Source organism: Cryptomeria japonica, chromosome 6, assembly GCF_030272615.1.
Source record: "Cryptomeria japonica chromosome 6, Sugi_1.0, whole genome shotgun sequence".
Classification (NCBI taxonomy): domain Eukaryota; kingdom Viridiplantae; phylum Streptophyta; class Pinopsida; order Cupressales; family Cupressaceae; genus Cryptomeria; species Cryptomeria japonica.
In genome coordinates, this window is record NC_081410.1 from 594,443,080 (window position 1) to 594,515,168 (window position 72,089).

Sequence of the window (72,089 nt, forward strand, 5' to 3'; positions counted from 1 at the left end):
GGGTTTGATACATCTGTTGAGATGCCTCATGCTCCTTTTTTCTCTCTCTAAGTATTCTTATATGTGGGTGGATAGAGCTACTATTAGTTTGTTTATGAACTCATTGGGAGAGTTTTTGGGTATAGATCAAATATTGATATTAGTCATAGTTGGGCATCTAAATGTTGGATGACTCTAGATACTTATATTACGGCCTTGATAAATGGATGCTATTCTCCTTTTATTTCATGGAGGAATACACTCATGTGTTGGTCAAGAAGTTCATTAATTTCTTGCTAAATCCTTCATTTATAAAGTTGGTCCACTAGTTTTGACACTTCAAAGATTATCATGCTTCTTATTTGAGTTTGTTTCCCAAAGCTCCCTTTTGAATTATGAGATGAAAGATTAATCATGGAGTTGATAAAGACTTTGTTTAGTATAATACCATTAACAATTGCATTAAATCTAAGTTCCCATCTTTATTTTTTCTATATTTCGTGTCATGGTTGAGTCTAGTTCATAGTTGCCTAAAAGTGTGAAAACTATGTTGCAAGCTTGGGATTTGGGAGCAATAACTTTTTTTATGAGACCTCTCATCAATACCATCTCCATAGTGTTGGGCGCTTCTTCATGATCTACCAAAATGGTCATGTTCTGGTGCACTATAATGTCACATCTGATGTAATTTGTCCTTAGCCTCATTTGAATAAGATGTTGCCAGATACTATGGTGCTTGACCACAAAGGAAAGGACCTTGATTCCTCATTTTTGGAATATTTTTTAGTGTTATTCTTTAAAGAACCATGTAGATTAAATAATTCACTACTCATGCAAGATTAAAAAGAAACTGGAAAATGTGTTTGGAAATCCTTCATCTAATTTTTATCCTACAAAGAATGAAGGGACTTTCTACTCCTATTCTAGCTCTAATTTGAGACCTCAATTGATGTTTATTTTTAAACCGCCTTGATTAATGTATCTATATTACCATTTTTGGGTTCTTTTCAAACCTATCTTCACATTTGATGCTCTAATAAAAAGGATTGGCTAGTCATTTCTTTTTTGTTGGTTTTTGTCTCTATTCCCATCTCTCTTCTTGGGATACTTATGTTTTTCAATTATTTTTCTAGTAAGATTCTTTCTCCTTCTTGCTATGGTAATTTTGTGATACGTTTATGTCTCTCTATTGAGTATACCTTAATCAAAACTACCATAGTCAAATATGAAGTACAATCATTCATAGATATGTGTATTGTTTATCAAGGTCTACGTATAACTCTAGATTGTTTTGTTGGGGACAGGTTTGGAGCTTCACACTAAAATTTGAGGGGCTGCCCCATAGGGGCTTTAGCTAGTGAACTTGGGTTATAGCACGTATGTTCATTGTAGACTAAATAATATGCAACATCTTTTTTGTAACCCCCTCCCAATACACAACCTGAATTAAAAACCCCCCTATTTTTATTAGATATTGTATTTTTTCATAGTTCGAATTAAAAACCCCCCTATTTTCATCAAATAGGAAATATATTGTTTTGGATTTTGGGGATATTAAACCACCCAATATGAATGCACGCGATATAATATTGCCTAGTTAGTGAAGCCCTTGTGGGGTGCCCCTATTAATTAGGATTCGTAGAGGCAATAAATTGATACCATTCCTAATACATAGAAAAAATATTCTTAATTCCCATATCCATTTCATGATGTTCACTCGCCATCTACAAATGATTTCAATTACTTTTATGAATTAGCATAGTCATATTTTGGTGTGACATCTAAAAATAGTTCTAGGTTGTAGATTCATGCATTAGATATCATTAAGAGATCAAACATTCTAACCCAATAGTATAGTAAAAGGAATAAAAGGTGCAAAATGTGTCCCCTACACTAATATATAGGACATATGTAAAAAAAAACTAATCACACATTTACATTAAAAATAAATATAAGAAAAAAACCTTTCAAGAGCTAAATCATATACATCAGAGCAGCTCAATTTATATTTAGTAATCAAATACTATAATAAACATTGAGAGTGTAAGTCTTTACTAAAGTATCAATAACTATATATTTGGAGAAAGTCTAGTAGCATAACAATACTTAAAAATGACACTATTAAAACCTCAATTTCAAGAACCCATTACATATCATAAAGTATACAATATACCATAATATGATAATTAGGAGATCATGAGTTAAAATGACCTCAAATGTGGCATCAAAATATTTTGCTAATAATCCAAAACTAAAATACCAAGATTATCCTATAGGTTAAAAATAAGATATTCTTTCTACCTACTGTAAGTTTATAATACCTCTCTCATCTCAAATTGTCTAGGTCTCCTCATCTCAAATTTCCTTTGCAAAAAAATAATATTGGGTTTAATACCTCTGTTGAGATGCCTCATGCTCCTTTTTCTCTCTCTCTCTATGTATTCTTATATGTGGGTGGATATAGCTACTATTAGTTTGATTATGCACTCAATGGGAGATTTTTTGGGTATAGATCAAATATTGATATTAGTTATATTTGGGCATCTAAAGCTTAGATGGCTCTAGATCTTCGTATTACAGCCTTAATAAATTGATATCTGCTATTCTCCTTTTGTTTCATGGAGGAATACACTCATGTTGGTTAAGGAGTTCATTAATTTCTTATTAAATCCTTCATTTATAAAGTTGGTCCATTAGTTTTGACACTTCAAAGATTATCATGCTTCTTATTTGATTTTGTTTCCCAAAGATCCCTTTTGAATTATGAGATGAAAGTATTATTCATGGAGTTGCTAAAGATTTTGTTTAGTATAATACCATTAAAAATGCCACTAAATATAGACCTATCTTTATTTTTGTTAGATTTTGTGTCATCGTTGAGTCTAGTTCATAGTTGCCCAAAAGTGGGAAAACTATGTTGCAAGCTTTGGATTTGGGAGCAATAACCTTTTTTATGATACCTCTCATCAATACAATCCCCATAGTGTTGGGAAATTCTTCATGATCCACCAAAATGGTCATGTTCTGGTGCGCTATAATGTCACATTTGATGCAATTTATCCTTAGCCCCATTTGAATAAGATGTTGCCAGATACTATGGTTCTAGACCACAAAGGGAAGGACCTTGATTCCTCATATTTTGAACAATTTTATTAGAGATCTTTAAAGAACCATGTAGATTAAATAATTCACTCCTCATGCAAGATTAAAAAATAAACTGAAAAATGTGTTCGAAAATCCTTCATCTGATTTCTATCCTACAAAGAATTAAGGGACTTTCCACTCCTATTCTAGCTCTAATTTGAGACCTGAATTGATGTTTAGTTTCAAACCACCTTGATTAATGTGTCTATGTTACCATTTTTGGGTTCTTTTCAAAACTATCTTCACATTTCATTCTCTAGTCAAAATAATTGGCTATTCATTTCTTTTTTGTTGGTCTTTGTTGGTTTTTGTCTCTATTCCCATCTCTCTTCTTGGGGTACTTATGTTGTTCAATTATTTTTCTAGTATTGATTCTAGTGAGATTCTTTCTCCTTCTCTCTAAGGTCATTTTGTGATATGCTTATATCATTTTATTGTGTATACCTTAATCAAAACCACCCTAGTCAAATATGAGGTACAATCATTCATAGATATGTGTATTTTTTTATCAAGGTCTACATATAATCCTAGATAGTTTTGTTGGGGACAGGTTTGGAGCTTTCACACTAACATTTGAGGGGGTGCCCCTATTAATTATGATTCCTAAAGAGAATAAATTGATACCATTCCTAATACATATAAAAAATATTTTAATGCCCATGTTCATTTCATGATGTTCACTTGCCATCTACAAATCATTTCAATTACTTTTATGGATTAGCATAGTCATATTTTACCGTGACATCTAAAAATAGTTCTAGGTTGCAGATTCATGCATTAGATATCATTAGGAGATAATACATTCTAACTCAATAGTATACTAAAAGGAATAAAAGGTGCAAAATGTGCCTCCTACACTAATATATAGGAGGACATATGTAAAAAAATAAACTTATTACACATTTGCATCAAAATAAATATAAGAGAAAATATTAAAACAAAATGAATTATCAGACCTTTCAAGAGTTAAATCATATGCATCAAAGCAACTCAATTTATATTTAGTAATCAAATACTATAATGAACATTGAGAGTGTAAGCCTTTACTAAAGTATCAATAACTAGATTTATGGAGAAAGTCTAGTAACATAACAATACTTAAAAAACACACTATTAAACCTCTATTTGAAGCACCCATTACATATGATAAAGTATACAATATACCATAATATTATAACTAGGAGATCATCAGCTAAAGACTTCAAATGTGACACCAGAATATTTTTCTAATGATCCAAAACCAAAATACCAAGATTAGCCCATAGGCTAAAAATAAGACATTCGTTCCACCCACTATAAGTTCATAATAATGCACTAACCAACTTGTGAAACTCACTTTGGCTCTATTTTCTTAATTTTAATATTATTTTAAAAAATTTATAACATTCACCATATAGTTGGTTAAAAGTGTAACTTAATCATAAAAATGTTTTATTTCTCATTCATGTTTTTACTTTTGCAATGTGAAATGTCAAACTTTTAGGAGACCCTTTTTTCACCGTGTTTAGAGAAAATAAATATTTCAAAGACATTTAGGTGTGATACATTTTAGAATTGATTTCTAATAACTGAAAAAACTAAATTGACCAAAAATTACCCCTATAGTCTAGATTTTTTTTTTTCTAATATGTTGTAGCCTAGAAGTCATATTTTGTTATAATATTATAATCAGGAAGATAATGCAGGTAAAGATTCATACCCAACTTACCAAATCCCTATGAATCTATCCCCTAAATCCATAGTGAAGGGAAGCATTGATTATATTTGTGTTGGTCATTGTGATATAATTTCAAACTTGAATTGATAAGAGTTAAATATATGAAATCGATAAATTGAGTGAAGAGTTGGATAGTGATTTTCTATTCGTTGTGTCAATCTTATAAGTTTGATTTTTTGGAAGTACTTGACTTTTCGATTTAGATGTTTGATATCAAGTTTTATATGATAATTTTACTTCTAAATTTTTTTACATGTTTCATGTTTGTGGGGATGGCTACTTATGATTTTGTCTAAAGATGACATGATCATGTGTACGTTGTAATGATAATGTCCTTGATGTTATAAAATTTCAAAACTTGTAGACTTGCAAATGATATATGTTTTGGAACCCATGATGCTAAGTAACACCTTAAGTATAAAACTTCCTTAACTTTAAGTCAAATCTTTTTATTGACTTTTATTATTTGAAAACACAAAAATACAAAACGCTCATGTATAATTTGTTAATGTTGATGAAATTCTCAAATGCTACTAACTTGAAATAATCCCTAAATTTGCATAATACTTAAAGATGTCCAAAAAAATATTTCTACATCCTATAATTTGTTCTTAGATACAATATTATAATAAATTCTAACATATTGACACATGAATAAGCTTGAAATAAATAAAAACCATAATTAAAAAAAAATGGAAAAAGATTTGCATTTTATGATCGTATGACATATTTTTTTAAATTTAACAACCTGACTTGATTAAGAATATGTGAATTGTTTAACTTGATTCAAGACACTGCAAATTCTAAATAACGGTCAATTCATAAAAAAATCCACTCAAAATAACATGTGCATTGACCGCAACACAGCCAGCTGTTTACACCCAAGAATTTTAAATATGTGATTTTTTAAAATTTAAAATATATGAAAAGCCAGATTATAAGAGCGAGATTGAATTTGTTTTTGGTCAACCATTTCAATACTGTTTGCTATTTTGACCTGGATCGAAAGCCCTTCGCCCACTTAAATATTCGTTTAATTCGAAGGATTCGATTTGCATGGATTTGCATGTTTAAAATTGGATCTAACGTTCTTGCTTAATTTTTCGGGTGAGATACTCAACAATGGACACGCAAGATCAGGTTGGTTTCTTTGGAAGGAACGTAATAACAATTTTTTTTAGGGATCAGAAGTCCCCTTGGAAGGTCCTAACTAGTGTAATCATCAATAAAGTTAAGGAAAATATGAAGGCCTTCGTTAAATTTAGACACTCACATTCCCCCTCGCATTATGACTGGTTTGTGGCTAAGAACTAGGAGTTGATGGACATATTGTCTAATATTTTTGACCCTTTGGTTGGGTTTAAGAATAGCATCAAATGGTCCCCCCACTTAAAGTTAAATTTCGATGGGGAACTCAGGTCGAGCGGGAGGTGGTGGTGTAATAAGACATTCAAATAGAAATGTGATAGTGGTCTATGTGGCAAATCTATGTACCCAAACGTTCAACATGAATGTAATGATGGTAGTCTTTATTGGCATTTCTATCATCAAGGATAAATGTAGGAGGGTAATTATTGAAGTCTGGGACTCTAAGAACATTATCATGATGTTGCAAGACGCGGCCATATCTGGGTGGCAGGAGGAGAACATCATTTCTAATTGCCTACACATCACCTCCACATTTGAACACATTTTTAGGGAAGACAATAAGGTCACCGACAGACTTGCCAACCTGGGCTCCTTCACAAAGGGCATTAAAATCTAGACGGATTTACACGATTCCCCGATGAAATACATGTCATGTTTGATGAGGAAAACTAAATCCATGGAACTAAAAGATTTGAAAATTACCTTTTAATTTGGTTTCCTCTCCATGGTGGACTTCTATCATTTTTTGAGGTGGACATATGGTATTAATGGTAAGTAGAGTAATTTTTTCTTTACTACCTCTTAAAAGGGTTGTTTCCATTCTAGTTTGTCTAAAACTACCTTGGCTCTTAGCTTTGGCTTTTTTGCGTCTAAGGTGGGGGAGCTTTAATCCAAATAGAGATGGATTCCTATGATAAGTATAAAGCTAATGCTACCCCTTGGGAGAAAGTTATTAAAGGTGATTTAGCTAATTATGTGGAGGGGTATTAAGGGCTTTGACCCTGTGATTTCTGATGAATTATCATGGAAAAATGGTGTTGTTCAAGTGGGAAAGGTGAAATTTACTATGTTAGTGGAGACTATTGTTGTGGTGACAAGGTTTCCCATAGAGGGAAACAGTTTCCAAAATAAGCCAAAAGGGAACTATAAGGAAGATTTCAAAAGGTTTCTAGGCTCAGGGGAGAAGGTGGCCCACCACAAAAGTAGTTTGAAAATGGATGACTTGCCTGGTGTTTGGAAGGGCGCAACCATGCTCTTGATGAAATTCTTCAATCTTGATGGACACTTCAAAAGCTTTCATTCTTAATTATTCATGATGCTCAATCACCTTCAGCATGGGGTAAGGATGAATTTTTAATTTTTAATTTTTACTTCTATCTCCCAATTTGTCGAGGTTGCTAAGTCTAAGGGCTCCCTTCCCCTTCATTAGGGGCTTATTTTGCATCTCTATAAGTTCCACCAGAGTTTAACCCCTTCCATTGGCCCTAATATTAACTCCCCTAAATTTGGTTTGGGTCTGGGTCTATGTGGTGTAGTCACAGTGAGGAGGGACCTCAATGGGGTCTATCTAGACCATGCAACAAGAGTAAAACACAATGAAAGAAAGAAAATATGATGGAGGCAATATAGATCCGAATAAATATATCATGAAAATAATTTACAATCTGTTGACAACATGCGGGCTACAATATTTGGCTCACTGGCCTACTACAGAGATACTCAATTACAGTCTCGGTCAACACTGTACCACTTATCCTCAAGGGAAATCTTCCCGGTTCTAAAAAATGATTACTAAAAGGTAAGTTACATTGATTTATATGCTTTAGAGGGATCTAGGTTGGCCCAAGAGAATCAAACAATGATAAACATGATGAAAATGTGTAAAACCACCAAGTCAGCCTTTGCCAATGAGAATCCTCTGGAAAATCCATAGGATGAAGTGTGGATCAAAAGGAAGGTCGATCACAGACAAATGAACATTGGAACAACATGCTAAGGCTCCACAAGCAACATAATGAATCCACAAGATTTGCCAATAGCAGGATAAGTCCAAGCAGTTTCGGGGGTTCTAAGTTAGGAAACTGTCTCAGAATCCAGAATCGTCAACTTTCTAGAAAAAGATCCAAACATTCTGTGGTTCAATAATAAGGTTGATGATTTTGTCCTTCACCAAATTCCAAATCCAAAAGATCCGGTGAGAAAATGCAAGAAAATGCAAAAAGAAATGTTGAAACTGCAAAATAGAAAACAAACTAAAAAGAAATATTTTTGGTTGATGCAAGATTGCCAAGAACCAAGGATGCTCCTGCATCTCTATGTGTGGAGCTTCCAATCAACCAACTACTATTTTTGCTTCTAATAAACCTTAAAAGGTTCCTACTAGAGTTAGTCCCTCAAGAAATGCTAAATCTAACACCCCTTTGGGCCCCCTTGTTGATGAAATCTCGACTCAAAAAATGGTCATTGTCGAAGAGGATTCTGAGGATATGACCTCCTCTTGGTCTACTGGGTCTAATTGGGCTTTGGATAATTTAAAGAGTAAAGAGGCTAATCGCTCATCCCCCCATTCCCCCTATGATTCACCTGACTTATCCCCCCGTAGTGCTTTCTATAAGGAGGAATTTCCCCTCTTTGGGAAAAGGTTAATGAGCTATGTGAGGGATTCAACAAAGGTGAACTAGTTCTCCATTGGTTGTTGATTCAGTAAACATGAACCTATCATCCATTGGTTTCTTGACAAATTTGAGGTTGCTAGGAATAAAATTAACAAACTTAAGGCCCTTATCGAAGCGAATGCAAGAGCTTTGTGTTGGGAAATGGACAACAAGGTTTGGAGATTTTGGATAGTGGTTGGTAAATTTTTAGAAGGCTTGTAGAAGGTTGTGAAGGGACTCGATAAAAAATAAACTAGAGAAATGATACTATGGATTTGGCAGATGCAGTTGAGGCTTTGCATGATAATCAGGCATCTATGAAAAGGATGACGGACGATATGTTTTCTCAAAATATGGAGATGACTAAGAAGAACTTTGATACTCTCAAAGCCATACAAGATGAAGCACCATTTTGTTGACTACGTTGAAAGGACCGAAATACTAAGAAGGGGGGGAATTGGTATTCCCACAGATATATAAAAAAAGACTTTTAACAATACTTTAATTTTCCGCAAAAATATCAAACTTCATCTATTATACTTAACATATATATAAATGCAAAAGTAGAATAATCATGAAGAATACAACCACAAGTGAAACACCTAATTTTATATATGGAAAACCCAAATGGGAAAAACCATAGAGTCTTAGCTCTTACGAGAATATAACTACTTATATGGTCTTTACAAAGGAGTGGCTCACTGTTAGATTGCTCATTGCAAAGAAACAAAAGAACAACTCACTGTCAGAATACTCACTGCAACAAAAAAGGTTGAACTGAAAAGGATTGCATCTCCAAATGCATGAGATCAGTTCTAAGATTAAGCTCAAATCACAATTCACAAACCCTACAGTAGATCTAGTTAAATATCTTTGTACAATTGTTCTGCAGTAGGTCTAGTGAAGAACTATTTCACCACTACAACATTATCTGCCTTTGTTGTTCGCAACTCACACTACACACTCTGCTTCTCTGCTATCTTCCACATACACACCTCATATACTTCTCAATATATTTTTCACACATACTCTCTCTACCACACACACACTACTACTACACACACACATATCATGAAATAGTATGTCAGCCAAGCCCAACACATTATCCAACATAAACCAGATACTCCAGTTGGCCTCCACAAGATCTCTACATGCTTCCTTTTTCATACTTCATTTTCCAATGCATATACCAATATTACCAGAATGAGGCAGGGTCATCCAGACCCAAAGGTATTGACCCATTATTATAAAATTAAGCATAACATCTACAATATTCCAAAGATATAGACTTTACACATACTAAGAATACTACAACATGAAACTCGAAGAGATACAACTATCATGACCAAAATAGCTAATACTAGAACTCATAACTTATACCAAGACTAATGAGAACTCGAAATTATAGAATGAAGATCTTCCAAAGATTACCTCATCATATCACCTCCATCTAACTACATCATAACAAAGAATTGCACATACCAACTACATATAGTATCCAGACCAATCTGGATAACACATAACTGCATATATTGTTTAGTCCAAACCAAATAGCTAGTTTGACATCAATGACAACAATATTCACACAAGTCTAACACATTTGGATTCCTCCACTACCATAGGGCTAGAGATGTTTATGTTAAAGGTGAAGGTGACCTTGGATTATCTGACTATCTCTTTTGGGAAATAATCTAACAAGAGGCTCTCCTTTTCAAACAAAGTTAAAGCTATGAGTTGAGATTGGAAGTTGGAGATGTCCCCCACCAGGTAGGCCATCAGTTCATGTCTTCAATGGGGGCTTGTTTTATTCTACTTTTTGGTTTGAAGATTCTACTTGTTTGATGCCTAGGTTTATATTGTAGGTTTATATGCCTGTTGGGTTTTGTTCCTTTTTGGTAATAGGCATCTTGGTCTTGTGCCCTCACTCCTCGTGAGCCCTTGGTTTTTTTTCTTGTTGTTTTTTTGCAGTTATGTAATGGTTCGGGTCTCTCCTAGTTTAATCTATTCAAAACTAATTTATTTTTATGTTCACTAGCTTCACCAATATATCTGTCACATTCTAAAGCATGCCAATTTTTTTACCATCACTTTAGAATCCTATGACATTTATTGAAAAATTATGTTGTAAATAAATATTATTTACTTATTAGACATCAATATGTTTCAGTCTTGTATGGAAATTTATATTCCTTTCTATGCATTGACACTATGACTATCATAGAGAGCTCTAACACTCCTAGAGACAAGTCCACATCTAAACACAAAAAATAAAGATAGACACTTCCTTATAAGAGTGAGTAGCTAACATATTTTCTATTTTTATAGTGGACAAGTAAAATTAATCATTTTTCTTACTAACATAGCTAATTACACCACCAAACATAGTGAAAACATATCCATTGATATATCTTTTGCTATCAAAATACCTAACCTAATTTGAACCCATAAATACACAAGTAGTCATTGAATAGTCTATTGTAGAATTATCGTTGTAACAAATCAAGTACTAAGACATACCCAAGAAGTATCTAAAGGCCCTTTTCCCTACATCTAAGCTTACTCATCCAAGATTATCCATCAATCAATGCAAGATTTTTATTGTTATGTTAATTCCTAGTCTTGTAATGACCATAACACAAGACTAGGAATTACAAAAGACACATTTTCATCTCACCAATATGATTCCAACATTTTTTTGTTGATAAATTCATTCCCATTGAATAGGAACACAAAATGATCTATGACCTATCATGTTTAATCTCTTCAATACCAAATTCACATATTTTTCTTCCAATCTTCTTTTTTCCAATTTAATTCATCTTTTCTAATTTATATATCTAAAATGACCATAGTGACCCCTAACTCTTTCATCTAAATATTTTAAATTCCAATGCTTTAGTTCAAAAAATCATTCTCTTATTGCAACCAAAATGTAACATATTATAAACATATAATGAGATAATCAACAAAATGCACTATTCATCTTATAAGAGATCCAGTTATTCTATTGGATCTCACAAATGTGAATCTCAATACAAAGGAATCATAATATACTTTTTATTTACCTCTTTCAATGTATTTCTTTTTCTATGCCAAGTAAGTTTATTCCTCCAAATTATAATGAAAGAAATTTGTCCTCAAATCATTTGTAACATGTTCTCTTAACATGGGAATATTCTTTAACAATAATTTTTTCCTTATATTTATCATCATTATCATCTTAAGAAATCCTTATTTTACAAACTATTTTGTTTTTTATTATTATGAAGAATTATTGAGCCTTGATTTCTATTTAATTTAACCATCTCATCACAAATAGTTAGTCTTCAAAACATAGAATCATCCACAATTATTCCTCCTCCATAATTTTAGGTTGGTCTATGTTCTAGCAATCAAATAAATAATATACCTTCAATTAGAAATATTATGAATCTCTAATTGTCCAACCATCCTAATCATTGATGATCTATTTAAACTGCATTTTTATGTTCTCTTTCTCTGTGCACAATGTTCTAGAAAGATTAACTTCTACACTCCTTAATATTAAAAACCATTTAAACTATACAATCCTAAATTTTGTAACCTCCACACTCAATTCACAACTAATGAAGAAATATTTTATAACATTATTTTTCATTTACACCAATCGAAATTATATATATAATAGTTTTCTTTTAAAAATGTTAAATTTCATTAGATAATCATTCTTTTAATATCATGATAAATTGGTAGAAAATATTATGAATTTTTTTTTTACAAAAAAATATAAATTATCATGGTAAATCTTTTAATAAATATGGACTCTTATAAAAACTTAGTGACCTAGGGAGTGGCAATGATGTACGCATGTAAGGGGAAATTCTTTTTATTTGGGTTAAAAAACTAGTTCTCCCATGTGGGGTTAAGGGGAAATTGCCATTGAATTACTTAAGCTCTTCTTGACTATGCACTCTCTTTGGGTGTAGTAGCAACAATCGTGGGTTATTTGTTTGCATGACTTTCTTTGAAGAAGGTGACCTAGTCTTTAGGATTTAAAATGTCATGAAAAAATCATAAAGGACTACCATTTTCTTAGAGTTGACCCAATATTTCTCTTGGATTCTTTGTCAAGTCTCTTGCATAAGAATAGGTCCTATTTGTAAGGAGAATCTTGAGTACACCTCTGAATAGTTACAACTACCATCAAACATTTTCAAGATGATAGAAACCTATTGATTACTAAAATTTAACTAAAAAATTATAAGATCCTCCAAAACCTTGAATATGCTTTATAACTCCCATATATCCAAAACAAATATCCTAAATTATATACATGAAATATAACTTAAATATAAGGAAGTAAATTTTCATATGTATATATCACTTATACTTAAATATTTATTTCATTTGTATAAGCCTAATCTACACTAAAATTATGTATTATTAATGTCAAATTATTTTTTATTTCTACTATAACTTTACAATTTTAGGTGAATCAGGTCTAATATTTTATCAAAATTATTCAAATATTCTTGCAAAATAGTCAATCTTAAAATCATAAGTGGGATGCATGAACATACCACCATCCATATTTAATGAAAACCTTTAGGTGGCTAGCTTTATAAAAATAAAATATAAAAAACCTTTGTAATGATTTGGACTATAACAAGCTAGGTCCTATGTAGGGTCTAATACACATTCTGATTAATAAAAAGCAGGTTAGGCCCATACCATTACATATCCCTAGGAAAGTGCCACCGAGAGCGCATGAAAAGTAAACACCTAGCTAAAGAAAAAACACCAAAAATAGTAAGGAACAACCAAGCACTAGACCAAGACTAGGGACAAAACCAAGAAACAAAAAATCACAATAAAACCAACCAATTTCCAAAGACACAAAGAGATGGTCTACTGGGCGAAGCGTCTAATACATGTTGATCCACTCCCTAAGCATATTTTTTGGGAGATTCATCCCAAAAAATAGCCTATTATTTGGTAAAATGTTATAGCCATTTATAATAATTATCAAAAGCCGTGATGGATATAACATGTGTATGAGGATCAAGAAATTTACCATATAAAAAACCTTGGGTTAAAACTTCTAGGGTCATTTGTTTGATGGTCCCATTACATAGAGTCATGAAACCATCAACATCAACAAAAACTATTATATTTTATTTGGTAAATTTTTTTAGCCATTTAGAAGAATTATCAAAAAAATTGATGGATAAGACATTTGAATGATCAAGGAAAAGAAACATTGATCTTATAATAGATCTAGTAATTCTACTAGATCTTACAAATGTGAATCTCAACAAAAATAAAGGTAAATTTGATTTTTTTATGACCAATGGAATAAGAGGGAGAATGTTGGTGTAACTAATAATATTACATTGGCATAAATATTCCATTGGTAGTTATTATTGTTATTATTGGTGTTTAGTAAATTGTTATTCATTGGTTGTAGAAACTGCAACAATACCTCTTCGTATATATGCTTTCACATGCTTAATAATACTATCAAATCATTTTGCTTTTCTCTCCTTCAGAATATAAGATATGATCTAAAATCCTCCTATTCTTAGTTATGTGGGTATGCCCTTCTTAATGTTCACTAGATTGAGGGCTATAGTTTCATTTTACCATCAACTTGTCATCAATTGTTGAACACCCAATAGACTAAGATAGGGGGAGGGGGTGAATAAGTTTGAAACTTAAAAATTAATTGTTGATAAGCAACATTAACTTACTTAGCATTAAAAAATTAATCATCAACACATGAGCATCAACCATCAACACATAACAAGCCAAATTAATGTGGAAAACCCAAATAGGGTAAACCCACATTGAGAATCTAACTCACAATATAAATAACAATGTTTACAACATTTTAGGCTTACTACCAGGGAGCACCAAAACCTAAAGGACTTGAAAAGATAAGGCACACAACCTTAAGAAAGATACAAAGAGGACTTGTACAATTGAAGAAAACTTCTTCAACTCAAGATACAAACTATTGTTGAAGGACTCACTATTAATCAACAATGAATGAAATAGTTGAATTGAAATTGATAAGGATTCTCCCGAACAAGAAATTATCCTTGAACAACTAGATCAAGGGACCAACATCATAGAAAGAATATTTGATAATCTTCACTATCCCAACACATTGTCTTGTAGAATATATCATCTTCAAAGCTTTTCTGAATTTGTCTTTTGCATCACCACAAATTCAAATCTTCCTACAAATAATTCGCATACACTTATCAAGCGATTCACATCTCATCCAAGAATAAATCAACATAGAATAAGTAATATCACACAAAATAAACTACCTAGACCTAAAATAATTAAATTGGTCCAGTCTAGGAGAAAGAGGAAACAAAAATATAGCATAATACATCCTTTCATGATTGATCCAACAATCCACACATGCTAATACATACTCCAAAGGTGTTAGAAAATTTAATGTGTAGACATAATCAACCAGTTGACCACATAGCCACTTTTGATGCAAAATGTTCCATGTGGATCTCATGTGCCATGGTGAGACCGAGATTAACATATCAAAACATCTTCCAATACATATTCAGACCAAAATAATATGATCCACTAAACCTCAATACAATCAACAACATATTCAGGGGGCACCAAAAGTTTTTGGATGACCTTAAATACATGATGACACAACCAACACCAAAAACATTAACTACAACACAAAGTATAATTCCACAATAACCAAAAGAATATCCAAAACAATATTCATCTGGATAAATAGGTTTGACATCAATGACAATCATAAAAACTCATGCTATCAACAAAATCCAACAATCTCCAACAATGTCCCCTTTGTCATTGATGGAAACACCAATATAATCTTAATAATCTCACAACAACTCTCCCCCCACAATAATCTCACAACAAATCTCTCCCCATAATAATCTCACAATAAATCTCTCTTCAATCTCATTAAAAATCTCTCCCCATTTGACAATAATGACAAAGGGAATTACAAACCATATTGACCAACATACACCACTGCTCCCTTTGAGAGAAACAACAACATTAATCCATAAGATTGTTGGCAATTGACACTCAATTGGTTGGTTTCACTATGTTTTCATTGATGGAAATATGGTATTGTATTTCGGCTTCATGTTTTGGTTTAGTTGTGTACCGACAAGCACTTCACATATACTACGCCGGCAATGACAGGTTAGAAGGATTTCTTCGTTATCGGTATTAGAAGCTGACATCTCTTGGGTCTAGCATGGGTAATTGATTTTGATATTCATGTATTTATGTTATCTAGCCAACATGAAATTTGATATTGTAATTATCTTTGTAAGTCGACATAAGGCATGAAAATTGTATAGGGTATATAGGTTAGTTTGATAGATCATTTTGTAGAGATTTAAGAATCATCATGCGAATATGTAATTGATAGGAGATTATGGATATGTGAATGTAATATGATGAAAAATATATCAGAGAGATCATGTATGTGAGGATATTTATGTAAGGGTTATTTTGATAAAGGGTTTAGGGTTTCAGATCAAAACATATAGAGCTTTAACCGGAACTGTATCCTAGCATAGAAGATGTTATCTTTGCAGTTCAACGCTTCTTTGGATTGTACTCTGAATTTATTGTAGTCAGTATGACTCCATTTTGTGATTGAGTAGTGTGCTCTAGGTTGTATGCCTTCCTGCAAGTGCTGGCCCAGGTTATATTTTGTAATATCTCTTCATATGGCCAGTGAATTGATATTGTGGGTCACAAATCCCACCATGGTGTTTCCTCTTTGAGGTTTTCCATGTATAATTTGGTGTGATATGTTTGTCATTTATGTGATTGACTTATTGGTTGTTTTACTTCTTTCAATTCTGCATGTACCAGTATACCGGTTGGTGTATGCATATTTTAATAAGGCTAAAATTTATCATTCTGGTATAACATTGATTCACCCCCCCCCCCCCCCCCCCTTCTTAGTGTTATAATATTCCAACAAAGACAAGGATAAGAGTTAAGTCTCCCCATAGAAAGGTGCACCACTATAAATGCATCTGGTTAGAAAAATGAGGGGCAATAACCCCTAACTTCTTCCTTAGATACTCAAAAGTATCCTTCACCAAATCCTTAGTAAAAATGTCTACGACCTGCTCCATTGTAGAAATGTATTTTGATATGACTTCTTTCTTTGTAAACTTCTCCCTTAAGAAATGATAACAGATTGAAATATGTTTAGTTCTTGAATGCATAACCTGCTTCTTCAAAATATTTATATCACTGGTATTATCACACATAATACTTGAATAGTTTCATCATACACTACTCTGATATCCTCAATAGTTTGTTTCATCCATAAAACTTGAGTACAACAAGATGTTACGAAAATATATTCAGCTTCTGCAATAGATAATGACATTGATTCTTGTTGTAGATTACTCATCCATGAAACCAATCCATTTCCCAAAAATAATGCACAACCACTAGTAATTTTCCTATCATCAATATTTCTGGACCAATCAAAATTTATATATGCTTTCAACATGAAATCTCCATCCTTCTTGTACCATAGGCCAAAATCCTAAGTTCCCTTTAGATATCTAAAAACCCTCTTCACTGCTTGATCATGAATTTTCTTCAGACGAGCTTGAAATCTTGCAACCAAAAAACACAACTTGCATAATATCACTTGGTCTAGAAGTGGTAAGATATAAAATTCCTCCAACCATAGATCTATACTTGTTCTAATCTACATCTAAAGATGTATCATCTTTTCCTACTTTGCATCCAACAACTAAAGGTGTAGTAACAGGTTTAAAATTATCCATTTAAAACTTCTTTAACATCTCTTTAACATACTTAGATTGAGAAATAAAAATTCCATCATTCAACTAAGTAACTTGAAGTCCAAGAAAGATTGACATCTCACCAAATATGGACACCTCAAATTCTTTCTACACCTCTTCTGCAAATTCTTTACACAATCCATCACTTCCTCCAAATATAATATCATCAGCATAAGCAACAACAATCAACAACTTAATGCCTTCAACCATGAAATAAAGATTGTTGTATGTAGTACCTTAGTTGAAGTTTTGTTGTACCAAATATTTGTCCATTCTTGCATACCATGCTCTAGGTTCTTATTTGAGTCCATACAATGCCTTTTTCAATCTACAAACCATGTATGAATATTTTGACAATCTAAATCCATCCAGTTGTTAAATGTATACTTCTTCTTCTAGTTCTCCACTCAGAAATGTTGACTTAACATCCATTTGATATACTCTAAATAAATTGAAAATTTTCTTTGTCTACTTCCTAACTGACATTCCCTGCACACAGTGTCAATAGGTTTGATAATCTTTCATAAATCTCTCACTGCCTTAAATTTACTAATTGTTGTCATGTTATAAAAGTTAACATGTCTCATCCTCTTATGCCATAACCAACATTCATTTTTTTGAACCAAATAATATGTGTGGACAGTTTTATCCTTTATATAATACATACATCCAAATACTTCCTATCAGTTTTATGCTTACTATCAATCGAGATACTTCATAAATATAGTATTGATGAATAAAACTTCATAACCTCTATTGCACATTTTACTAACACTCAAAAACTATGTCTCAAACCTTCTACATAATAAAAACCATCAATTTTATGCTTACTACCAATCAAGATACTTCCTATTCCACAAACCAATGCATCTTCCTCTCCTACAAATTTTACTGATCCACCTGTTGGCAACAATGTAGAAAATTAAGAGGGGGTGGGGGTGAATCAATTTTCTCCTAAACCTAAAACTAATCAAACTTAAATTCAGAATTGATAATTGGCAATGAAAGAAGAAATCAATACCACACACATAACACCAAGATTTTTGATGTGGAAAACTTGGTTATGGGAAAAACCATGGCAGAAATCTACTCGCAATGAGATAATACCCTATTAAGAGTATATGAAATATTACAATGAGGAATACACATACATTCAGGAACACTGCCTAGAGCTCACTGCTCAAATCACAAAACAAGAAGACCCACAACCCTAAGAAAGAATCATTATCTTACAAAACATTCGAATTACATCTAGAGGATCATGAACTAATGAAATAGCATCTTCTCATACCTGGTTATAGTTCCAGTTAAGCACATAACATACAATCTTCTCTTTTGCACTTCTTTGCACCACTTCGATGCTTTCGAAAGATCAAAGCATTATTCGCATAGGTAGATACATCTCTCACATGATTATTACATATATTTATACAAATCGTCAACCTATATTTCAAGGTCGGCTCAACCCTCAACACAAATTACAAAATAATATCCATACATGCTACAACGATACATGTGGACAAAAACAATGTTAGCTAAGACATAGTCTGGACCTAAATAAACATAGCAAGTAAGAAACACCTCCAAGAATTATGCTTTGAACATTCACAACACACTACCATCATCATGAATGACGCATAACACGAAGAACACCACCAGATCATGAAAATGATGAATAATGCATACAACAATCAATGAATACCATCAACATAGATAGAACATGATCTAAAAACATCCACAAGCGTCATGAATTACCTCAACAACAATCACAACATCACTACTTACTAGAATCTTCATCATCAATATACCAAACCTCAAGAACACATACAAAACTGACTCCCAAACTGAAAGATTCACTTCTGGACCTCCAAATCATGAATCATCTGAATTGAGGACACATATGAACGTCTCAAACACTCTGTAGATACTTAAAAATAATTATTTTAATTATTCCTCGCATAATTAATTAATTAATTATGTTAATTCAAATTCCTCTCAATATTAATTAAATATAATTAATATTGTCACTATAGCATATGATTGATTTATTTAATAAATCAATCCCTTTCTTTATTCTTCTTAAAAAATCAAATCCTCACAAATCTTCCTCTTAGCTAATTAATTTCAATTAATTAGTTAACCTACATGATTCCTACAAATCATCTTCTTAATTCATTCTTCTAGAAACTCCCTAAACTCACTTAACATTATTCTTCTAAATTTTTATTCCCTCCACTCATTCTCTCTCCTAGTCAAATCCTCCTACAAATATTAATCCCACCTAACATTTCCTCTAATCCCCCTCCTAATGAGTCGTTAATGGTTAATCATCATAATTAGCCACAAAGTCAACTCTTTGTCCTTTTCATCCAGCCACTAGCTTTAAATGCTCTTTTCCTAGGTGAATGTAAGATTTTTGAAATCACACATTCCTCTAGGTATCCTCTCTCCCAAGGAATTTTTAATTCCTTTTTATTCCTCCAATCCCCATGATATCCTTTTCTGGAGAATTTTTAATCCCTCCAATGCATCTTGTGGAGTGTGGAGATACGAAATGCCTTTAAGGCATATTTCTTGGTCTCCACACCATCTCTTGGACGTTGTGTGATCTCACAAGTAAATCTCAGCCCTTCATCTCAAATTCATCCTAGCTATTTGTTTTCCTCTCGTCTTCCTATAAAATAGGGCTCCATCCCTTCATTCAAAACATCTTGAAATCCAGTAAGTTTATGCTGCCCTTTTGAGCCCAGAAAATCATCTTGGCAACTTGATCATCTCATCCTTATCATTTTTCAAATCCATTCCATTTGTGCACAACATTGGAGAGCCATCCACATCCAGCAATCAAAGGAGCACATCAAGTGGAGCATTATTAAGGGGTGCTTTCACTTCATCAATCTCAATCCGAAGGAGAAGGTAAAATAGCAAGGTGAAATGGTCTTTTAATGATATTTTAGCATTCTGCATGTTTATTTCGTTATGTTTTGACCATTTGACCTTCAAATCTATTTTCCCCTCTTCATTTTGGCACGCACAGTGGGACCCACATCCCTAAGAACTAATGTTTTTTTTTAGGTTTTTGTGAGTTGTGAGACGCAGGTTCCAGAATAGCACGACTGCAGAAAAAAATAAAAAATCTTTTTTGTAGGTTCCATAATAGTTTCTTTTCTATTTCTGTTTCATTTTTGTTTCAGTTCTTTTTTTGTTTCTATTTCTATTTTAGCACGATAGCTCTGCGATTAGCGCGAGCATTTTTGTGGGAATTTGAATTTCTGTTATTCGATCTGTTATTTGCTCTATTATCTACTCTGTTTAATTATAATCTGTGTGAAAGTAGGAGAGTATGCTCTTGTCTATATAGACAATTAGAAATCTAGACCTTTCACTTTTCTATTCTGTTTAGCGTGACTGTATGCTTTGACCGCAGGAAAGTGTGAAAATAGGAGAGTATGCTCTTGTCTATCTAGACAATCAGAAATCCAGACCTTTGACACTTTTCTATCTATTTAGTGCTACTATCTGCTCTGTTAATCTGTCTGAAATTTTTAGGCGCTAACTGTAGTCTGCATTTCTTTTTATTTCAAATCTTGTTATCTGCTCTGTTTAAATATAATCTATCTGACCACAGGAAAGTGTGAAAGTAGGAGATTATGCTCTTGTCTATCTAGACAATCAGAAATCCGGACCTTTGACATTTTTTTTTAATTCTATTTTTAGGGTTTTCCATAACTTCTTCCCCTTTTATCCAATCACCTCCAAATTTTTCCCATATTATCCATCTCCAACTTTTGCTTCTTTTCCCCTCTTTGACAAATTTTCCCATTCCTTCATCTCTCCTCCAAAATCCCCATTTTTCGCTTGCCTATCCCTTGGAAAGTGGCAAAAACCTAGTCAAACCCCATTTACCCATCAAAGCTTTCTTCAAATCCACATTTGTCATTAGTAAAAAAAATTTTATTCATGTTTTGCTATTCATTCCCAAAAAATAAAAATAAAATAATATTTTTGTCATTTTGTTGTTTTTTGCAGGACGCTTGTTGAAGACTCTATTTTTCCAAACGAATTAAATTGTTTTGCAGGATGCTTGTTGAAGACTCTATTTTTCCAAACTACTAATCAAGTTGTTTTGCAGGATGCTTTTTGAAGACTCCATTTTTCAAACTACTAATCAAGTGGTTTTGTAGGTTGCCTAGCTGATTCAACCAAGTATTGTGCATTTATTTAAATTAGGCACCTAGATATTAATTAAAATGGAATGAACCATTATCTTATGTGTCTTTAAGAAAAACTTTAAGGTAGAAAATTATGCTCTCGTCTTACTAGATGATCAGAAATCCAGACCCTCCAACCTTTTCTTGTTTGATTGTGTGTTTACCTCTAGCGGGCCTGCCCTCCCAACTTGCTCTTTGAGAATGTAAGAGGGGAACGACCCAAGTGAGTACACCCGGACCTGGGTTTCCCAGCTCACTATAATAAATAGGCCATTAACTATGAAAGGGTTAATGGTTGGGGCTATATGAGAGTTCACTCTCACATTGGGTGCTTAGTAGGATCTTAGAGATCTCAATCATGCTTGCGTGACTACTAAGTTCTTGGTGCTTCATTGGGCTATAGGCCTCAATTGCGCTTGTGCAACTTCGAAGGGTAGCTCCTAATGGGAAGACTTACTAAACACCTTGTTCATAGTGGCCAAAAACATTCTAGTCATTGGTGTAGGAGGTTGGACCTCTGAAGCGGCCCATATTCTTACGGCCCTTAGTAGAGACACAAAGTTCGCCATGAGGAGTTTTCATGGGAATTGATGCTTGGCTGCCCCGAGAAGTGAGTGCTGTGGAGGGGAGCTAGTGGGGTCAAGCATCTAAGTGTATTGAAGTGGTGTTTTAAAAACTTGTCCAAGCAGGTATAGTGGTTTTTCCAATCACTCACCCGTTTGACCCCAATCAACCTAAACCAAGATGGTGTAATGAAAATGAGTATTGTGAATACCATCGTATCAAGGGACATGATACACAAAAGTGTATGAAACTGAAGATCTACATACAAGATCTCATTGGTAGAGGTGAGATTGAGATAGCAAATACAAAACTTGGTAATAACAATGACAAACTCAAAATGTACCAGGAACCCTTCTCAAAGCATGATAAAGGAAAAGGCTCATCATCTAACGCAATGGGTTATGACTACGCTAATCACATAACCAGTTTTGATTTTTTGGTAGGTCGCATTGAACCTGTAGACAATAATGTCAATGTCATAACCATCCAAGGAGTCAATTCTCCTTCTTCCCAAAGTAGACCAAATCCTGCTAGGATAGTCATTCAAGGTGCCACGCCTTCCACCTCCCATTTCTAGAATGACTACAATGCAACTACACAACGAGGAAGAGTCACCATCCAAGGAGTTCCTCCCCCACCAAACCCCCCACCCATGTCTTCCACCCGCCGATATGACCTCCTTGATCAGCTTGGGAAGACACCCGCGCAGATCTCCATTTTGGAACTCCTCAAGACCTCCTCGGTCCATAAAGAAATTTTGGAACAAGCCCTTCTCCAATCACGCGTTTTAGATAACATCAACACCACCTAATTCCAAGCCCTCATTGGAAACCTTGCTGCCCAGCAACACATTGTATTTAACTCCAAAGATGCTCCCGCAGACGAAGACCATAACAAACCTTTGCACATCGAAGCTCTTATCCACAAGCACATGGTCAAATGTATCCTGATAGACAATGGATCTGGCTTAATCTGTGCACATACAAATTAATAAAACAATTGGGACTTTCTGAGGATCTGATAGACATATCAGGAAGGATCACAATAAAGGCATATGATGATGCAAAACAAATTTCAAAGGGCATGATCACCTTACCTATTCAAGTGGGCCCCATTATAATTGAAACCCCTTGCCAAGTACTAGATCTTGACCTCCCCTACAATATTCTCCTCGGGAGGCCATGGGTTCATTCCTTGTAGGCCGTACCCTCCACCTATCACCAACGCATCAAATTCCTCTATAACAGAAGAGAGATCACTATCAAAGGTGATCCCCAACCTTTTCAATATTGCAAACTATTAGAGGGGAAGCATCTGTATCATTGCCCACTAAATAGACCCTTGTCAATGCCTCCATCTGACACATCAAATGTTGCCTCCACATCATCCCAACCAGATAATCAAATCAAGATCTTGGACAACAGCTGTGGAGAATACAAATTGGAAGACGTCTTATTAATAGGCAACCTCCCTCTCTCTCCTAAGTCATTTGGCAAACCGAAAGAGATAAAAAAGGACCCAAAACCAATCATGTAATGTCAAAACACCACCTTCTAGCAATGGGGCCCACTTGATAACGAGAGCCTCGAAGCAAATATCTCTTCATGGCTGTACCAGGAAGAAGATGAAGATCCAACAAGAATATCCAAAGAAATGTACCCAAAAGCATCTAGCGTAGTTGAAAAAATGGGCTACAAAGGACATGGCCTAGGACCAGAGGAGAAAGGAAGAAAAAAACCCATAAATATTATCTCTTATAGATACAACAGAGGCTTAGGGTACACCCCGGTGCCTAAGATTACTATCGCTAGTGCCCCTTCTAGTCCTTCTTCGGATATCGAAAGCACTGCCGAAGAGGAATTCCATGAAATGCCTTACGAATATGAGAAAGATATCTTCTTGGATGCTTACATCAATACCATCACCCTCGTAACCCCTCCCATTTCACATGAGCTACATCTTGTCCATCCTGAACTCATTGACTGGGGCCAACGAGACAAACCCACTTTAGATATCTGCGCTGACGATAATGCTCTCATTGCTCTCCTAACAGGGCAAAATATGGAATATTATAGTAGAATCGAGGGTATTCAACTACACGAAAGGGGATAATTTGGTAGTCAAGTCAATGCCCTTAGTCACAAAAAATATAATAAAAGAAAAAGATATGATTCCCTAGATGAAAATCTCCCTGAGGCGCCTTTGGATGAATAAGAAATAAAAACAAAGGGCGTATCTAAAAGTGAAAACCTGGAAAAGTCACTTGACGATGAGGGATTTGACCTCCCTACCATTGGTTACCTTCCATGGGACAAATCAAATTTGTTGATAGAAGAAACAGACAGCATCAACATGGGCATCGAGGTCATTCCAAAAAATGTGCACATTGCCAAATCCCTCACAGGAATCAAGAAACAAGACTTCATCAACTTCCTTACAGAGGTAAAAATCAATTTTGCATGGTCCTATTCTGATATGCCAGGGTTGGACCTTGCCTTGGTGGTTCACAATCTCGCCGTCCGCCTAGATGCAAAACCTATAAAACAAAAATTGCACAAAATGCATCCACATATTGCACTCCTGGTCAAGGTGGAACTCTAAAAGTTGTTAGATGCAGAATTTATCAAACCAATAGATTATGCTGAATGGGTCTACAACATTGTACCTGTCGGCAAACCTGCTGGGGGCATCCGTATCTACATAGATTTCAGAGATCTAAATATAGCTTGTCCTAAAGATGATTTCTCCCTCCCTAATATAGACATGATTGTGGACCTTACAACAGGACATGAAATGTTATCGCTAATGGATGAGTTTTCTAGATACAACCAAATCAGGATAGCAAATGAGGATCAACATAAAACTGCATTCACAACACCATGAGGTACCTTCTTTTACCGGGTCATGCCTTTTAGCCTTAAAAATGCTAGAGCTACATATCAACGGGCAATGACAATAATTTTTCATGACCTCTTGCACAAAATTATGGAGGACTACATGGATGATCTGCTAGGAAAATCCAAGACAAGACAAGAACACATCCCCATTCTAAAACAGATCTTCGAAAGAGTGGAAAAATACAAGCTACGCCTAAGTCCCAAAAAGTGTGTGTTTGGCATCACATCGAGAAAACTACTAGGATTCATTGTTTCCTGCAGAGCCATCGAGGTTGATACTGCAAAGGTAAAAGCTATTATGGAAATGCCTCTGCCAAAAACTCTCAGACAACTGTGCAGTCTCTAGGAAAAACTCTAGTCTATCAGGCGCTTCATTTCACAGCTAGCAGACAAGTGCCATCCATTTGCACACTTGTTGCGTAAAGACACAAAATTTAAATGGGATTGCCTATGTCAAAAGGCCTTTGATAAATTAAAAGAATATCTAGCATCACCTCCCGTATTGATGCCTCCTACTCTTGGAAAACCCCTTATTTTATATATATGTGCTACTGCAATGGCATTGGGGGCATTATTGGCGCAAACAGATGATCAAAGGAAGGAGCACGACATTTGCTACATTAGTCGGACGTTGGTAGGATATGAACTCAATTACACCTCCATTGAAAGAGCATGTTTGGCATTAGTGTTCAACACACAGAAACTACGACACTATATGCTAAACAACAAAACAAAACTAATTGCTAAAATCGATCCACTTAAATATCTCTTGTCCAAAGCTACTCTCACTGGCAGAACTGCCAAATGGGTCATTCTCTTAAGCGAGTTTGACATTGAATATGTGGACAGAAAGGCAATCAAGGGACAAGTCATTGCAGATCAGTTGGCTGAAGCTCCACTTCCAGGTGACCATCCTTTTCTCACAGAATTACCAGATGAGTTCATTATGACTGTTACCACATCCTTCACATGGAAATTGTATTTTGATGGCTCTTACACTCAAAATGGATCGGGGGCAGGAATATTATTGGCCACACCTCAATGGGATGGCATCCCCAAATCATACAAGATAGCCTTTGCATGTACCAATAACATAGCAGAATACGAGGCCCTCATCACAGGTTTACGCTTGGCTATCCACTAAAAAATAAAGGAATTACAAGTCTATGGCGATTCCCAACTCATCATAAAACAAGTCAATGATGAATACCAGACAAAAGATGATAAACTCCTTCCCTACCATACCATGGTTGAAGATCTTAAGCAACATTTCATGGCAATCAAGTTTGACCAAATCCCATGAACAAACAACAGGGCTACAGATGCAATGGCCACCATTGGCTCCCTCCTTCAAATGCCAACACACAGTCAAAAGTGTGAGTTCTTGGTCAAGCAATTGTTTATATCGGCATACGACCTACTAGAGTCTGAAATGGTGTGTGTTCTCGTTGGTCCTGAGTCCCCCTGGTACCAAGAAACCTTCGCTTTCCTCAAAGACAACACCATTCCCCCACACCTCACCAAAACCCAACAGCAAACCTTCATCCGTTGATGTGCCTGTTACACCATCCTTGCAGACACCTTGTTCAGAAGGCATTTTGATGGTTCCCTCCTAAGGTGTTTAGATAAACAAGAAGCAGAATGGGCATTACGTGAAGTACATGAGGGTATCTATGGGGCACACTCAAGTGGACTCACATTGGCTAAAAAACTTTTGAGAATAGGGTACTATTGGCCTAAAATGGAAGAAGATGTATACAATTATGTGAAGAAATGCATCCCTTGCCAGCAAAATGGCGACAAGATTCATGCACTGTCACAAGAATTGTAGCCATTCATTACACCATGGCCCTTCTCGCAGTGGGGGCTCAATCTCATTGGGAAAATCCACCCTTCATCTTCCAATGAACATAAATTCATTATCACTGCCACTAAATACTTCACCAAGTGGGTAGAGGCTATCCCTCTTACTTTCACCACCGGTAAGCAAATATCCAAATTCATCCTGAACTACCTAATTTGCCGATATGGCATTCCAAAAGTTATCATCACAGATAATGGTAAACAATTTAAGAACTAGGATGTCAAAGAACTCTACCAAAAATTCAACATCCAACACCGCTTCTCCACTCCATATTACCCCCAAGGCAATGGCCAAGCTGAGGCTTCTAATAAAAATCTAATAAAAATCCTCAAAAAGACAGTCAATGAAGCAGAGGCCGTGATTGGCACCTCCAAATCCATCCTACATTGTGGGCCTACCACACCTCCATCCGCACCCCCACAGGTGCCACTCCTTATTCCCTAATATTTGGTTCTGAAGCCATCCTTCCCCTTGAGATAGAGATCCCCTCTCTAAGGGTATCGCTACAAAACATCCTACCAGAGGAAGAATACAGAATTGCCCGCTTACAAGAGCTAGAATTGTTAGATGAAAGGCGCCTCAAGGCCTTGAATCATCTTCAAGTATATCAAAACCATCTGCGCATGAGTTATCATAAAAAAGTCAGAACCCAAGAATTCCAAGTTGGTGATCTTGTCCTCATGGAAAATCAGAAAAATTTACAAGAAAGAGAAGAGAAAGGCAAGTTCAAGCCTAATTGGCTTGGACCATATGTAATCACAGTGAAATATGGATTAGGAGCTTATCAGTTGGCTACTCCTGAAGGCAATCCTTTGGATGATCCAATGAATATCATGCACCTCAAAAGATTTTATGCTTAGTTCTCAAAAAGTCTTAAATTGTCAAAAAAAAAATCAAGAAAAATTAAAAAAAAAAAGAGAAAAGATCCTGAAAAAATTGTCACTTTGGTGAAAACCTGGCAAACAGGCACCTTATGACACAAAAAAATTAAAAAATCAAAAAAAGAAAGAAAAAACAATTCATCCATTAGTGAAAACCACTTGGTGGTGCTATGAACAAGTACCTTGGTGAAAACCTTTGTGCAGACGCCAAGGTAAATAATCGGATCCACTGTCTATCATGTCAATACTACAAATCATCTGCCATCTAGCCCACCCATGCACAACATTCCTTCTTTTCCACCTCCCAATAAAAAATGCTTATGATGATGAAGTCTTCGCCTGAGTCATGAACAAGGAATGTCCCACTGAAACTGAGATTTTATGCCTCTGTGTGTAAGCTTCAAGAAGTCTTGAGAAATAGTCCCAAGTCCATCCTAGTTCTACTCTTGGCAAGAGGTATCATGTGGTCGCAAGGAAGAGACTTGTTAGATCTTTTCATATAGGCTTGCATCTTTTGCCCTACGACTGCCACTATTTACGACTGCCTGGGTTTTTCCATATCTAGGTACGTTATGATAGGTGCATACTGGGGCATATTTCATAATATGGCATGTTTTGGATCCTTCTTGTATAAATCGACGACCTGGTACTAGTGTTTATCAACACTTACCTTCTCGTGTACAAGAGGTATCGGTGTGTTTGAGGGTTTCCTTGCATGAACCCACAACTCTATATTAGTGTTTCTTAATACTTGCATTGTTGTGTGCAAGAAATTCCCGTTTGTCTACAGAGTCAGTCCACGCCTTGTGTTTCTCATGGCATCCTGATTTCTATAATCAATGGTGTAAGTCACTCAGGGCAACATCAAACTAGGTTGGCTCTCCACATTTGTTGTGCACAAAATCTCATCATCCTTCCATCAAATCCTAAACTCAATAATCCCATGGAGTTCTCAATTGCCCCCATTTTCCTTCGTGGTCTCGCATCTCGTATTCTTCTTTCCAAATACCTCATGACTGCTTCATATTTGTTCCTCATCTATCCCTTCCACCTTAATTTTTCTTCCTCTTTTTTTTTCCTCACATAATCAATTTTGATTCTGATTCATGTCTTATACAGGATGTATCCTTCCTGAAACTAGATGCTCTGATCATGTCTTATACAGAATGAATCCTTCCTGAAACCAGACGTTGTGATCTGATCATGTCTTATATAGGATGAATCCTTCCTGAAACCAGATGTTGTGATCAATCATGTCTTATATAGGATGTATCCTTCCTAAAACCAGACACTTCGATCATGTCTTATACAGGATGAATCCTTCCTAAAACCAGACATTGTGATCAATCATGTCTTATACATGATGAATCCTTCCTGAAACCAGACATTGTGATCTGATCATGTCTTATACAGGATGAATCCTTCCTGAAACCAGACATTGTGATCAGTCATGTCTTATACAGGATGAATCCTTCCTGAAACCAGACGTTGTGATTTGATCATGTCTTATACAGGATGAATCCTTCCTGAAACCAGACGTTGTGATTTGATCATGTCTTATACAGGATGAATCCTTCCTGAAACCAGACGTTGTGACCAGTCATGTCTTATACAGGATGTATCCTTCCTAAAACCAAACACTTCGATCTTGTCTTATACAGGATGAAACCTTCCTGAAACCAGACGTTGTGATCAGTCATGTCTTATATAGGATGTATCCTTCCTGAAACTAGACACTCTGATCACGTTTTATACAAGATGAATCCTTCCTGAAATTAGATATTATGATCAATCATGTCTTATACAAGATGAATCCTTCCTAAAATTAGATATTATGATCAATCATGTCTTATACAAGATGAATCCTTCCTGAAACCAGACAATTTGATCATCTTTGTCTTATACAGGATGAATTCTTCTTGAAACCAGACTGAATCTAGATCTTATCAATCGAATCAAAGCAAATCTATCAAGATATCAATTTCGTAAAACTCCAAAGATCAAATACCTCAATTGATCTCCTGAGGGGGCATCACCATACCATAATCTATCAATCAAGAGCCTGGGTATCCTATCAAACCAATATCAGAATTAAAACAAGATTATTCTTTGAATCAATGTGTCATCACACCTCGCTTCAAAGAGGGGCAAAATGTAGACACTTAAAAATAATTATTTTAATTATTCCTCGCATAATTAATTAATTAATTATGTTAATTCAAATTCCTCTCAATATTAATTAAATATAATTAATATTGTCACTATAGCATATGATTGATTTATTTAATAAATCAATCCCTTTCTTTATTCTTCTAAAAAAATCAAATCCTCAGAAATCTTCCTCTTAGCTAATTAATTTCAATTAATTGGTTAACCTACATGATTCCTACAAATCATCTTCTTAATTCATTCTTCTAGAAACTCCCTAAACTCACTTAACATTATTCTTCTAATTTTTTATTCCCTCCACTCATTCTCTCTCCTAGTCAAATTCTCTTACAAATATTAATCCCACCTAACATTTCCTCTAATCCCCCTCCTAATGAGTCGTTAATGGTTAATCATCATGATTAGCCACAAAGTCAACTCTTTGTCCTTTACATCCAGCCACTAGCTTTAAATGCTCTTTTCCTAGGTGAATGTAAGATTTTTGAAATCACACATTCCTCTAGGCATCCCCTCTCCCAAGGAATTTTTAATTCCTTTTTATTCCTCCAATCCCCATGATATCCTTTTTTGGAGAATTTTTAATTCCTCCAATGCATCTTGTGGAGTGTGGAGATACGAAATGCCTTTAAGGTATATTTCTTGGTCTCCACACCCTCTCTTGGACCTTGTGTGAGCTCACAAGTAAATCTTATCCCTTCATCTTGAATTCATCCTAGCAATTTGTTTTCCTCTCCTCTTCCTATAAAATAGGCCTCCATCCCTTCATTCAAAACATCTTGAAATCCAGTAAGTTTATGCTACCCTTTTGAGTCTAGGAAATCATCTTGGCAACTTGATCATCTCATCCTTATCATTTTTCAAATCCATTCCATTTGTGCACAACATTGGAGAGCCATCCACATCTAGCAATCAAAGGAGCACATCAAGTGGAGCATTATTAAGGGGCGCCTTCACTTCATCAGGTTTAATCTGAAGGAGAAGGTAAAATAGCAAGGTGAAATGGTCTTTTAATGATATTTTAGCATTCTGCATGTTTATTTTGTTATGTTTTGATCATTTGACCTTCAAATCCATTTTTCCTTCTTCACACTCTGCCAAATCTGTAAACCAAGATATTATGATTCTAGAGCAATGCAGAGCAGAATCTAGACTACTGAACACAACAAATAACTAAACAACCAACCATAATACTGGACCTCATAACTCGATCGAATCATCATGCAAACCATTGAAACTATAGTTAAATCAACTAGAGATACTTATCTCAAAACCCATTAAACTACAATAACTCAACTGTAATATACTGGTGAAACCAACTCATTTAATCTGATGACAACACTAGAATACATAGAAGAATATGTTGACATCAATGGCAACACATCATTCCAACAAAATTCTCAGCAATATCCAATAATCTCCCCCTTTGGCATTGATGACAACATATGAATTTGAAAAATAATCAATGCAAAGAGAGAAATCAACAACCAACAATAATCTCCCCCTGAGATTATGCACACAACTCAACATAGCTCTCTCCCCCTTTGACACCAATACAAAAGGCACATACTGCAAAACATGATTCTCTCTCTCAAAATAAATTTGAACATTTAAACCACACCACTGACTACTCCCCATGAGTATCAGCCTCACTCATCAATCAGGATCACAAGATATCTTTGTGAAGTCCATCAGACTGATGCAACTCAATGCATCTTAGTTCTCACCAAGAGGGGCAATTACCCCTAGCTTCTCTGAGATACTCAAATGTATCTTTATGCAAAGGCTTCATGAAGATATCTGCAATCTATTCATTTGTAGATACATACTCCAATCTAAGTTCCTTCTCATTTACTTTCTCTCTGAAGAAATGAAACTTGATTGATATATGCTTGGTCTTATAATGCATCACCATATTCTTAGAAATATTAATAGTAGTTTAACTCTCACAATACATAGTAATAGGCTCACCAAAAATAACTCTGATATCCTTCAACATCTACTTCATCAACATCACTTGAGTACAATTGTTAGCAGCATCAATGTATTTAGCTTCTACGATAGACAAAGAGAAAGCATTATGCTTTTTACTCATCCATGAAACCAATCTCTTACCCAAGAAAAATGCACCACCACTAGTACTTTTTTTATCCTCAACATCACCTTCCCAATCGACATTAGTAAAAGCACTCAAAGTAAATTTATCATCTTTAGAATACCACAAACCAAAATCAACTGTCCTTTTCAAATATCTGAAAATTCTCTTAACAACAACACCATGAGATTCCTTAGGGTCAACCTAAAATCTAGCAACAAGACAAACAATATTCATAATATCTTGTCTATTCTGAGTCAAATACAACAATCCACCAATCATAGATCTGCATCTAGTTTGATTTTCTTTCAGAGAGTCATCATCCTTAACTTCAACTTACATCTGGTCACTATAGGTGTACCAACTGACTTTGAATCATCTAAACCAAATTTATTGAACAATTACTTCACATACTTAGATTGAGATATGAAAATACCTTTATCCAATGGAGTAATTTGTAATCCCAAAAAGTATTTCATCTCACCAATCATAGACATCTCAAGCTCATTCTGCATGTCATCAACAAACTTCTTACACAAACCATCATTTCCACCAAAAAAAATATCATCAACAAATACCTCAACAATAAAAATGTTATCATTATCAATATTGAAGTATAAATTACTATCAGTAGTACCTTTATTGAATTCAAGCTTCATCAAATACTTATCCAATCTGGCATACCAAGCTCTTGGGGCTTGCTTCAATCCATATAGTGCTTTGTTCAATCTGCAAACCATATCTTTCTGATCTGTCAACTGAAAAATATTTGGTTGCTCAATATAAACTTCTTCTTCTAGCTCGTCATTAAAAAAGGCTACTTGACATCCATCTAATACACTTTTAAATCTTTGTAAGTAGCATAAGCAAGAAATAATTTAACACCTTCAATTCTAGTTACCAGAGAAAAAGTATCCTCAAAATAAATATCTTCCATATGATAATAACTCTTACAAATAAGTCTTTCTTTATTCCTAACAACTTCACCTTTTTCATCCAACTTATTCTAAAATACCCATTTAGTTCCGATTACATTTTTATCCTTAGGTCTAGGAACAAGAATCCATGTATTATTATTTTCAATCCAATTCAATTCTTCTTCCATTACTTTAACCCAATTTTCATCTTTGCATGCTTCATCAACATTCTTAGGTTCAATCTTTGAAATCGGGCAATACTCTTCAGTAATTCTTCTCCTAGTCATCACACCTCTATTCTTATCACCTATGATCTGATTCTCTGAATGATTCAACCTTACATACCTAGGAGTCTTAGGATTATCATGATTTTTCAAACTCTTGAACTATTTTTTTTGCACTAGTACTTGCACCTTCTCTTTCATTCTCAAGCTTTTTTGAATGAATCTGAATGCACTTGCTCTCCTTTATCTGCATTGTCAATTTGATCATCTGAATCATATCCAGAGCATCTAGGATGATATTTATTTCCTTCATCAACCTTCACATTAGCACTCTCAACTATTTTCCTCAATCTCTTGTTATAACACTAGTAGGCCTTGCTCTTAGTAGAATAACCAATAAAGATTATTTCATCACATCTAGCATCAAACTTCCCTAGATCTTCATTTGTTTTGATATAACACTTACTACCAAAATTTTTAAAATATATAATTATAGGAACATGACCAAACCATAACTCATAAGGAGTCTTACCGGTATCACCTTTGATATGCACCCTGTTAAAAGTGTATATAGCAGTACTCACAACTTCTCTCCAATAGATATATTGAACATTTTCTTCAATCATCATTATCCTAGCAGCTTCCTGAATTGTCTCGTTCTTCCTCTCCACAATGCCATTTTGTTGAGGGGTCCGCAGAGAAGATAACTATCTCTTCACCTCATTCTCTTCACAAAAAGAATTGAACTCACTGGAAGTAAATTCACCACCTCTGTCAGATCTTAGACACTTAAGCTTCAGACTAGTCTCTATCTCAACCATAGCTTTGAAAATCTTGAACTTCTTCAATGCTTTAGACTTCTCCCTTAAAAAAGTAACCCACATTATCCTTGAATAGTCATCAATCAACAACATGAAATACCTATCATCCTGTAAGCTTCTCACTCTAGAAGGACCACAAAGATCAATATGCACAAGATCCAAGATTCCATTAGAAGTATACTATTTACTTTTGAAAGAAACTCTTGTCTACTTCCCTAATTGACATTACTTACATAACAGATTAGAAGGCTTTATAACTTAGGAAGATATCTCACTTCTTGAGTAGAACTTATCTTAACCATGCAGTCAAAATTTACACGATACATCCTTCTATGTCATAACAAACTTTCATCAATCTAAGAAACCAAACAAATATTGGCAACAATGCAACAATCTAAAAGCAGGACAGGTAAATCAGTTTGCTAAAAAACCTAACACTACTCAAACTTAAATTCAAATATGATAATTAGCAATGAAAGCACATATCAACACCACACACATAACACCAATATTTTTGACATGGAAAAACCTCTTAAGAGAAAAACCACGGTGGGAACCTACCCACAATGAGGTAATACCATGTTAGGAGTAAATGAAATATTACAATGGAGAATGCACATTCATTTGAGCATACTACCTAAAGCTCACTACTCAAATCACAAAACAAGAAGGGCTACAACCCTGAGGAAGATTCACTACCTTACAAAACATTTGGATTACATCTGGAGGATCATGAACTGATGAAATAGCATCTTCTCATCTTGGTTATAGTTTTGGTTAAGCACATAACACACAATCTTCTCTTTCACACTTTTCACACTTCTTCGCACCACTTCACTGCTTCTGAAAGATTAAAGCATTATTCGCATAGGCAGATACATCTCTCACATGATTATTACATATATTTATACAAATCATCAACCTATATTTCAAGGTCGACTCACCCTTCACCACAAATTATAAAATAATATTCATATATGCTACAACAATACATGCGGACCAAAACAATGTCGGCTAAGATATAGTCTAGACCTAAATCAACACTGCAAGCAAGAAACACCTCCAAGAATTAAGCCTCAAATATCCGCAACATGCTACAGTCATCATGAATGATGCATAACATGAAGAACACCACCGGATCAAGAAAATGTTCAATAACATGCACAATGATCAATTGTGACCATCAACACAGATAGAACACGATCTAGAAACATCCATAAGCATCATGAATTACCTCAACAACTGCAACACCACCACTTACTAGAATCTTCGTCATCAATATATCGAACCTCAAGAACACATACATAACTGATTGTCAAACTGAAAGATTCACTTGCATACCTCCAAATCATTAGCCATCTAAATTGAGGACACATATGAATGTCCCAAACACTCCACCAAATCCAAAAACCAAGATCTTGCAATTTCGAAGCAATGCGAAGCAGAATCTAGAACACTGAACACCGCAAACAACTGAACAACCAACCATATTATCGGACCTAATGACTTGATCAAATCATCATGTAGACCATTGAAACTATAGTTGAATCAACTAGAGATACTTATCTCAAAACCCATTAAACCACAATAACTCAACTGCAACATATTGGCCAAACCAACTCATTTAATCTAAGTACAATACTGGAATACTCAGAAGAATATGTTGACATCAATGACAACAAATCATTCCAACAAACCTCTCAACAATATCCAACACAACCATCATACTTGTTCAGAGTGATAAACGTGTCTTTGTCTTTGGTCATGTGTTTCGAGCATCCAAAATCAATGATCCATGATCATGGTTCAACTCCAGCATGTAGTGCAGTCTTCTCTTCTGGTATTTTGGATCTATCTTTATTCTTCTCTTCTATAGCCAGGAATAAAGATTCTTCATTTGAATCTTCAACATCTTCTTCTTTAGATGAATGTGCCTCCATAGAGTGAAAAATATTTTTCCCTTAATCTCTATCATCTATTTTTTTCTTAAAATCATGTCTTCTATATCTACTTTTCTTTTCATCTTCATCATTTTTTTTGTAGCATTCTTGAAATTGGATTTATATAGCTCTTAAAAAAATGGCCTCAACAAAAAATGGCTTGTCTGTATAATTGATCTACAATTTATATTTGTATTGTGAGTGAAAACCCACCTTCTTCTCTTAATCCCTAAGAATTATGCTGGATATATTTATAATGTAGGAACTAAAATATTCTCTCTTGCTTCAAGATTAGAATTAGTTCATACAATGGTGAGCATAGTTAACTACATCCACTTAGTATAAGGGATGCCCCCTCCATACTTCCCAAGTATGACTTCATTCCTATATGTGTATGGATCCTCATCAAAATATAAAGTCTTGATGTAAATATAATGTTGCAAGAAGAAAAACTATAACTACAATTCTCAGTCATAGGTTAGGTATAACTTCAAACTCATTGAGAGGTTTTATTCTCTCTAGCCAAAACAATAGATTGAAGCTTCGCATTGAAGAGGGGATTTTTCTTTTAAAATTTTCTTACTACCCCATGTAATGAAATTACTCTATTGTTTGTGCTTTAATGGGTGAGCATCATTACTCCACAACTATCACCAAACATTGGCTTGTTAAAATCAATAGTTCACTTTAATCATGTTTCATTTCACATAGATGCCCTATTGTCCTTGCCTTGGCTTTCTATCCAAATACCCCATTTAAGTAACTCTACTTATTTTTATAACCTTATCTTAATGTGTCTCTAAATTGAATGAATCTACCTTGTTTCTTATTCTTTAAGTTTTAAGATAATCATCTAATACAACTTGTAATAATTTTACTTGCATAAGGGAAGAAAATTTTAGGAATAATTATTTATAGGGACTCACAAATTTCTCATTTAAAAATTATGAAAGCCGTAATTTGTTCTCGCATATCCCAATACAATCAATAGGTTAAGCGCATACCATATTACACACATAGAAATTGACAAATGAGTTGTTCTACACCCAAGATGAATAAAAGCGTTGTCAATCTAGTCTCTACACCTTTTTTGTGACAATGAAAAGTGATCCATTTATTTGGGTCACATAGTTCTATTCCCAATTGATCCAATCTACATCTCTAATTTGTCCTTCCCACAAGATGATAAACTAAAACCCAATTTTCATTCTTATCATTAGTTTCTAATTTTATAATTGATTTTCCAATATTTTCTTGTCCCAAATTGATATTCTATTTATTTATACAATTATCTCTATCACTAAATTATTTTCTTAATAAAATATGTTTTTTTTTTCCATATTTTAAGACAATTTTATTTTAAAAAAACACTTATATTTTCAACCCTAATAAAAATTATATCAATCAAACAAAATAAAAGAATAACATTTTGATATTCTATAACAAACAATAAAAATATAAATGTGAAATATACGTACACTTTATTTATATTAATTCACGTATCAGATACTCATGTTAATATTATATCATAATTACTGATATGCCGAAAATTGGAGGAGTGAATGATAAGAAACTTTCTGTTTAATATATAAAAATTCTATCTTAAATATTTTTCTGCAGAAAAGGTTAAATTCAAACTTGGAGTTAGTTTATAAGTTATATGCGTTTCAAATTCAAAGCCGTTACGTCAAATTATATTTGGTGGCACAAAACGTAGGCCTAAACGTTTCTACCATATCTAAGAGAAGGTGCTCATATTCTGATACTGAATAATGTCACTTTGTAGGTTTGATTTCACGTTAGCATATTTTTTAAGTTATACTTCTTATTTATATATAATCTTGTCATAAAAAATATCTTCTTATGTTTGGAAAAGTTTTTACTTGTTTATTCGAAGACAATCTAATTTAGGGATGCGTCTATTCTGGTTCTAAAACGGCAATTTACACCGTCGATTTTGCAATAAATGGCTGTGATTGACTAACACATGTCTTTTTTGGAGCAAGAATAGCTTCAGCCTTTAGTGGCTAATTTAATGAGTTGCATAATATTGTTTGCATAATTTTTGAAAAAATGATGTTTGTTTTATTTTATTTATTTATTAAGTAAATGAAAATCAATTAAATAAAAATTGATGTTATTTTTCACATATTTTATGATATATTATTGTAGCAATGAAATATTAAATAACAAAGCTAGAATTAATAAAGTAAGAGGAGAATTTTGTAGTATTCATTTTTTTTATTATTATAAGTAAAATGGGTTTTTGAAAGGGTTTGAATCTCTTATATTTAAACCATCCTAGTTATAACAAATGGAACAACCAATAGGAAAAAAGACATCTATAGTCATTTATACACCCTTAAGATAAGTGTGTGACTAGGACATGGATTATAGAAGATCTTTCTTTTGCTATTGGCGAAAATCTGGATTCAATTGTGAGATCTCAGACCTGTACCTGCAAACATGCAAAAAAGTTCAAACCAGAATGCTAAATTGCATTAATGTCAGGCTCACCAGAAATGTCTACAAGGAAATTCATCATTTTTAACTAGATTTATAGGTAACCACTAAATCCAATCTAATTAATTAAATTCTGAATGTAACACCAATAAAATCCTATTTAATAGACTCAACAATAAACAAATAAATCAAAACACTGAAAAACCCTAGCCTATGGAATCCAAGTATGACACTTCTCTTGTTCTTCTGCTTCTTGCAAGATGTTGGCTCTCAGAGTTGCGCTATGAAAACTTGCAATACGAGGACACAAGAATTCGAAGATAGTGGTTACTGAAAAGGAAGGTTTGATGTTCACTTTATAGATTCTAGAAGGATTGATTGCACAACTAAGATCAATTTAAGAACATAATTAATTGACGGTTGAGATTCAATTTGTGACAAGTTGGTGGGAGAGAATTGCTCATGTTGATTGGATTTGATTAAGATGTTAAGCAAGTGTTAATATTGTCGCATCTGACTCTATAGCCCTAATAAGGCACCGATCTGACTAAGTTTATGAATTTTATGGTTTTAGAACTTTCAAAAATAAAAAAAGAATAAATTCACTTTTAGTTAGTGTAGTTAGAGTTTGATATTCTGTCACTTTGGAAGGGTAATAACCAAAGAATCTAACCATAAACTGTTTCCATCATACGTTTTTTGTTAAATTATAGAGGATATTTCTGTTAGAGTAATACCATTCTCAAGGGTGGCTGCAAGAAGTTGAATCCCACTTTTGGGCAAAAAGTGGAAGTGTTTTCTCTGTTTTTCAAATTTTTTGTCGATTGATGTCAAAATTTGATGCACTTAGAGATTGAATCTCAAAAAAAATCATTAATAAAAAATGTAGTGCTCGGAGTCTACTTTTCAAATATGTAATTTATTTTAATACCCACATGGTAGAAATCACTTTTTAGTAGGCATGTTTAAAACCCAGTTTTTCAAAATGCCTGTTTTAGGACCATACCACACATGTGTACGACCACCCTTTTTTGATGCAAATAAATGAAGTTTTGCAAATCCTTCTCAAAAATGATACCTAAGACACCAAATATTGATGAGAATATTTTTCTTATTTTTTTATTGAATATATTTTTTTTAATTAATTTTTAATTGACAATAAAGTATATTTTCAAAACATCGGGTGTACGACCACCATAATTTGATGAAAATTTCATATTTTTCAATTTTTTTTTTTAATATTCAAAATAATTGTATGTAGATCGATGTCATATTATTTATTTTTCTAAAATCCTAAAAACCAAAAAGTTATTAAAGGTTTAGTGAACCTTGGTATTTTAGGTTTAGGTTACACTTTTGATTAATAAATAATACAAAAATAGTAAAAATAATCTTATCACTATGAAATTTACATTTATGAAATTAGGACGTTGAAAACTCTAATGGGTTTTCGTTTCGTCAAAAAATTCAATCAGAGAGGAGCTCAAAAAATTAGGTCAAGGTAGAAATTTGATGTCATTTTACCTTAGTCATTTTTTGGAGGTCCAAGCATAGGCTTGGTGGGACCAAGCCTATCCCGAAGCAAAAAATAATGCTAAGGGTTGTTTCCCGCTCCTAATTTTAACAAATGGGCACCCATTTTTTAAATTCAAAAAATGGGCGCTCGTTTCGCTTTGTACCGTTGAAAGCGAAACGGGCACTCGATTTTAAAAAACGTGCGCCTGTTTAGCTTTGGGCACCCGAACCAAAATGCGCACATGTTTCTAAAAAATGTGTGCCTGTTTTTGAATGGCTCGACACCCGAAGCGAAACGGGTGCCCGATTTGTAAAAATTGGGCACTCGTTTCTAGCGGGCTCTTTTCCTAGCCCACGGACTTCTGTGAGATTGGGATCCAACTTTGTGCATTTACCCTCAAGTATAAGGATCAAAAGGTATTGTGATAGGGTTACCCCCTTGGTTTTGTAGGACCAAAAGTGTAGAAATTATTAGCCTTAGGGTTGAGCTTGTTTGTTGGAAATTGGACTATAATCCTTGTAAATATGAAGTTGCTAGCCTTTAAAGGGTTTTAGGATAAATTAGTTAAAAAAAAAGTTGGGAGTGTCAAAATTTTGCAATTTTTACATCCTGAATTTTTCATGGTTTCACTCTTTGAAAGTCATTAGGGCTTGTTATAACTATTTCCTTAGTTTAAAAACCATACAGCTTTTGTCTTTGAATTGTAATTTTATATTTCCATGTTGATTGGCATACCTAGTAAGACCTTACTTAAGTTGTCACTTATGTTCATTGCATATAATTGGTCATAAACCCCTTGTGATAGAATTGTTTCTTTAAACCAGATTTCAAATATTATAAAACTTCAACTATGTCGAGTTATTATTATTGGGAAAATGGCATCTCAACCTGACACTTACATGAGGTTATTATTTATTGTAAGTTTTTGTTTGGGCATGAAATGATGCAAAATTCTCCCCTCGGATTGGCTAGATAAGCATGCTAGTAAATTTTTGTTGCAAGATCATAACTAGTTTTGAAGATATTAAAGTTTTTTGTTTTTGGAGGGTGCGATGAAAGGTTTAAATTTAATTTTGAGGACCTTAGATCCTCTAAAATTCCCTAAAAAGTGGGCATAACTAATATAGTAGGTTACGAGGTGCTAGAATACTTATCGAGCTTTTCAGTGCATCAAACGGTTCGTCAACTGAACACCCAGTTCACAAGTTATGGCCTCTGAAAGTTTGGACTCCTGAAATAGGAAATATAAATTACATCGGACACATAAATGAGTTGTAAAAGGGAGGAACACATGTTTATGTGTGTTTTGACACATCATAAGGCATCTAGAATGGAGATAAGGTCGGCTCTACTTTATTGGGTGGTTTTAGCCCATGGTTTTGTAATACCGTCTGGCAATTTCTTGTATTGTATCTCTTATATATGAAGTGCATGAGATAGAGGTTGTGTGTAACAATCTTATGGATATTGAGTTACCTCTGAGTCTCTGATTAGTGGTACTCTTGTGAAGAGCTTTCTTTGCAAGTATATTGTAATCTGTTATTGATTGTTGAATAATATATTGAGATGCTTTTCGAGTGTGGGTTTTTCTCCCAAAAGGGTTTTCCCCACATAAATCACAGTGTTGTTTTGTTGTGTTATGCATGATATTATGTTTATTTCTGTCAATTTTATGTAATTGTTGTAACAATCTATAAAAATTTTGCATTACCCTCCTCTCAAGGTTAGTGTAGGAAGTTGTTCTATTAGTTAACTTCCTTACAATTATTTGTATGTTTTAATTTAATGAACCCCCAACCCTACCTAGTAAACATGTTTTCACATGAATTTTAAAATCCTAAGTGATGGTCACCTCCTGTCCCTATGGGGGATGACCCTTTTTTTCCCTGACCCCCATGGGACAACGGGGTAATAATTAAAGGCAAATGAAAGAGACTTCTTGCGGTCTACCCCATGTGGGGAGATTGCTTGTGGTCTACCCCATGTTGTCACACAATGATTGTCATAGGCATGAAATGGATTGTGGGATGCCAAGGTAAAGAAAATATTGTTTGGTGTTAACTGCTAGTAGTTTTCCTCATGTCCGCACACGATGTGTAATGGATTTAAAAAGGGGATTGCAAGAAATGGGGTGTGAATGAAGCTGGAAATTATATGTTACCCCATAGTCTCGATGGTTATTAACATTTGTTGAGTGAATATCATGGGATAGAGGGTTATAATTAAAGCTCAGTGGGTCTGACAAGTGAGGGATTAAGACCCACCCCATGACCTCACAAGGGTGGTTACTAGGACATGAGGTATTGTGGGATAGTGGGTTGATGCCATGTGTGCATGTGGGTCTCATTGCAAGTAATGAAGGATTCTCCACAACCCTACATGGATATCTACATGAAACCAAGCTTGATTGTAGGCTAGTAGGGTGGTGTTAGAAAGAAAAAAAGGTAATGCCAACTCATGCACTCAAATTGATGAAGACCAATCAGTAGTTTTTCATAGGACAAAAATCCAATAAGTTCATTTTGCTTTTAGTGAGAAATATCAAAGAATTGTTGGTCTCTCTTTTGTATGTTTTGGTTGGAATTAACTTTATTTTTTCAGGCATTTGCAATCAAAACCCTAGTTATCTGAGTTAGATAGTTATAAAATCATGCTCCCAAAGAAGAGTGAGTCTATGGTTAAAAATTGAGAGTCTTCTGGAGTGAAAGAGAAGAAACCTAGACCACTTCATCAAGATATACTAGAAATTTTACATGAATCTGTAATGGGGAAAAATCAAGAATGTATTTTAGGATGTGTTAGCGATTTTTATTGCTACCTTCAGTCCTAAGGAGAAACACAATACCAGACTATGGGATTGGTAACCCTAAATATGTAATCAACACTATCAATGGACTAAAGAAAATAAAACATTACGAACAAGGCTATACAAGCCTTCTACACTTCGAGCTCCACAAAACCCAGGAGGGTAATCCTATTGCAAATCTAAAAATGATAAACTCATGATGAAAAATAGACATATTTAGAGTGGATGGTTCTTAGGTGTATAATGATGGGTGTTTTGCATTTAATTGAACTAGAGCATAATCCCATTTACCCTGACTGAGAACAAGAACTAACTCTACACCTAATCCTACAAATAGAAATGAAATGCTATTGATTTATGAATGACCTTGAGGCAATTGAGAAGGGAAGACCAGTGCTTATCTTACTAGGAACAAAGTCTAACTACAATTAGACCATAAAAAAACACAATGCATAGATCCATATAACAACTCTTAACTTAACACTTCATGCTTTGCATATCATGTTAATTGAAACTAGTTCAGATCATTCTTAATATCACATTCAAGTGCATACATGTTGTGATAATCTTGAAATGGAATTTAACTCTTTCATTAAAAGAGACCCATTATCAAGAGTACACATTCTCCATTACAGAAGGCCAACCAATGTGTCTTTAAATAACACAAAAATTCATACATCTATACACAAAATGGAGACAACTTGAAACTGATTTTATTGATTAATTTTTAAAAGAATTGGATACATTTGAATAGAAATTCACAATATACTTGTAGATGAAAAACCCTCTATATTCACTTAGACTAACACCTAATACAATATACTTCTCAATATTTTTAGGATCCTTTCCTATCGGCCCTGATTTCCCTTTTATAGCACAAGGGAGAAAAACAAGCTTCAAGTCGATACGACCCATGTCAAAATTTGCTTGCCTTACAGTAGAATATGCCAAAAGGCATCTTTTACAAGTACAATGTATAATCATCTTTAAAAGAGAGAAAAAGAAGGCAAGTAAGATAACTTCTTGGAATTGATGTCATTGACCTAGAGGGATTAGTGGGGTTGATGTGTCTTCATATTGCAACTCTTGTCCTTGTCAAATATTCAAAATCTAGCACTAAAAGTGGCACAGTCTTTAGTTGGTACATGCTGAATATGAGGGAAAAAATGTACACCTGCAAAAAGAATGTGGCAAACAAAATGCTGGCAATGAGAGCTACTCTTCTTTGGGTTGAACTCTTCCTCAACTGTGTAGTACTCCTTGTGCTATCTATCTATTTGTGTGGTGGTGGGCCAACTGAAAGCTCTTAATTTTTGTAATTTATTCATAGCTTCCATAGTTCTGTTGTCCAACACACCTATAGCCTCAACCACAAACTTCTAGTACAAAGAATCAATATAAAAAATTATGTCAACAATCAAATAATATATATCCTTTTGAGTGGGGTCCACCCACACTGGCTAGTCTAATACTAATTTTTATTGCTTCTCCAAAATCATTCTTCCATTATTCTAAATCTTTTACTTGATTTTTCTTATTCAAAATTTTGGGAATATCCCACTTTTGCAGGCCCTTAATAGAATCCATTCTCTCCTTCAATGTTGATTCCCAGTTCATTACTTGGGGAATATCTTTAGTCATCACATTAAGATTTTTCCAAGTTGCTCCAACAATTTGCGGAGCAAAAGGCATGTTCTTCACCACCAAAAATACTTCCTTGAAAATGGTGGCCCTAGTGTTCCTGCAATTGCTTGTGGATTGAAAAAATGTGAATATGAGGCATGAGCCTCATCTAGTTTATTCAGCATTTTTGTTGGTGTAAATAAATATTCATTTTGGATATTATTACACTTACTTAAGTTAACTTAGGATAATGCATCTCTTCGTAGTTTGGATTTGAGACACTTAGGGAAGTGTGCACATAGGGATAGAGCTTGTAGGAGAACTTCCACCTTTTGTAGTCTTATTTTCCTATTACACTCCACATTCGGTGGGTCATCCACCTCTTGTGGAATATTATATTATTTCTCCTACCTACCCCTAGTATTTCTTACCTACCCTTGTTTCTCATTGAGCCACATGTCATATTTGTGTGCTCATACATCCATATGGCCTTGCCTATATAAGCAGGTCTATATTCATTGTATTAGTTAATCCAGTTGATCATTTGTATATTGATGAGAATACAGTTTGTTCTTGTCATTCTATTGTCTCTTTTTATGCTTTTTATTGTGCCCTTGATCTTGGCAAAATCTTACATGGTATCAGAGCTATTGGGGCTTCATTGATTGGTTTTTGGAGACATTGTGGAAGGCTTCTATTTTTGGATTTGGGGATCTTCATTTTTTGGGGGCGTCATACAGCAATTTGGACATCACCGTTGAATTCGAGAGGCTGTTTCCATAAATTTCATCTATAAAGTTAACCTATTTTGGTGAGAAATTTTTTTCCCCATTTTGGCTATTATCGTACGGATTTCAAAAAAAAAATTCAAAAAAAAAAAAAAAAAATTTCAAAAAAATTAGTGATAAAAAAAAAAAATTCGCTGTGTTTGGGGGTCTGCAAACCCCCTCGTACCCATGTGTGCTGCAGGTCACAGGCGTACCTGCTGTCGGAGCCGCCGCTGCCCGTACTCGTCCTCGGGCCCCACTCACCGGTCCCGGCTACCACCACACCCCGCCGCGACCCACTGCCTTCCCCGCTACCGCCGCTACCGTGTACGCTGCCGCCACTGCCTAGGTCTCCCTCAGCCAGCGCACAAGTCTTCCATCGCCAGCCCCCTCGACTCCTGGCCAGCCGCCCGCCGCCTTGGCTCCCAACCTGTCGCCAGCTTCCTCGGCTCCGGCCGTTCCCTCCTCTCCGGCGACCACTAAAACAAGTGAAATCCATGCCCGCCACGTGGTAGGTGGCCACTAGCCCACGGTCAAAACCGTACACCCTACACAGTGCCACATCAGCATCCGTACGGAAGCACAGTCACCGCGTACAGTTAGCAGTCCGTACAGTATGGACGCCCAGTCAGCAGGGAGGTGAAGTTTTCACAACGGTCATATGACCGTCAAATTTAAGATAGTGAATTGCTGATGTCAGTGCCACATCAACAGTTTTTTGAAATTTTTTTGACCCCTCTCCATTGAGCTTTTCAGTTTTGTAGTCCAACTTTGAAAGGCCATATCTTGCTCATTTTTTCTCCTTTTTTGGTGCAATTTTTTTTTGAAATGGGCTAAAATTTCATGATCTTCATAGTGGTGTGGTTATTTTTTGATTTTGGTGCACAGGTTTTTCAAAAATTTTGGATTCTCTCAGCTGTACCTATCCAATCCTCAATTCTGCAACTTCAAAGGCCTCGTTTGAGCTCATACGACCTCCTTTTCAGGTGCCATTTTTTTTGAAAGTGCATGTTTTTTCATCTGCTTTCATAATCTATGATCAGATTTTAGAGATTTTGAGTGGAAATTGTACTTTAGATATTGGTCATATTTGGCCTATTAGGTACTTGTAAATTGCTTGGATCTTAGTTAGATCTCTTGCATTATCAGTTTGAGTTTCTTTTGGCCTTATTGAGGTAGTTGTAAAATTGTAATCAGAAGTCCACTTTGCCATTTTTTGCAAGTGGCCCATTGTATATGCACTAATTATAAAGTGCCAAGGGGGTTCTTTGATTGAGTGAATTTGGGGGGGTGTCTTGTGTGATTGTGCCTCTCTTTGTGCTCTTTCCATTTTTGTTGCAATGAGTCCTAATAAATTTCCACCTTTAACTCCACATAATTATGCATCATGGAAAATTAAAGTATGAAGTAAATTAATGGAAAAGGGTCTCACACATTACATAGATGGAACAATAATAGCACCACCTGATCCTAAGGCTGATCCAACTGCCCAATTAGAATGGCTCACAAAGAATTGCATGGCTTTTGGAACCTTGTGCAAGTATGTATCAGATGACCTCATTTTTCACATTGAGAAGTGTAAAACAATCAAAGAGGCTTGGGATATGTTTCAGAAATTATATGGTCAAGTTGATGAAATCAGAGGCTATCAGATTGACAATGAGCTCACCAACTTGGATCCCAAGAGTTTTGATACAATCTAAGATTATGTCACCAAAGCAAATGAGCTAAGAGCAAAGCTTAAGGATTGTGGAATTGACAAAAAGGATGCTCAATTGATATTCAACTTGTTGGACAAGCTTGCACCAGAATATGCAGCATTTGTGTCTAGCTTCCAAACTCATCATTTGACAGTGGGGAGTTCTTATGTTATGCCTTCATTTGATGCTTTCACAAAAATGTTAATCTTGGAACAATCTAAGTTGTTGAACATGGGGTTTCTCAAGTCTTCAAAGTCCAAGGCTTTGGTGGCTAATCAAGGGAATCAAGGAAGTCAAGGCAAAGATTCCAACAAGAAGAAGAAGCACTCTAAGTCTAAGCCACACTAGGAAAAAGGACAATCATCCTCTCCATCACAAGGCGATTTTTCATCCTCTTCCAAGAAGGGGACACCACCTAAGAAGGATAAACCAACTTGTGCATATTGCAAGAAGTATGGTCATGATGAGCATCGATGCCACACAAAGAAAGTTGATGAGTTAACCAATCTTCTTAAGAAAAACAACATCAACTTGTCATCCACCTACACAAAGAAGGATTCATCTCCTTCCTCTTCCTCACAGTCTAAGGGAAAAGGGCAAGCATTTGTGGCTACAACAGGTTCTTCACAGCAATGGATACTTGACTCGGGTGCCTCATATCACATGGGTTCTACAAAGGAGCAGTTTTCTTCATTGGAGCCATCTAAGGTACCTCACATTTACATAGGTGATGATACACAAGTAGAGGTTGAAGGGAAAGGTTCAATTGACATGGATGATGGAACATTTGAGAATGTTCTCTATGTTCCTAACTTGTCTACCAACCTTCTCTCCATCTACCAAATCACTCACTATGGGAATGGGAACAAGGTTGAGTTTACACCAGATTCAATTGTGGTAAAGGAACTTGATGATGATGCCTTGGTAGCAGTGGGCCAAGTCAATGACAACTCAAGGCTTTATTCATTCTCCCACTTTGTGCCAAGTTCACCTTCTAGGGCCTTGCTTACTCATTCAAATTCAGAAAGTAAGCTATGGCATGAGCGGTTTGGTTACCTCAACTACTGCTATCTCAACAACTAAGCACTAAAGACATGGTCACAGGTCTACCTTGAATCAGTTTTTCAGAGGGTGTATGTTCAGGTTGTCCATGGGCAAGCATCCCGAAGAGAAGTTTGATAAAGGGAAAACTTGGAGATCTTTGGAAGTTCTTCAACTTGTTCACAACGATGTAGCAGGTCCATTTCCAGCACCTTCATTTAGTAAGGCCTGCTATGTTCTTACCTTCATTGATGACTACTCCCGCTTCACTTGGGTCTACTTTCTCATTCATAAGAGTGAAGTATTTGACAGATTTCAGTACTTCAAGACTTGTGTGGAGAAGCAATCAGGGAAAGTGGTCAAGATTCTTCACACAGATAATGGAAGGGAATATGTGAACAAAATACTTGAGGATTTTTGTACATTTAAGGGGATTGATCTTCAGCATTCTATCACATACACTCCACAGCAGAACGGGGTTGCAAAATGCAAGAATAGAACTCTCAAAGAAATGGCTAGTTGTATGATACATGCACATTCTCTTGATCCCGCCTTTTGGGCAGAGGCTATCAGTTGTACCACACACATCTAGAATCGGGTTCCTCACAAAGCTTTGCAAGGTATTACTCCTTTTGAAGCTTGGGCTGGTAGGAAACCGATTGTGAGACATTTCAAAGTCTTTGGGTGTCCAGCATGGGCTCGCATACCTCCACAGAAACGTAAGGCATTGGAACCTCAGAGTCGGCCTTGCATATTTGTTGGATATCCTGAGGGTGTTAAGGCATACAGATTGATGGATCTAGAGACACATGAGGTGTTCATTGAGAGGAGTGTTCACTTTGAGGAAAGCTCTCCTAGCTTAGCCTCTCTACCTTCTCCACCTTCCTCCATTATGGATAGTGATGTTAGTGATTTAGATGATGAGACTCCTTCAACTCCAACTCGCAGGGTTACACCTCCGCAGGGTCCACTTGCAGTTGAGGAGCCTCATTCTCCACCTCCACCTAGACCTCGTTGGGCTCGATAGACACTTGAGTCCATGGGTTCTCTTGTTGGGGATCCTTCAGATACATGGAGAACTAAATCACAACATCAGGATCTTCCACATGCATTCATCGCTACCACTTCCGATCCACAGACATTTAAGGAAGCATCAGGGGTTCCTGAGTGGGACCAAGCTATGGAGGAAGAGTATAGTTCCTTGATGAGGAACAACACATGGGATCTAGTCCATCTCCCTAAGGGGAGAAAGATGGTTCGATGTAAGTGGATCTATCAGACCAAGTTTGCAGTGGATGGTAGTGTGGATAAGTATAAGGCTCGGCTTGCTGCGAAAGGTTTCTCTCAGGTTGCAGGTGTTGACTATACTAAGACCTTTGCACCCATAGCCAAGATGAACTCCATTCGTTTGACACTTGCTATTGCTGCAGCCCATAGTTGGGCTATACATCAGATGGATGTGAAGAGTTCTTTTCTTCATGGTGATCTTGATGAGGAGATTTATATGGAACAGCCACAGGGTTTCATCCAAGATACTTCCTTGGTTTGCAGACTAAGGAAATCTCTCTATGGCCTTAAGCAGGCCCCTAGGGCTTGGTACGCCAAGATGGATTCCTTTCTTCTCTCCACAAGGTTCACCAAGTGTCATTCTGATCCAAATGTCTACATTTTGCAACAGGATGACTCTCACTTGATACTTGTGCTCTATGTTGATGACTTGATCATTACAGGGAGTACTTCATCCATCATTAGTAGGGTCAAATCTGCTTTGCATGGCAGATTTGCTATGACTGACTTGGATCTTTTGCACTACTTTCTCAGGATAGAGATTTCACAATCACCTTCTGGGATTACACTATCGCAGCCCAAGTATGCTCTTGATCTACTTGCATGCTTTCATATGGCTGATTGTAAGCCTACCTCGACTCCCTTTCCTTCAGGAGTCAAGCTTGAGGCTCAGTGTTCTTCTCCACCAATTGATGCCACTTTGTATCGTCAGCTTGTGGGTAGTCTCATCTACTTGACTCATACATGCCCTGATATTTCATTTGCAGTTGGCATGGTTTCCCACTTCATGCAAGAACCACATGAGCTTCATTGGAAAGCCGCCAAATGAATCCTTCATTACATCTAGGGTACACATCACTATGGGATTCACTATGTAGCAGGCACAGGACTTCGCTTGGTTGGTTACACAAAATCCGATTGGGCTGGCGATCTTCATGATCGTAAGTCTACTTCTGGTTACAATTTTAACCTTGGTTCGGGCCCCATTTGTTGGCAGAGCAAGAAGCAACATGCTATTGCTCTCTCTTCGACTGAGGCTGAGTATCGAGGTGCTATTAACATAGCGACTAAGACCATTTGGCTCTAGCACATTCTCACAGAGTTTGGATTCACCACTCCACAGCTGACAGTTCTACATTGCGACAATTAGAGTGCTATTGCAATCTCGAAGAACCCGGTCTAGCACCAACAAACCAAACACATCGAGATTCATATGCATTATATTCAAGAGCTCATCCAGGACTAGGTCATTGATTTCCAGTATTGTCCTACAGCAGAGCAGGTTGCTGACATATTCACCAAACCTTTCACTGAGAGTAAGTTCCAGCAGTTGCGAGCTCTCTTGGGGGTGCGGGATGTGTCATTAGCTGACTTCTCCTTCCTCTCTTATGGGGGGGGACTTTTTCCTCTTTGAGGTTTTGTCCTTCTTCTTTGAGAGTCTTTTCTACATTCATCTCTCTTTTGGGGGGGAGTTTTTTCCCACTGGGTTTTCTCCCTTTCTCTATTTGTGAGAGATTGCATTTCATAGTTTTGCTTGCATTTGCATATTGTACATGGGTACCTATCACGGCCTAGTAGTCGGGACCCATCTTGCATTGTTGATTTGAGTCTTCATTCCCCTAAGTTGCACTTAAGGGGGGGTGTTGGTGTAAATAAATATTCATTTTGGATATTATTACACTTACTTAAGTTAACTTAGGATAATGCATCTCTTCATAGTTTGGATTTGAGACACTTAGGGAAGTGTGCACATAGAGATAGAGCTTGTAGGAGAACTTCCACCTTTTGTGGTCTTATTTTGCTGTTACACTCCACATTCGATGGGTCATCCACCTCTTGTGGAATATTATATTATTTCTCCTACCTACCCCTAGTATTTCTTACCTACCCTTGTTTCTCATTGAGCCACATGTCATATTTGTGTGCTCATACATCCATATGGCCTTGCCTATATAAGCAGGCCTATATTCATTGTATTAGTTAATCCAGTTGATCATTTGCATATTGATGAGAATACAGTTTTTTCTTGTCATTCTATTGTCTCTTTTTATGCTTTTCATTGTGCCCTTGATCTTGGCAAAATGCTACAATTTTATTGGTCATATGCAAAATTGTGCCTTTTTTGATTGCTAGGCACTTGTCCTCTCCCTTATCCTTTACTTGTGCCAACATTTTGTCCCTGTTTCTGATAATGGTGGTCAATGCCCTATTTTTGAATGTTAATCTTTCAAAATCAAGAATTAGGGATGATAAGATTTCTTCTAATTCACCCAGCCCCACCCGTGCTTGTTGTCTTTGAGGTTGCTGCTCTAACACAACTATAGAGTTCAGATCCCTTTTTGCTATCTCCCTTTTTAACTTGGAATTCTTTTATGTATAATTGGTTAAAACTAGCAAAAAGGGTTGCATGCTACTTTTTCAGTATATCATGCTTCCTTGCCTATTCCTCTGCAACAACCTTAGAAAAAAGTGATGCATGCAATGAAATTATTGCAGCTTCCATTGTTGATGTTGTTAAATATCTGGGAAACTGAGAGGGGGGTGAATTAGTTGACCACTTAATTTTTTTTCTTTAATACATTCACACATCCAAAATAAATGGTAGAATTAATTAAAGAAGATCTAACATGAAAGAACATACACAAAATAGAATAAAAAATGAACACTATATATGATGTGGAAAACCCAAGAAGGGAAAAACCACGAAGAATATTAGTTCTCAATATATAACACCAGTTAAGGTGATTTTTACAAAGTGTGGCTCACTGCCAGAATGCTCAATGTAGGTGGCTCATTGTCGAAGGAAGAAAGAAAGAAAGATAATCCACCAATATAACACAATTTGCAATACCAGAACTGCTTTTGGTGCCTCAACAACAAATTATATCTTTCCTTTTCTATCTCACATATCTTCCATACAAATTGCCACACTAACTCATTCAGATCATCCTCATATTTATATTGTCTCGAAGAAACATAATCTTCTAAGTCAGCCAAGACAGAGATCTAAAATAGGTCAACACTAAACATTCTTGTGGTGGGAAGGAATAAGAAGTAGACCATACCATAATACACATCATCAGTTAGATCAACATGTTACATCCATCACATATTCCTAACCCAAATCATGATTCACATGCTACACAAATTGATGCAGGAGCATCCCCAGTTCATAGCAATCTTGCATCAACCAAAAATATTTCTTTTCTGTTTTTTCTTTTTGTTTGTAGTTTCAACATTTCTTTCTGTGTGTCCTAGATTTGGCTCACCAGAACTTGTGGAGTTGGATTTTACTTGAAGACTTGATCATCTTACTTATTCCCAAACCATGGAGAATTTTCATCATTTTTCGGCAAGTTAGCACTACTAGTTTCCGAGACAGTTTTCTGTTACTGGTTGCCTGGACCTATTTGCATTGGTGATCTACTGGATTCCCTTTTGTATCTTATGGATCCTTGAGTGTTGATTCTAATGATCCTTAGTGTGTGGCCAACCTTTCCCCATGATCTACACTTCATCCTTTGGATTTTTTGGAGGAATTTCTTTGGTGGAGGCTAACCTTGTTGGTTTTACACGTTAGGTCTTGTTCTTCAGTTTTTGATCCTTTTTTGGGCCGACCAGATCCCCTTGGATCATATAAATCATTCTAATAGAGCATTGTAATATATTCAAGAATTTAGACTGAGCATAGAAGATAGATCTTAAGATTTGAGGTCCCAGTTGTGTTGTTATATATTTTGAGCATGTTTTAGCAGGCCTGTAAGTCGGTTTCTATAACCCGATTGTTATCGGTTGGTTGTAATCAATTTTCATGATATAATGCAACTTGTTCTGCATTTCCTCCATCATGTCCTTGTGTTTTCATTGTGTTTACTCTTGCTGAGCAGTCTAGACTGATCTCTTTGAGGTCCCTCCTAGCCAGTGATTGCTTCAAAAATGGTGTTACTCATCCTTGAATTTTGAACCTAATATGAACCCAAAATAATACTACCCAATACAACAAAAATAAATATGGAACCAAGATACTCATGAATACAAATGGTCAACATGTTATCCGGTAAATAGATAAATTCAAATCACCATCAACTCAATTAATCTGCATAGAATACTAACTGAAACACATCTTCTAAAGCACCAAAGATTCTAGGAATGCAACTTCCAGATCATCAATACCAAAACCATATGTTGACATCAATGACAACCAACACAATCATCATCATCATCACATTTGCAAGAAGAAATTTAAAAAGTTGTTTTTTCTTTTCAAGGGGATAAGGCTCCAGGATTGGATGGTTTTCCCATGTTCTTCTTTCAAGAATATTGGCATATTGTGGGGAAAGATACAGTCATTGTTGTTAAAGAATTTTTCAGATCCAGAAGAATCCTTAAAGAAATCAATTCTACTTTTATTGCCCTAATCACTAAGGTGGCTGGGGCAAACTCCATGGGAAAATTCAGGCCAATAAGTCTTTGTAACTCCTTTTATAAGATTATCTCTAAAGTTATGACTTCCATACTTTTAGTTGTTCTCCCCTTTATCATCTTAGAGGAGCAAAAAGGATTTGTCCCTGGTAGGTAGATTTTGGATTCTATTATTCTTGTGCATGAGAATATTCATTCTCTTAATGTTGCTAACAAAGAAGGTTTTCTGATAAAATTGGATTTGGCAAAAGCTTATGATAGAGTGGAATGGCAAGTTCTTTTCATAATTATGAAGGCCTTTGGATTTGATGATAAGATAATTAAAGTTATTACAAAACTGATCTCCACCCCAATTTTTTCCATACTTATCAATGGATCTTTGTCTAGATTTTTTAAATCTTCTAGGGGGCTCAGGAAAGGAGATCTTATCTCTCCTATTCTTTTTACCATCTTGGTGGAGAGTATGAGTAGACTAATTCAAAAAATGAAAGTGAATAAAACCATCAAAGGTCTTCAACCTTCCTCTGCTAATGTGTCTTGTACTCATCAACGGTTTGTTGATGACACTATTTTAATGGGATACTCCTCTGTTGGGGAGGTTGTTGCCTTCAAAGGTGCTCTTAGCTCATATTCTTTGGCGACAAGTTAGCAAGTCAATTGGGAGAAGTCTACTATCTATTTCATGAATACCCATATTTTAAGGCAGCAAAGAATTGCTAACATCATTGGGTGCAAGGTGGAAATGCTTCCCTCCACTTATTTGGGTCTCCCTCTGGGTTTGGTCTCCCCAAAATCCTTCTAGAACTTGTTAATTGATAAACTCAACAATAAATTGGCTGGCTAGAAAGGATCTATGTTATCTCAAGTAGGAAAGTTGTAGCTTCTTCAAGCTACTCTTCAGAATCTTCCAGTCTATGCTCTTAGTCTATTTGGTATTCCAGCTAAATTTGTTGAAGCTTTAGAAAGGATTCAAAAAAGATTTCTTTGGTCAGGGGTTGAAGAAAAAAAAAAAAAGGATTGCCTTGGTCACCTGGGACAAAGTGTGTAAGCCTAAGTGCAAGGGGGGTTTAGGTATTAAAGCTCTTAAAACATTTAATAAAGTTTTGCTTGCTAAACAAATATGGAGGGCTTATGGCATTAAGAAAGATTGAAATCGGGTGTGGTTTGATAAATATATTCATGACCAACCCCTTCATTCTCTTCTCTACTCTTAAGACATCCCTGTTGGGTCTTTCATAAGGAATAGTATAACCAAATCCATAAAAGTTGCCAAAGCTAGACCTGGATGGGTCCTTGGCAAAGGTGACAAAATCAGGTTCTGGGAGGATGCTTGGATTAAAGATGAACCTCTCTTTAACCAAGACTGCAGTCAATTCATTGATGAATGCAAAAGAAGGTATGGGCCTATGGTTTGTAATTATTGGAAGGAGAATAAATGGGTGAGGCTTGATGCTATTTATGCTGGGTTTTCGGTGCTTCAACAGGTTCTGTTGTCTTTTTCTGTTAATAAAGATTTTGATGATGTTTTTCTTTGGAAGAGTAATCCTAGGGGTAACTTCACTATTGCTTCTTCCTATAAAAATACTTTTACTCAGATCAGCAACCCAATATGGACTAAAATTTGGAATAGAGTTCTTATTCTTAAAGTTAACATGTTTTTTTGGCTTGCAGTTCATAACAGGATTCTTACTATTGACAACTTGACCAATAGAGGCTTCATGCTTCCTAACAAATGTGAGCTATGTCAGAAAGAGGAAGAATTAGTGGATCATTTGTTTATCCATTGCTCCTTTACTTGAGAAATCTGGAGTAAATTTTGGGAGAAATGGAAAGTTGAATGGGTTATGCATAATAGTCTCAAGGAAGTTGTTTGGCAATGGATTTTTCCCACCAAATATCCTCTCATAAAGACTCTCTAGTCCTTGATCCTTCCCATGACCTACTGGTATATCTGGAAGGATATAAATAACATAATCTTTAGGAAGGCTAAGTGCACGTCTCAAGTGGTTTTTGAAAATTTTTGTAGGGCTATAAAAGAAAACATTAATATTCCTCACAGAAATAATAAGCAATGGATTTCTTTTAACATGAATGACATTGAGAAGGGTATCCTTACTAAATGGAATTTGATTAACAAGGTTTGCAAATCTGACAATAAGATCAGGAGAGAAAATTTTGTCTGGAGATTTCCCTATTATGATTGGGTCAAGGTGAATTTTGATGGGGCTGCCAAAGGCAATCCTGGGAAGTCAGGAGGGGGAGGAGTTATCAAAAATTCTCATGGTGTTTGTATTGTTGCTATTGCTTCTCCCTTTGGATTTCAAAACAATCATATTGTTGAAGCTCAGGCTATGTTGAAATGTCTCTAGCTTGCTCAGGGTTTTAAATTTTAAAAACTATGGCTAGAAGGGGATTCCCTCAATATTATTCAGGCTATTAAAGGTTCTAGCTCCCCCTCTTGGAATATATTCAACATTATTGAAAATGCTACGAAGTTATTAAAAGACTATGATAGTGCTCTCATCTCCCATACTCTAAGGGAAGGTAATAAGGTTGTTGACCTTTTAGCTAATGAGGGGGTTTATTTAGAGGAGGACACTAAATATATTGGAGAAGCCTACTATAAAAAGGATCGTTCAACTTAATTTTATCATTACCCCTTTGGGTCCGGATATCAAAGGCAGAGATTGGGGTTATGTGAAGTGTCAGTTGATGATTTTTTTAAGGCATCATTATTATGATCAATGGTGTGATGGGGCTAATCATAATAAGTGTTGGATCATCGTGACCATCATTAAATACTCCTTCAAAATCAAGGTAAGCACCCTATTTTTTGAACCCAACATTTTATTCAAGAACCTGCGTTTAAGTTTTGGTCTTCAGTTTTTGAGCATTTTGTGCATTGTTGAAAACCTCAAACTACATTTCAACATGGGAGGTAACCTTAATATGAATGAGCCCTCTGGTTGTGATAATTAGAAAAGTGAGCAGAAAGTTTGGAGGAGGCTCCATAGATATGGTTTCGTAGACTACATGGAAAAATTGCATGGCAGCAAAAAGTTGGTGTCTCGTAGCTTTGCTAAGGGATGGAACAACAACAAAGTTACTCTATTTGGGGAGACCTGGAAGCTTGATGAGGATTTAGTGGCAAAAGTAATGGGATTATAGAAGGAAGGTACCATGTTCTACAAGGACCGAAAGTTTGCATCCAAAGCTATAAAAAATTTCCCTAAAACTGATGATGAGAAGGTTCGGCTCATCAAGAAAGACAATGTTTTGTGCTACCTCCCTCATCAGGTAAATTCCTTCTGGTAGAAGATGTTAAGGGTTTTCATGGAATTTCTAACTGTCGATGGTAGATTCACGAAGGTTTATAACTATAATTTTGCTATTCTTAACCATTTCCACCATGGGGTTAAGATCTCTTTGCCTTTCTATTTAGCTTCTTCCCTGAATGAGAGTTTGGCTGACCATGCCAAAAAACCCAATTCCTATCCCATAGCTCATCAAGGGCTCATTCTGCTTATTTATGACCACTTGAAGAAAAAAGCTAGGGTTAGTAAGGATGATCATTTGGTGGCAAATGCACATATTTCAGATAGTCGTGTTGTTTTTGAGTCTGATGATGATTTGTCAAATGTTCCTCTCCATAAAAAAGGAAGGGTTGATGATGTTGATAAAGATGACATGGATGTTGAAGTTGGTATGGAGGAGGAACAGGGGAAGGAGGCTGATTATGAAGCAGAGAGTGAGAAGAAAGAGGATGCTGGAGAAGAGGAGGAGGTGAAGAGAAAAGTTTTTTGTTGAAAAGCCTTACTCAAACCCTATTGCTTTGGATAGCAGGAATGTTGCCCAAAATACCATGGAGGAAGCTAACCATAATTTTGTGAGCTCTGAGCAGGGAAGGGAAATGACGGACTCCATTTTGAACACAGCCAGAAATAGCATGCTGGAATTTTTTAATTTCCAGAAATGGGTAATTGAAAATATTGCCAGTATTCAGAATAAACAGAGGTATTTGGTGTATAAGATTTAGGATTTGATTAAGGATTCCAATACTGGGAAAAAGGATGCAGAGGTGGAAACCAGTGAGGTGGAGGATGAAATTGAAATGCAAGATTGGTCAAAAAAAGATTTGATAAAGGGAGACTTGAAGAATCTGGAAGATGTGATCAGAATTGTCAAAGATAAGGCCGAGGTTGAAAATGAAGCCATCATCAATTAGGTTGCTAAAACTGAGAAGGCTTTGAAGAATTTCATGAACCATAGTCTTGAGGTCTTGAGGGGTTTGTCTTAAAATATGAACGCCCTAGTGGATTGTCTAGAGAGGAACAAATAGAACAAAGATATGGTGATCATTGATGATATGCTGACCTCCAGCTCTACTCCCTAAACTTCCAAGCATAGAACTAGGTAGATGACCTATGATTTGGAGATAAAGACTAAAGACATTCATCTGAAGCAGGAGACCAAAGACCCGAGAGAAGCTGCTAAGGATATGATGATTCTAGTCAAGGACACAAAAGAGCCCATAAAAGTTTTTATTTGAAATGTAATTCTGTTCTTTGCTTGTTAGTCTCTTGCTGGCCCTGTGTTGTCCTTTTTCCTAGCTATTGTGTTTTCTGCTAGTCTTTTGCATCTTTTCTGTCTTTGTTTTATTTTCTCTTACTTCTTTCATGCTTATCTTTTCGTAATGTAAGTGGGTTTCAGGTCCCTTAAAACCTGATTTTCCTTAATCAAAAAACAATCTCCTACTTTGTCATTGATGTCAATATCAATAAAAAACAATCACAAAGCTCTTAATTTCTCTACATCATCAGATCAACAATTTTGCACATATCTGCTTCTTTCCCCCTATGACATCAAGGACAAAGATGGGCATAACTCCCCTTATGAAACTTACTCCTACTCCACCTAAGAGGAAGCACCCAAGCACTAATCTAGATAAGAATATTCAAGTAGTTCACTAGACCAATGCACAACCAAAATGTATATCAATTCAAATTAGTAATGGGTAATACCCCTAACTTCTTTTGGAGATACTCAAAATTATCTTTAACAACACCTTTGTGAAGATATCTACAATCTTCTCTTTTGTAGGTACATACTCAAGCTTCACTTCATTATCCAACACCTTTTCCCTCTAGAAGTGATAAAGAATAGATATATTCTTTGTTCTAGAATGTTGTACGGGATTCTTAGAAATGTTTATTGCACTATTGTTGTCACACATAATTGAGATGGGTTCATTGAACATTACACCAATATCCCTCAAATTCTGTTTCATCCATAGAATCTGTGTGCAACATGAAGATGCTACAATATATTGTGCTTTAGCTATAGATAAGGACATAGAATCCTACTTCTTACTTGACCAAGAAACCAACTGGGAGCCAAGGAAGAATGCTCCACCACTTGCACTTTTCTAGTCATCAAAACTTTCGACCCAATCTGAATCTATATAAAGTAACAAAGTAAAAGATGAATTTATAGGATACCACAAACCAAACTCTTATGTTCCTTTTAAATATCTAAAGATTTATTTTACTACCACAATATGTGATTCTTTTAGTTCTTGCTGAAATCTAGCCGCCAAACAAGCTGCATACATGATATCTAGTCTAGTAGTAGTCAAATATAGCAATCCTCCAATCATTGATCTATACTGACTCACATAAACTTTAGGAGATTTATCCTCTTTGGTTAACTTGCATCTAGTGGTCATAGGTGTACACATCAGTTTTGAAATCTCCAACCCAAACTTCTTCAACAATTCCTTAATTTATTTAGATTGTGAAACAAAAATTCCTTTTCTATTATGATTTACTTGCAAACCAAGAAATAAATTTAACTCATAGATCATTGACATCTCAAGTTCCTTTTGTATCTCATTAGAAAAATTCTTGCACATGACTTCATTTCCTCCAAATATTATGTCATCAACATATACTACAATAATTAAGGTTTTACCTGAGTCAGTTTTGAAATATAAATTTATATCAGCAAATCCCTTTTGAAAACCTTGATTAATCAAATACTTATCTAGCCTTCCATACCAAGCTCTAGGAGCTTGTTTCAATCCATATAGGGCCTTCTTCAATTTGTAAACAATGTTTGGATCATATTTCAACTTAAATCCTTCCATTTGTTCAATGCAAACTTATTATTTCAGTTCTCCATTCAAAATTGTTGACTTTACATCCATCTTCAATAAACCTTGAAATCCTTAAAGGTTGCAAAAGCCAAAAACATCCTAGTAGCCTCCATCTGACCAATAGGTGCATATGTCTCCTCAATGTCAATGCCTTCAAACTGTGTGTAACCTTTCCAAATCAACCTTGCTTTATTTCACACAACTTTTCCATCCTCATCCAGCTTTTTTCAGAATACCCACTTTTTTCCAATCACATTCTTATTTGTTGGTCTGTAAACTAATTCCCATGTATGATTATTCTCAATCTAATCCATCTCTTCTCACATTTCCTTTATTATCCAATTGGAATTAATTATGTGTTGCATTGATGTTTTGTCATTGATGCCAACACTAGCTATTTGAATGCCCTACCAGCACCCTTCTTATCTTGGTAGGTTGAGTGGTTTCTGGTTGATTTGGATTTGGCATGATCTAGTAGGCTCTGGTATAGTTTGGTGATGAAATTGGCTTGTTTAAGATACTCATGCTCATATTAAGTAAGTTGGTCTTGGTCTGGTGATCGGATGCTATCATGTTTTCTTAGGAGCTTGGTTTTTGGTTCCGGCAAGGGTTTCATTGGCAGAGCTTTTTATAAAGATCTTTGATGAATTGCATAAGTGGTGTTGGTGCAGCTTCTGGTGGAGTTTTATGATGTTATTGATGATCATGTTCGAGACTTGCCAGATGGAGATCATTGTTGTAGCATGTGGACCTATATTGGGTCCCAGTTGATCTAGGTTATGGAACGACTTTAATGTAGCATGTGGATTGGACCTCTCGATACGTTTTCGGGAAGTCTTATGTTTTTGATATTATTTATTTTGGTCTAAGGCCGACATGGTTTATAATTATGTAATTAGTTTATTATCTGCTGGTCGACCTCATTGTTTATGGTTGAGGGTTTGTATATATAGATATAAGATCTCATTGTAAATCATTAGAGTTATGTTAGAGGTCATGGTCAAGGAATGTAATGTGTGAATAATGTAATATCATTCAGGCATAGGATTTGGTTGATCATTCGAGATCTAATTGGGTTTATGTAAGAGGATTTAGTCCTTCAGTATTGAGTTAATCAGAATTGTACTCAAGCATAGGAGATGCTATCTTTTGCAGTTCAACACTTCTCTGGATTGTAGTCTGAATTTCTATGTAGTCAGTGAGGCTCCATTTGTTATAAGCAGTGTGCTCTAGGTTGTTGGCCTTCTTGCAAGTGTATGCCCCTCAATTGTAATTCACATAATTATTGCAGAAGTATTATCTGACTGTGGGTAGGCTTCCCACCGTGGTTTTTCATTTTACCAAGTTTTCCACATATAAATCTTGTGTCTTGTGGATTGTATTTATTTTGTGATATTGTTTATTCTTCTATTCTAGTATTAGTGTTTTGGGTTCCGATATTAAACTTTTAATTGCTAATGGTTCCACTAATTTGTGACAATTGATTCACCCCCCCTCTCATTTGTCTTTCGGTTATTTGAACTGTCTAACAATTGGTATCAGAGCCTTGGTCCTCTCTATAGAAAGATTAACTGCTTGAGGAAGATCCTCTGGCGACTAACAGTTCAAGTTCATCTAGTTCTTCTGGAGCTATCTTTTGAAGAGATATTCTGAGGCTTGATGGAACAAATTACATAGTATGTAAGATTTGGATGGAGACTCATTTGAGATGTCTTGGCAAGGAGATTTGGGAGCTCACATAGAATGGTGTCACACCTTATAATCCGGGATCTAGCAATCCTCCTCTGGAAAACCTAGATAAGGAGCTTGAGAATGATTGTAGAGCAAGAGAAGCCCTCTTGTGTGCACTTTCTATTTAGCAAATAATGGGATTAATCAAAAAATCATCTAGAAAGGCTATATGGGATAAGTTGGAGACTCTTAATGAAGGTGACCCTATAGTGGATATTGCTAAATTTGATGGTTATCGAGTGAGATATGAAAACTTAAAGATGGGAGAAGATGAAAGGATTATTGCACTCATGGAAAGGGTAAATAAGATTGTTATGGGAATTCAATGTTGTAGTGGAACTCTAAGTGAAGATGAATTTTTTTGTAAAGTTCTAAGACCCCTACCACCAACTTACAAAATGAAGGCTGCTACTATCAATGAATTGAGAACAATGGATAATACATCTATCAATAGAGATACTTTGGTTGGAAAACTATCTTCTTTTGAGCTTTAAGAATTTGAACCTTCTGGAGCTATGAAGACTGAACCTACTTTTCATGCATCTACATCTGCAACCCGTAAGCAAGATTGGAAAGCTATGTATGCAAAGCAATTGGAAGATATGAAGAGAGAACATGATGAGTTTGAGAAACTTGAAGCACTACTTTTTAGAAGAGTACCTAAAGGATAGGTAGGAAGTAAGTATGAAGGAAAAGCACCTTTTAAATGTTTTGCATGTAATAAGATTGGTCATTTTGCATCTAGATGTCCTGAAAGGAATTCAATATTTGAAGAAAGAGTTAGAAGATCATTTAAGCCTAACCTCATATATTAGAACAAGTACAAGTACAAGAAAAATAGAGACAAATCATGCTACATAGAGGATGAGGAAGGCATTACTGATTTTGATGATGAACCGATCGAAGATTCTGCTAGTGATTCTAGCAATGGGAAGGAATGGGTGTTTCTAGCTATCAAGGAAAATAATCCAGCATTGGAAGAGAATGTACCTATAGAGAAGGCACTTGTTGCTAAAATTGAAGACAAGGATGAATCGATAATTGACAGTGATTGTTCACATCATATGACTGGAGATAAAGGGAAGTTTCTATCTTTGCAAGAATTTGATGGTAGTCTAGTTAGATTTGGAGATGACAAAGCATGTATGATCAAAGGAAAAGGAACTATATCATTGGATGGTAAGAACAATATTGACAATGTATTATATTGAAGGTTTTAAGGCATAATCTTTTGAGTGTAGGACAATTAGTGGATAAGGGATTTCAATTACAGTTCAATGATGGAATGCAAAATCATTAACAGATATGGCTTGGAGATTGTAACCGGTACACAAACAAAAGGTAATATATTTCATTTGAACTCTGGTGAGAAGACATGTTTGATTACACAGATTGATGAGAGTTGGATATGGCATAAAAGGCTATGTCATATGAATTTTGATTGCATTGTGAAGATCAGTTCAACTAAGGTAGTTAGGGATATACCTAAGATTATGAAGCCCTATAATCTGGTATATAAACAATGTCAAATGGGTAAATAGGTCAGAACCTCTTTTAGGAGTATAAAGGATAAATCTAATGATGTTCTTGATCTTATTCATACTGATTTGTGTGGCCTTGCTAAAGTTAAAAGTTATCAAGGTGATAGATATTTTATGCTAATTATTGATGATTATTGTAGAATGATGTGGGTTACTTTTTTAAAAGAAAAATCTGAAGCATTTGAAAATTTTAAAATCTTTAAGGCTAAAGTGGAAACTGAGACAGGATTGAAGATTAAATATTTGAATTCAAATCATGGTGGATAATTCACATCCAGTGAGTTTACTAACTTTTGTGAGAAGCATGGTATAAGAAGACAATTTTCTGCTCCACGGACACCTTAGCGGAATGGAGTTGTGGAAAGGAAGAATAAAACTATCTTGGATGCTACTAGAACAATGATGATGGAAGCTAGTCTACCTCATATCTACTGGAGAGAATCAGTGGGCATAGTGGTTTATACATTCAACAAAGTACATATCAAAGGAGAAACTAGTAAGACACATTCCATCAACAGTGAGTAGACCAACAAGCAGTGAGTAGATCGGAAAGAAGTGAGTAGACTGGAAAACATCAAGAAGATTGGGTACCGGTGAGTAGATCGACATAGAAGAGGTTCACCGGCTAAGCAAAGAACAGACTGGTACACAAGAGGAAATCGGCTAGACAAGTTTTGATCAGTACACCGGAAGAATCGGTAACCAGGGTGAATTCACAAAGCTGGTTCCCACTTTTGCCAATGAAAGAATTTGGCGAAAGTGGGAATTTCGGATTTGACAATGTTCGAGCGAAACACAAATGTTCGCTCGGACTACCCCTGGGAGTCCGAGCGAACCAAACAGTTCAGTTGGGTTTGATCGAACACTATGGTTCGAGCGAACCCATTAAATATCGATATTTTAATGGGTTCGCTCGAACCGCCCATTCGCTCGAACCCTTGGCAGTTAGGGTTTTTTTAAAAATTTTATAAATATCGAAAATGACAGTTAAAAGGTCATTGTTACATTTGACTTTTTCTATCTGGTGGGGGTTGGATCGAACCAGTCGTCAGCATCACGTCATCGAGCCTTGTCTACAGCAGTTAGCATCTTTCTTATTTCAGTTTTCGACCCTTGTTATATCAGGTGCACAAAATAACCCTTTGTTTGGTTTAATAATGTCTTTTTTTATTAAATTTGTAAATAATTTATTTGTTAATTTAATTTTTTAATTAAATAATTATATATAGTTATTGGTTCTGAACATTTTAGAAAAATGTTTGATAATTTATTGTTTTTCATTATTTTAGAAAAATGTTTGATAGTTTAATATTTTGATTGAAATGTGTAAATTTGTTTTTAAAATTACATAATTGTATAGATGTATATTTTTTTCAACATTTTAAAAAATTGTTATGAAAAACATAGAAAACTACCCTGTAGTAAATCAGATCTTAGAAAAACGTTAAAAAAATTAATTTAAATAAACATTAGAAAATTTAGATACCAAATTTAAACAAATTAGACAAAATAAATTTCCTCTACAATGTGACCTATTTTCACATCCTATTACACGCACAACATGACCCCTTAAGACCACATATGACACTATACGTTCCCTTAGGAGGTCATAGAGGATCACATATAATATAATAGTGTACATGTATGACATTCCCTTTAGGATCACATCTAGTGTCCTAAGGGGTCATACGTGGTTCTAAGGGGTCACACGTGTTATAACACATGCGGGACCCCTTAGAATCGCATATGACCCCTTATAAAATTGTAGGGTGAATGACATACCCCTTAGTCCATCAAATAGTGTCTTAACACATGCGTGACCCATTAAAATCGCATATGACCCTTTATAAAATCAATCTTAGTGTGAACGACATATCCCAAAACCCATCACATAGCATCTTAAGGGGTTGTATGTGGTCCTAAGGGGTCACGCATGCTTTAACACATGCGTGACACCTTAGTAGGTCACATAGGACCCCTTATAACATCCTACTATACATATGACATTCCCCTTAGGATCACATAGTGTCATAAGGGGTCATATGTGGTTCTGAGGGGTCATGCATTTGTTATAACCTATGCATGACCCCTTAGAACTGCATATGACCCCTTATAAAATCCTAGTGTGAACGACATACCCCTTAGTCCATCACATAGTGTCTTAAGGGGTCCTATGTTGTCCTAAGGGGTCACGCATGCATTAACACATGTGTGACCCCTTAGTAGGTCACATATGACCCCTTATAACATCCTACTATACATATGACATTCCCCTTAGGATCATATAGTGTCCTAAGGGGTCATATGTGGTTAGACCCACATATGACCCCTTATAAAATCCTATAACCACATATGACCCCTTATAAAATCCTAGTGTGAACGACATACCCTTTAGTTCATCACATAGCGTCTTAAGGGTCGTATGTGGTCCTAGGGGCCACGCATGCATTGACACATATGTGACCCCTTAGTAGGTCACATGTATGACCCCTAATAACATCCTACTGTACATATGACATTTCCTATGTGTCCTAAGGGGTTGAATATGTGGTCCTAAGGGCTCACGCATGCATTAACACATGTGTGACCCCTTATAGAATCCTAGTGTGAACGACATACCCCTTAGTCCATCACATACTATCTTAAGGGGTCGTATGTGGTCCTAAGGGGTCAACATGCATTAACACATGCGTGACCCCCTTATAACATCCTACTGTACATATGACATTCCCCTTAGGATCATATAGTGTCCTAAGGGGTCATATGTGGTTAGACCCACATATGACCCCTTATAAAATCCTATAACCACATATGACCCCTTATAAAATCCTAGTGTGAATGACATACCCCTTAGCCCATCACATAGCGTCTTAAGGGGTCATATGTGGTCCTAAGGGGCCATGCATGCATTGACACATGCGTGACACCTTAGTAGGTCACATAGGACCCCTTATAACATCCTACTATACATATGACATTCCCCTTAGGATCACAGTGTCATAAGGGGTCATATGTGGTTCTGAGGGGTCATGCATTTGTTATAACATATGCATGACCCCTGAGAACTGCATATGACCCCTTATAAAATCCTAGTGTGAACGACATACCCCTTAGTCCATCACATAGTGTCTTAAGGGGTCCTATGTTGTCCTAAGGGGTCACGCATGCATTAACACATGTGTGACCCCTTAGTAGGTCACATATGACCCCTTATAACATCCTACTGTACATATGACATTCCCCTTAGGATCATATAGTGTCGTAAGGGGTCATATGTGGTTAGACCCACATATGACCCCTTATAAAATCCTATAACCACATATGACCCCTTATAAAATCCTAGTGTGAACGACATACCCTTTAGTTCATCACATAGCGTCTTAAGGGTCGTATGTGGTCCTAGGGGCCACGCATGCATTGACACATACGTGACCCCTTAGTAGGTCACATGTATGACCCCTAATAACATCCTACTATACATATGACATTTCCTATGTGTCCTAAGGGGTTGAATATGTGGTCCTAAGGGCTCACGCATGCATTAACACATGCGTGACCCCTTATAAAATCCTAGTGTGAACGACATACCCCTTAGTCCATCACATACTATCTTAAGGGGTCGTATGTGGTCCTAAGGGGTCAACATGCATTAACACATGCGTGACCCCCTTATAACATCCTACTGTACATATGACATTCCCCTTAGGATCATATAGTGTCCTAAGGGGTCATATGTGGTTAGACCCACATATGACCCCTTATAAAATCCTATAACCACATATGACCCCTTATAAAATCCTAGTGTGAATGACATACCCCTTAGCCCATCACATAGCGTCTTAAGGGGTCATATGTGGTCCTAAGGGGCCATGCATGCATTGACACATGCGTGACACCTTAGTAGGTCACATAGGACCCCTTATAACATCCTACTATACATATGACATTCCCCTTAGGATCACATAGTGTCATAAGGGGTCATATGTGGTTCTGAGGGGTCATGCATTTGTTATAACATATGCATGACCCCTGAGAACTGCATATGACCCCTTATAAAATCCTAGTGTGAACGACATACCCCTTAGTCCATCACATAGTGTCTTAAGGGGTCCTATGTTGTCCTAAGGGGTCACGCATGCATTAACACATGTGTGACCCCTTAGTAGGTCACATATGACCCCTTATAACATCCTACTGTACATATGACATTCCCCTTAGGATCATATAGTGTCCTAAGGGGTCATATGTGGTTAGACCCACATATGACCCCTTATAAAATCCTATAACCACATATGACCCCTTATAAAATCCTAGTGTGAATGACATACCCTTTAGTTCATCACATAGCGTCTTAAGGGTCGTATGTGGTCCTAGGGGCCACGCATGCATTGACACATACGTGACCCCTTAGTAGGTCACATGTATGACCCCTAATAACATCCTACTATACATATGACATTTCCTATGTGTCCTAAGGGGTTGAATATGTGGTCCTAAGGGCTCACGGATGCATTAACACATGCGTGACCCCTTATAAAATCCTAGTGTGAACGACATACCCCTTAGTCCATCACATACTATCTTAAGGGGTCGTATGTGGTCCTAAGGGGTCAACATGCATTAACACATGCGTGACCCCCTTATAACATCCTACTGTACATATGACATTCCCCTTAGGATCATATAGTGTCCTAAGGGGTCATATGTGGTTAGACCCACATATGACCCCTTATAAAATCCTATAACCACATATGACCCCTTATAAAATCCTAGTGTGAATGACATACCCCTTAGCCCATCACATAGCGTCTTAAGGGGTCATATGTGGTCCTAAGGGGCCACGCATGCATTGACACATGCGTGACACCTTAGTAGGTCACATAGGACCCCTTATAACATCCTACTATACATATGACATTCCCCTTAGGATCACATAGTGTCATAAGGGGTCATATGTGGTTCTGAGGGGTCATGCATTTGTTATAACATATGCATGACCCCTGAGAACTGCATATGACCCCTTATAAAATCCTAGTGTGAACGACATACCCCTTAGTCCATCACATAGTGTCTTAAGGGGTCCTATGTTGTCCTAAGGGGTCACGCATGCATTAACACATGTGTGACCCCTTAGTAGGTCACATATGACCCCTTATAACATCCTACTGTACATATGACATTCCCCTTAGGATCATATAGTGTCCTAAGGGGTCATATGTGGTTAGACCCACATATGACCCCTTATAAAATCCTATAACCACATATGACCCCTTATAAAATCCTAGTGTGAACGACATACCCTTTAGTTCATCACATAGCGTCTTAAGGGTTGTATGTGGTCCTAGGGGCCACGCATGCATTGACACATACGTGACCCCTTAGTAGGTCACATGTATGACCCCTAATAACATCCTACTATACATATGACATTTCCTATGTGTCCTAAGGGGTTGAATATGTGGTCCTAAGGGCTCACGCATGCATTAACACATGCGTGACCCCTTATAACATCCTATTGTACATATGACATTCCCCTTAGGATCATATAGTGTCCTAAGGGGTCATATGTGGTTAGACCCACATATGACCCCTTATAAAATCCTAGTGTGAACGACATACCCCTTAGTTCATCACATAGCGTCTTAAGGGGTCATATGTGGTCCTAGGGGGCCACGCATGCATTGACACATACGTGACCCCTTAGTAGGTCACATATGACCCCTAATAACATCCTACTGTACATATGAAATTTCCTATGTGTCCTAAGGGGTTGAATATGTGGTCCTAAGGGCTCACGCATGCATTAACACATGCGTGACCCCTTATAGAATCCTAGTGTGAACGACATACCCCTTAGTCCATCACATACTATCTTAAGGGGTCGTATGTGGTCCTAAGGGGTCAACATGCATTAACACATGCGTGACCCCTTATAACATCCTACTGTACATATGACATTCCCCTTAGGATCATATAGTGTCCTAAGGGGTCATATGTGGTTAGACCCACATATGACCCCTTATAACATCCTACTATATGACATTCCCCTTAGGATCATATAGTGTCCTAAGGGGTCATATGTGGTTAGACCCACATATGACCCCTTATAACATCCTACTGTACATATGACATTCCCCGTAGGATAATATAGTGTCCTAACATACATATGGCATGTTAGATCTCTCTATTCTTGAATTTTTTATATATGTCAAAGATTTAAATATGTACATGTACATTAGATCTCTCTATCTCTCTGAAATATATGTTATCTCTAGATCTGAAATATATGAACTCTCTCTCTCTCTCACTGAAATATTTGAAATTTTTACATGTATTTTTTGAAAATGAAAATGATCTCTCTCTCTCTGTCATGAAGATTTATATGTATATAATCTCTCTCTCTCTCTCATGAAAATGATCTCTCTCTCTCTCTCTCTCATGAAAATGATCTCTCTCTCTCTGCTTACGTATTTATTTTAACTTTATGACATGTACCTAGATAGATGGCATCCCAGGATATACCTTTGCAGGCTCCTGATCAGGATCCACCTTTGCAGGCTCCTGATCAGGATCCACCTTCACAGGCTCCTGATCAGGATCCACCTGCGCAGGCTCCACATCAGGAGCCACCACAGCAGGATCCTCCACAGCAGGATCCCCCCTTGCCCGATATTGCTACTATTTTTCATTACAGTGATCGAGAGTTGCATAGGTTGAGGGCCATACTAGATGACCCTCGTACTAATGGCGTGTACAAGAGTACGTGCACGTCCATTTTTGACAGTTTGCAGACATTGAGGGACCGCTTAGTATCTCATACCTCATTCTCACCTGAGGTTATAGAGGATATATATAGACAGTTGAGGAGTGAGGTGAGGGGTCCTCATTCTTTTGCTGATGTGGTGGGGGTGGTCTCGAAGGAGACCATCAAGGAGAGATGCTTCCCACAATATCAGGAGAAGAGTAAGGTGAGGGGATATCAGGTTACCAGATGTATCGACCCACAGGTTGCGTCACTGATTTACCCACGATTCTTAGCAGCCCATGGTCGTTATCCTAATAACGACCAGATTCCATTATACTTTGCACAGCAGGTATTTGCTGAGGTTCATTGTCAGATGAAACCAAACTACCTTGATATTCCGGGATATTATGGACAGGGGAGGGGCAGGATTGCTGATAGAGATGCATATCGTAGGCGTGATAGAGCTCTGCCTAGACACAGGGACCTTGTTGGCCAGAGATTTCCTGCAGTAGTCCCAGCCATGGCACCCATAGCAGATCACGTTGTGATTGCTTCTCAGAGAGAAGCAATTGATAGGATTGGACATATTGCATCAGCAGCAGCCACCATATCTTCTGACAGGGTGGGCAGATATATGATGAGTCGACCACGTTCGCGATCATCCATAGATCATGCATCTTCTAGTCATGGGGGGGCTTCAGATTCAGATGATCGGTATATTTCTGCTGGCATCCCCTCCCTAGATGAGGTAGCAGCTATAGTCGGAGGTAGTAGACATGTACAGATGTCGCAGTATTTAGTCGAGGACCTACTACATGCTTATAGTTTTATTTCATCTCGACTTGGGATACCATTGGGTGATGTTAGAGAGGAGATTCTCAGAGATGTTCAGGCTACAGCGGCATCGATGCATACCCCGAGGCAGTCACAGCATTCTCATCACTCTACGCATGCTCCAGGCACTGACCCACCAACATATCACTCTGTTGCTGCAGAGGAGGAGCTACGAGCTGATGAGCTCCATATCACAGATGAGGGCCGGTTGGATTCATGTGAGGAGATACGAGCTGATCAGGTACATATCATAGATGAGGGTTTGGACTCATTTGAGGATCAGCTGAGAGATTTGAGCCATACTGGATTTATGGACATGCTACTACAGTCAGACACTTCATCCACGATGCCCACTCATCTAGTTAGCCCCTTGCACTCCTCAGTGATACGTACAGCTAGAGAGAGATATGCTGGCATGAGTGATGTTGTTGATATGATCACGGGACAGGATCAGTCTACTATACAGCCTACTCCAGGTGATACACAGGTATGTACATGTACATGTGCGTTTAAAATTTTAGAAGATATGTATACATACATTGCAAATTTGTACCTAATAAATCTATATATATATATAGATCTCATGTTTAATTTAAATAATCTAGAACTTTCTAAGTTTTAATTTGTAGATCATTTAAATTGATTGTGGACTAATCCTTAAATTGACAGTTAGCTCATGTCACTCCTTCCTTGAGCTCTGAGCATGTGCGTAGGAGAGATTCTTTAGATGCTGACATTAGTGTATAGGTTAGTTATGGTTTTTGGTATATATATATTTGATGTACATGCACGTCTAGAGAGATCTATATATATTATATTTAATATTTAAATAAATTCTACTTTTGCAGGACTCCCCCTCAGATGGTCGCTCAGTTCGTAGCCGACATGATGATTCCCAGTGTTGATTTGCTCCAGACTTTATAGCTCATTTACATTTATCTTTTTATCTACTTTCATATTATATATATATTCATGCACGTACATGGAGTTTAGACTCTAGATTATACTTTATACCTGGTTTATGTTTGACTCTAGATTATACTTTATACTAAATATACATGGAGTTTAGACTCTAGATTATACTTTATACCTAGTTTGTGTTTGACTAGAGCTAGATTATACTTTATACATGGAGTTTAGACTATAGATTATACATGTTATAAGTTTTATACATGTTTGATTATATTATATTTATACACATGTTTGATTATATTCTAGATTTATGTACATGATGTTTGATTAAATTAGATTTAAATACATGATTGATTAGATTGTATATTTCATGCATGTGTACAACAACTTGTTTAGACTCTAGATTATACTTTATACCTGGTTTGTGTTTGATTGATCTATTATACATGTTTGATTATATTAGATTTATACATGTTTGATTAAAGATTAG